Genomic DNA, 72,089 nt, shown 5'->3' on the forward strand with positions numbered 1-72,089 from the left:
ATGTACTTCAACATGAGCCTTAGAATATGATAAGAGAACTGGGCTAAAAAAGGAGTCAGCTGGCTTTGCATATGGTTCCTCATCTCAGAAGCACTCCAACTAATCTTGCATTGGACATGGTAGTAACTCATCCCAATTTATTCACAGTACAAGTGGAGCTCAGCCTTCTCATTCATTACCAAGCCTGGAAAACACCAAAAAGCCAAACAGCAGCATTTGTAATTCTGCTATTTGAATTGGCTAAAGCTGGCGGGAATGCTAGACTGTTATGAGTGGATAAAATTTGATGAATTTCCTAGAAATTAGTATAAGGGTTTTTGGTTTTCACTCTTCAGCAATCCAGATTTCATAGAAATCAGTGCAGGGTTTTTAAAAGAAAGTCTTTCAGCAGCACTGAATGCTTGCTTAGACTAGATCAGGGGTCAGCAACCTTAAACACTCAAAGAGCCACAAAGGTCCTAACTGGAAGCCCCCCGTTCAATTCTGGAGCTGACCGGAAATTCAATTTTCCCCACCATAGAGTCTCCTCCTAGCACGGCGTCCTTTTTTCTATGCTGACCAGAAGTCTGGTCCCCCCTCCCCCCCCCACCATAGAGTCTCCTCCTAGTGTGGCATCCTTTTACCTCTACCTGTCCTAACTGAAAACCCTAACAGTTGTGGAGCTGACTGGCGACAAGGAGCCGCAGCAAAGGGATGAAAGAGCCACAACTTCCAGAGCTGCAGGTTGCTGACCCCTGGACTAGATCCACAGCATTCTCAGAAATTTTTGGCCAGTGCAACCTTGTTCTCAATATCTCTGTAATTCTGAAGTGTAGATCTCTTTGGTAAAGCCAACATCCAGAGAGAGAATGCTTCTTACAAGGACAAAAGTCAGAGTGAGGATCAACATAACCAGTGAAGTTACTTTTTGTGTATAATTTTTATTAAAACTTTGAAGGGTGGCTCAGGGGCTAGGACATTGAGCTTGTCAATCGAAAGGTCGGCAGCTCGGCAGTTCGAATCCCTAGTGCTGCCGTGTAACGGGGTGAGCTCCCATTAATTGTCCTAGCTTCTGTCAACCTAGCAGTTTCGAAAGCATGTAAAAATGCAAGTAGAAAAAATAGGGACCACCTTTGGTGGGAAGGTAACAGGGTTCCGTGCGCCTTTGGTGTTGAGTCATGCCGGCCACAGGACCACAGAGATGTCTTCGGACAGCGCTGGCTCTTCGGCTTTGAAACGGAGATGAGCACCGCCTCCTAGAGTTGGCAACGACTAGCACATATGTGCAAGGGGAACCTTTACCTTTACCTTTATTAAAACTTTACAATAAGATAAAAAACGAACACAAACTAATATACAGTAATGAAGAAAAAAGGAAGGAAAGAAAACAATAAAAGAAAAAGCCAAAAGTTCAACAAAAGAAAATTTTTTAAAAAGTGGATATAGAAAAAAGACAAAATGTTTTCTAATGGTCTCAATTAGTCTTAAGAACTGCGGTGGCACGGTGGTTAGAGTGCAGTACTGCAGGCTACTTCTGCTCATCGGCTGCCAGCAGTTTGGCAGATCAAATCTCACCAGGCTTAAGACTGACTCAGCCTTCCATCCTTCCAAAGTGGGTAAAATGAGGACCCAGATTGTTGGGACAATAGGCTGACTCTGTAAACCGCTTAGAGAGGGCTGAAAAGCACTGTGAAGTGGTATGTAAGTCTACGTGCTATTGTTATTGCTAATAGTTTGTATATGTACAAATGTAATTCAATCTTTCTCTCTAAAGTTACATCATATTGCTCTATCTTCTATAATCTATCCATTTAATTATCAGAGCCATATGTCACAAATTCATTATCATTTTATACAATGGGAGGTTTCCAATCATCAATAAATGTAGATAATGTCTTTTCTCTAATCAAAAAAACCAATTTACCCCTTTCAGCAAAATCGATCAACTTCACCAACCCTTCCTCCATAGTGGGTAATGTTGAATCTTTCCATATCTGTGCTTATAGTGATCGTGCTTATATTGAACTTATATTGAAATAAACTTCCATGGCTTTTAAAAAAACTATTTATCCATTAATCCTAAAAGGAAACATTTTGGAGTCAATTGAACATGTACACTGAGAGCATATGCACCAAGACAAATTCCTTGTGTGTCCAATCACACTTGGCCAATAAAATTCTATTCTATATTGATTTTTTAAAACCTCTGTAAAAGTATGAATTTCAATCCATATTTATTTAGATTCACATGTCCACCAAGCATGATATAATGTCCATGTTGTTCGCATTTCCACTCACATTTGAAGTGCCTTTTTAATTTCTAGCTAATTTCTCTGGCATCATGTAGCAATGATGCATCATTTAAGAAAAATTCTCTTAGAGGTCCTACCACAGTGTAAGCTTCAACCCTTTTAGCCATATTTTTCCCCCTCAGATTCACTTGTATATCATAACCAAAAGTCTTAGCCCATTTATCATACATTCTTTAGCCTTTTGTTCCTCTGTTTCACATTTCAGCCAAGCTTTGTTCATTTTAGCAATTATATGTTCATCTTCAGTACACAATTATAAAATTATTATTACAGCTGAAAAATAAAAACTGATAAGAGGTAATGGCTATTTTGCAGGAAGGGTAAATGAGTACTGGAGGAGGTCTGAGTAAAATAAACCTCTTTGATTGAAAAAAAAAATATTTTCCAACCAAGCAAAATATTGGGATGAATTGCAAAAGGAAGGGAAAGAAAAGAAGAGGAATGAAAATGAAAAGAATGAATGAAAGGAATGAAAAATGAAATAAACAAGCCCTAGGGGCATGTAGCACTTTGGATTCAAGGGGAGAAAGTGTTAAAGTGTATCAATCCTCACACTTACTGTAAGCTAACGGTATCACCTTATGCTGAGCATATTTTCTCCCAAAATCATTCTCTAATGCAGTGTTTCTCCTTCTTCCTGCTGCCCTGTGCAAGCTTGTACAAACAGTCATAAAATCAAATCTCCTTTCAATCAAACTCAGCTTCTGCTGATTCCACGGACATATCAACATAGTTTTGGGGCAGCAATATGAAAGAGGTTTACCAATGTCTTCTTGGAGGATGGTTTGTATGTCTCTTTGTCGGTCTATTTTTTGGTTGCTTTGAATTCCAGTTTACTTGGTAATCTCCCATCCAAATACCTGACCCAACCTCCCCACCAACCCGCGCACACAGTGTGATGTCTCACAATGCACTACACTTTCCAGCGTGTTAAATTTCTGAGTTGCATTTCCAAAACAGAAGTCTACATGGATTATGAAACCAAGACAAGTGGGGAAACCTCCATCCTCTAGCATGAGTGACCCAATGACAACATCATTCTCTTTTGACATCCAGTTTGAGATTTGAGATGCGGCGGGGCACAACCATACTAAGCAGTAAAAAATTGCAGGAAAATTTGTTTGTTTGTTTCTTTTTTTTTTTTCAGGTAAAGAGTAAGGAGGAGAAAAATATTTCCAGTGATTGATTTTGAGGCTGATTTAACCAATACCTTTAACTAGGATGTTGCACATTTCCTGGAAACACATTGCTTTGCTTATGGGATGGAATGTAGTGAGGAGGTGGGTCTCCAGGAGGGATGGGGTGTCTTCCAGAGGAGTAAGAGGTATTCTACAGCAGGGATCACCAACCTTTTGGACCACTACAGGGACCACTACATTCATAATTTAAAATCTCACGGACCACTAAAATGATCTGCTTAATGACCACCTGGGTGGGCGTGGCTAGGTGGTCATCTGACTGGATGGGCATGGCCAACTTGATGTCATTCATGTCAAGGGGTGCCTCGCTGGCCTCTACTTGCCACTCTCTTCCCAGCCACTCCTCGCTTGCCCGCCCGGGCACCTTAGAGCCCCAACAGGAAGCAGTTGTTGGGAGCTAAGCAGCCCCCACGAGAAAGAGTTGGCAAAACAGCTCAGTTCAAATTGGATCTGGCTGAGAAGGAGGCTCAGCAGAAGCACCTCACTGAGGACTGGAAGCATAGGCTTTCCAAGCAGAAAGAAGACCTGGGGGAGTGCAAGGCCAGGTACTGGCGCCTGGAGTCTCAGCGGGCTGAGATAGTCAGCCAGTTCCAGGCCATTATGAAGTCCCATTGGAACAAGGCCCTCCGGCTCTTCACCACCAGTGGCCCTTCCCTCCAGCCTTCACCCAAAGTCCCGCACCAGAAGGTTGAAGCAGATCCCAAGTTGGAATTTCTGCCCCCCTCCGACCTGCACAAAATGACCCAGAAGGAGGAGACTCTGTAGCAACACAAACGTTCATTGCACATATCCATCCCAGGAGCCGTAGTTTGAGGACCCCTGATTTAGTGCAATATAAAAAAATGCAAATAATTTTTCTGTGGACCATCAAAATTTTCTTGCGGACCACCAATGGTCCACAGAACACCAGTTGGTGACCGCTGTTCTACAGAATCCAGTAAGAGAATTCAACAGCTAGATTGGGGCAACTAGAAAATGACTGCACGCAGAAATTACACTGAAGATAAATGTTCTTGGATGTATTTCTAATGACAACAGAAATGTTGTTAGCATTTTACTACTATCATAAGCATGGTTTGGCCTTACTGGTATTCAGGATGAGGTCTGTGCATTGGGAGAGAAGGAAAGAAGAGGATCTCGGATAGAACCAAGAAGAGCAAGAGAAAACTAGAATGTTTAATATGTACAGTATGTGAACAATATGAAGAATGAGCCATTAAGATCATTGTCAGTGTTCCCTGTAGGGCAGCTTATGTATTTAAAGCTAAGCATGTGGTCAATTAACCAATTAAATAAAGTGTTGCTCTAAAACTATTAAACTATAATGAAATCCACAGTATGTATGCCTCAAGATGTTAAAACACAACATATAATTAAGGAGAAACTGACTGAGCTCAGGGCTCTTGTGTATATTGTTAAGGAGAGGATAGAAATATCCTGATTTCTGTACACCCATTTCTAGGCCTAAAACAGTAACTCACACTTCCCCCAATTGCTACTGAAATACAAAGGGCATCCAGGATCCAAGCACACAGAGAAAAGAGGAAAGACGCAACAACTTTAATGTAACAACCCTCACAAATCCTGTCCCATAATATTAGAGAGGGATTAAAATCCATTGAGATAAACACATTACAATAGAGGTATGTTTGGGCCATGAGGTTTAAAATTTGCACTGTTTTCTCAGCTTTTCTTGAGTAAAACAATAAGAGACTGTTTTTTTTAAAAGCTAATAGGCTTAAAATGATAAGACAGAATTTGATCCAAAACCATGGCCTTATTTTCATAAATCTAAGGCAAGGAATGGTGAGAGTGCAAATGTCCAAGAAAAATGGAGAACTGGTCCAAATGAGGAGCTCAGACTCATCCAAATTGCTGAAACACAATACTTAAATTTATGGCCTTCTATTATTTTCCATCGATTATATTGGTATTCTCTATTCCCATGGAAACGTGGATGATGAAGCTGTAATTTAGCCTGGAGCTTTTCAGAAGAAGTGAATACATGCCTCGCTGGCCTCTACTTGCCACTCTCTTCCCAGCCACTCCTCGCTTGCCCGCCCGGGCACCTTAGAGCCCCAACAGGAAGCAGTTGTTGGGAGCTAAGCAGCCCCCACGAGAAAGAGTTGGCAAAACAGCTCAGTTCAAATTGGATCTGGCCGAGAAGGAGGCTCAGCAGAAGCACCTCACTGAGGACTGGAAGCATAGGCTTTCCAAGCAGAAAGAAGACCTGGGGGAGTGCAAGGCCAGGTACTGGCGCCTGGAGTCTCAGCGGGCTGAGATAGTCAGCCAGTTCCAGGCCATTATGAAGTCCCATTGGAACAAGGCCCTCCGGCTCTTCACCACCAGTGGCCCTTCCCTCCAGCCTTCACCCAAAGTCCCGCACCAGAAGGTTGAAGCAGATCCCAAGTTGGAATTTCTGCCCCCCTCCGACCTGCACAAAATGACCCAGAAGGAGGAGACTCTGTAGCAACACAAACGTTCATTGCACATATCCATCCCAGGAGCCGTAGTTTGAGGACCCCTGATTTAGTGCAATATAAAAAAATGCAAATAATTTTTCTGTGGACCATCAAAATTTTCTTGCGGACCACCAATGGTCCACAGAACACCAGTTGGTGACCGCTGTTCTACAGAATCCAGTAAGAGAATTCAACAGCTAGATTGGGGCAACTAGAAAATGACTGCACGCAGAAATTACACTGAAGATAAATGTTCTTGGATGTATTTCTAATGACAACAGAAATGTTGTTAGCATTTTACTACTATCATAAGCATGGTTTGGCCTTACTGGTATTCAGGATGAGGTCTGTGCATTGGGAGAGAAGGAAAGAAGAGGATCTCGGATAGAACCAAGAAGAGCAAGAGAAAACTAGAATGTTTAATATGTACAGTATGTGAACAATATGAAGAATGAGCCATTAAGATCATTGTCAGTGTTCCCTGTAGGGCAGCTTATGTATTTAAAGCTAAGCATGTGGTCAATTAACCAATTAAATAAAGTGTTGCTCTAAAACTATTAAACTATAATGAAATCCACAGTATGTATGCCTCAAGATGTTAAAACACAACATATAATTAAGGAGAAACTGACTGAGCTCAGGGCTCTTGTGTATATTGTTAAGGAGAGGATAGAAATATCCTGATTTCTGTACACCCATTTCTAGGCCTAACACAGTAACTCACACTTCCCCCAATTGCTACTGAAATACAAAGGGCATCCAGGATCCAAGCACACAGAGAAAAAGAGGGAAAGACGCAACAACTTTAATGTAACAACCCTCACAAATCCTGTCCCATAATATTAGAGAGGGATTAAAATTCATTGAGATAAACACATTACAATAGAGGTATGTTTGGGCCATGAGGTTTAAAATTTGCACTGTTTTCTCAGCTTTTCTTGAGTAAAACAATAAGAGACTGTTTTTTTAAAAAGCTAATAGGCTTAAAATGATAAGACAGAATTTGATCCAAAACCATGGCCTTATTTTCATAAATCTAAGGCAAGGAATGGTGAGAGTGCAAATGTCCAAGAAAAATGGAGAACTGGTCCAAATGAGGAGCTCAGACTCATCCAAATTGCTGAAACACAATACTTAAATTTATGGCCTTCTATTATTTTCCATCGATTATATTGGTATTCTCTATTCCCATGGAAACGTGGATGATGAAGCTGTAATTTAGCCTGGAGCTTTTCAGAAGAAGTGAATACATGTTTGGCAACTCTGTGATTGCAGTGATAAAACTGCATTAGTAATTAATAATCCCACAAAAATAGAGAGCCATCATCGGCTGTCATGAGCCTATTAAGAAATAAATCTAGAAAAAGGAGTTCCCCAGCGGGGATCTCTTGATGGATGATAATAAATTTAATGGTAATAGAATGGAATGTTTGGGAGGCAGGAAGAGAAAGAGAAAGTTGACAAGAAAAGAAATTCAAGAGATTATGATACCAATTATGGTACTTCAATAGCTGAAGGTTGTTTTAAGTCTTTGCATATTACCACCCAGACACATGCAAAAGATGATTGGCTTTTTTTTTTAACTTTTCCCCTTTTCTTCTGCCCATTTTATCTTCAATCACCTCCTACTCTCTTGCTAAAAATTCTCCATCCATTTCTTTCAACCTTTCACGGTTCCCTGCAGTGGTGAAATTCAGCCGGCTCTATCCGGATCGTGCAATCCAGTAGCGCCAATGGCGGAAGGCTCTGTGCACCCACCCGGACATCATCACAGCCGATTTTTGACCGTCTGTGCATGCGCAGAAGGCTCTGCATATGTGTGGAGGAGGCACGCGCGAGCGTAGCAAGCGCACACATGTGGGTGCTCACATTTGCGAACCGGTAGTGAAGGTAACTGGTGAAGTGAATTCTGGTCCTGGAGAAGACTCCTGCGAGTCCCTTGGACTGCAAGGCGAACAAATAAATCAGTCCTAGAGGAAATCAACCCTGACTGCTCTTTAGAACAGGGGTCTCCAACCTTGGTCCCTTTAAGACTTGTGGACTTCAACTCCCAGAGTTCCTCAGCCAGCTTTGCTGGCTGAGGGACTCTGGGAGTTGAAGTCCACAAGTCTTAAAGGGACCAAGGTTGGAGACCCCTGCTTTAGAAGGCCAGATCCTGAAGATGAAACTGAAATACTTTGGCCATCTAATGAGAAGAAAGGACTCACTGGAGAAGAGCCTAATGCTGGGAAAGATTGAGGGTAAAAAAAGAAGGGGACGACAGAGAACGAGGTGGGTGGATGGAGTCACTGAAGCAGTAGGCGTGAGCTTAAATGGACTCCAGAGGATGGTAGAGGATAGGAAGGCCTGGAGGAACGTTGTCCATGGGGTTGCGATGGGTCGGACACGACTTTGCAACTAACAACAACAACAACAAAGGTGAAGGTAAGTGAATATCACCCCGGTTCTCTGGATGGGTTGTGGCACCAGTTTTTACCAGTGTTCACTGGTGGTAGCTGCAGGTAGGCTGACAGAAATGAACAAAAAAGTAAATCCTGTTGTCAGCCTATGTGACAACCAATGATGAAACCCGTAGCCCTGAGGTGACCTTCTTGTGCATTATCCCCAGCAACTATCCCATTATACCTTCTTAAACATGCTACCATGACACTTGGTTTAACTTGTCGCAAGATGTTTTGCTGCTAATTAGGAGTCAGGATTTAATTAAAGCAAACATGATGGTAGTGGTGAGGATGATGAAAGAAATAACAATGATTAACAACACTATTGCTGACCTCTGTTATGTCACTTGTATCTCCAACTTGGCTGTTGCACCGAGGAACATTCTGGCTGCTGTCTTCTCAGTTTATCTGAATTTGTATTTATTTATTTATTTATTTATTTTTTTTATTATTATTACTTTTTTTGCAACAAACAAACAAAAAGAAAATACATTATTACACCCTTGTGCTATACATAAAAGGAAGATTTGGGTCTTCGGATATATCCTCATGATTGCCAAAATCCACGTTCTCGAGGTACAGGTACTGAAGCGTCCAATGTTCCAAGCGCAAAGTCCACAAATGGTTTCCAAGTCTTCCAAAAAATATCTTCTTTATACACACCACTTCTAATTTTAATATCACATGTCATTTTATCATTTAAAGCTAATTTCCACATTTCAGAATTCCACTCTTCTATTCTAAAAATCACATCTAGTTTCCAATATCTAGCTATTATAATTCTACCTATTATAATCATAATTCTAATCAATTCTTTTCATATTTTGTTAATTCTATTTCCTTAATTACCAACAATAATATAGTTTCCACTCTCAATGTTATTACTTTCCCCATCATTTCAAATATCATTTTCTCCAATTGTTGCCAAAACTTTTAACCTTATCACAATTATACCACATATGTTCATAAGTCCCCAATTCCATCTCACATCTCCAACATTTTTACTAATTTTTTATCCATTTGTGACAATCTTACTGGAGTCAAATACCATTTCCAAACAACTTTATAATTGTGCTCTTTAATCCTTATAGATAAAGTTCTCATAATTCTACTCTTCCAATTCACATTCCAATCTGACTCTGGTATTTCAATATTAAGATCTTTTTCCCAATTTGTCCTCATCACTCTTTGTAATTTTTCATCAGAATTTATAATCTTATAAACCCTACTAACGAGTCCCTTTAGCCCAATTTCATCTTTCATAATCCGAGATACTAAATATTCAAATTCAGTTTCACATCTATTTATCGAATAATTTTCCTTAGTTTTTTGTCCATTTTCTATCTGTATTTTTCAAACCAACTTAACCCTAATTTTTCAATAATTTCTTTATTCCTCCTTTCATTTCCATAACTTTTATCCAATCTCTAATAATTTCTATATTTTCCTCTTTAATCACTTCATTCGTTTTATATTATTTTTAATTGGCCAAATTCAATTGTCTCCCCAAAAGATTATATCCGAATTAAAATTTTAACAAATTTATTCCACATTTTACTTAATCCTTTAACCAATAACTTCTACTTACACATTTTAAATTTGCTTTATCTAAAACCACCTTGATCCAAATTTCTATATCCTTAACTCTAAGTCTCTCAATAGTTATCTTCACCTTTTAATATTTTTACCACTATCCGGATACCATACGCACAATAATAATTAAATAATTTGGGGATTCCTAATCCACCTTCCTTTTGATTTTGATACCACATTTTCTTCACTAATCTAGGTCTTTTGCCACCGTTACAAAATTTATCCAGTTTTTTCTGATATCCTTCAATATCTTTCTCTTTCAAATTTAGTGGTAGCATCTCGAATAAGAAGTTGAACTTAGGCAGCAACATCATCTTACACATTGCAATTCTACCAAACCAAGACAATTTTAAAATTTTATAGTTATCTATCTTCTTCTCAATTTCGTTAATCACCACATCATAATTAAGTTTTTTCAATTCTTTAACCTTAAGTGAAAGCACTATACCCAAATATTTCAATGTGTTTTTAATCCTTATCCCAAATTGCTCTTGCATATTCTCAGACTCATTACCATTACTATCCATCAATAATTCTGACTTTGACCAATTTACTTTCAATCCTGTCATTTCCTCAAATTCTATCAAATGCTTATATATCTTTTTCAGATCTTTCTCTACATTTTTCAAAATAATTAAAGTATCATCCGCATACAAATTTATCTTATACCCTTTATATCCTTCTAATTCTTCATCTTTTTCTATCATTTTTGTCAATATTTCCATAGCCAATAAAAATAATGTTGGGGACAGGGGACATCCTTGTCTCGTGCCAGCTTCTAATTTTATCTCTTCAGTTAATATTCCATTCACCTTCACTCTTACACTACTCTTTTGGTACAATTTTGAAATAACATGTATAAACTTATTACCAAAGCCTAAAGCCTCCACAATTACTTTAATAGTTTCCCATTGTACAGCTTTTGATTCTGAATTTGTATTTATTTGTTTGTCAAACATGTACAAGATAGCAGGTATGAATATGAACATGGACATAAACGAAGGAAATGAATACAAATAAATGGGGACAGTAGGACAGGGACGGTAGGCATGCTGGTGCGCTTATGCACGTCCCTTTATGGACCTCTGAGGAATGGGGTGACGTCCACGGTAGACAGTTTAAGGTTGAAGCTGTAAGGGTTTGAGGATGTAACCACGGATTCAGGTAGAGCATTTATGGCATAAATTTATGGCATAAGCATACTTCTCTTTATAGTTAAAGGTTGAGGTTTTCATCCCAAAGTGCACAGCTAAATGCCTATGGAGATTTTCAGTCATCCAGGTCATGGTTCTCCCAAAGGTGCTTTTTCAAGAAGCGACTGGACTTTTTGTTTTTTCTTTGAAGACATTTCGCTTCTCATGTAAGAAGCTTCTTCAGCTCTGAAGAAAAACCAAACAGTCCAGTTGCCTCTTGAAGAAAGGTTGTTTCCCAAACCATCATTGAAGGTCATACCATCCTGATGCAGCCTTCCTCTCATCCTTGGCCCACGGCTGAAACCACCTCACTGGAGTTTTCTTTTCCACTTTGAAAGGGGTGTCTTCTCTCTTTTACTGCTACAAACCTTGCTTGGGCAGCAACTGCGTCAGTGATCCAGGAGAGACTGAAACCTGCCCAGCAATTTGGTCATGTTGCACAGCAGGAAAAGTGCAGACAATTTGAACTGCCCTGAGGTAGGACATCCCCCTCCCACCCTATACAAGTCAACCTGTGTCAAAATAAAAGTCTTGACTGATAGGCAGTCTGATCCATGAGGCATTTTGTGCACTGTGTGAGCTGTCAGCAGTAAATGCACCCCACGGATCAAGATCAGCCTGTGAGAACTTTCTCACCCTATGCATCACCAAATCCACAAGAGTGGGGTGGCTGCCAGGGGATGATAGGGCTTCTCTATAAAGCAGGACGGGGAAGCCTCTCTTTCTTTGTTGCAAATCTCCTAGCAGCTGATCCACAGGCTTATGAGGGTTTCCTGAAAAAGCAGGAATGAAAAACCTCCAACTGCTTTTTGGAATAGGTTCTGACAGACAGCAAGACACTATTCTAACCATCTGTCAAAATTCAGCTCTTCCCTAGTCTCATCCTACATTAGGGAGAGTGATTGGCAGGTTTTTCTTCCACTGACATGGAAACTATCTAAATAGCTGAGTTAACTCTTAGGAGAATTGTTAGTCCTTTTTTTATTATGTTTTTAGAGACAGCTGTAAGATTTGTTCTATAATATGATATTGAAACACCTCAGAAATAAAAAAGTAAGGCATCCCTACTTAATTCCCTTGATCCAGTCAGTGTTTCATCTGATGTTTTACTTCTCTTCAGCTTGCAGTTATTTTCTGACTGTCTCTTGATCACCTTGGCCACCAGGTCGCTTTGAGAAAAAGATGTAACATATTCAACACTGGTCCATATTCTGCAGTTTTATATCATGGCCAAGATGCTGAACATCTTTCCTGAGAGGAAATAAGCTTCGTGGAACAGTTTTCCTTCAGCTGCAGAGAAAGGAGAATCAGTTTGTGGGGCTTCCTGGAAATAATTTGAGCCTTGATATATGGACATAAGAGGGATGCAGTGGCTCAGTGGCTAAGACGCTGAGCTTGTTGATCGAAAGGTGGGGAGTTCAGTGGTTCGAATCCCTAGTGCTGCCGTGTAATGGGGTGAGCTCCCGTTACTTGTCCCAGTTTCTACCAACCTAGCAGTTTCAAAAGCACATAAAAATGCAAGTAGAAAAAATAGGGACCACCTTTGGTGGGAAGGTAACAGCATTCCATGCGCCTTTGGAATTGAGTCATGCCGGCCACATGACCACGGAGATGTCTTTGGACAGCGCTGGTTCTTTGGCTTTGAAACAGAGATGAGCACCGCTCCCTAGAATCGGGAACGACTAGCATGTATGTGCGAGGGGAACCTTTACTTTTACCTTCATATGGACATTACTGCTGAAAGCAGATCTGATCCAGGAGGTCTACTGTCTGTCTCCCTGCCCAATGCTTTCTAATGTCTCTTCTTTTGTGGGAAGGGGAAGGAAGTCAAACTTGCCAAGATCAGGGGAGATGGAATGACCAGAGAATGTCAAATTCAGATTTGTGTGATAGAACATTCAGTAGTTCACCGTGTGAAGAACGTAGACAATGTAGTTATATAAATCGAAAGGTAAGAAAAATTGCAACCACGTGAATGGATGTTGTGCGAGGGTCCGTGCTTTCTGTCGGTGCTCCAAATACTTACACTCTGTTTTCCCCGATACTAAATGGGATCTTCCTTCTAAGAATTGTCTTGATTGATGAAATGCTGCTTTTACAGCCAGAAGCTCTCTATTGAAGATAGAAGAGATCAATCAATCAATCAGAATAGACCTGGAAGGGACCGTGGAAGTCTTCTAGTCGGGGTCTTCAACCTTAGTAACTTTAAGACTTGTGGACTTCGACTCCCAGAATTCCTCAGCCAGTTTTGCTGTTCTAGTCCAACCCCCTCTTCCATTTAGTTCCATTTAGCCAGATGGATTCCTAAGTGCAATGTGCATGTTCACAAGTCCATTCCACATCTCCCCTGAAAGAAGAGTTGAACTGTGGAAAAAGCAGTTCTTCAGCTTTCCTGGGGAAGGACAGCACCCCATAGCAGAGTTAAAGGCATATGTTTGCTCAACAAAGAAGTAGCTGGGATTAGAATGTCTGAGTGCCAGCTGGGATAAAAGGCAAGTTGCTCTCGAGTAGATCATTTAAATGTATGTCTTTAAGAAACTGAGCTAGTGGCCTTGTACATTCTATAAAACCCAGGGATGATTTTTTTTTTAAAAAAAGTTAGCCCCGCTGAGGGAATACTTGAGAATTTAAATGTTTGGGGCACCTGCCATATACACATGAATTGAAATTGCATGGATACTCTGAGGGCATCTGCCCATCCCATTACATCAGATAGCGTGGCCATGTTCCAAGTGTCCTCCATTAAATGATATCTTGTGTTTCATCCTAGGAAGCAAGACTTAGAAGCTGGATCTTCTCCATGGCAGTGGCTGCCCTTGGAAACAGCCTCCCCCCCAACTTTCTGGTTGGCATTGAAGACAAAGACATTAGGCTAGGACAAGAGTGGAGCCCAGCATATGTCTAGTTGTCATGGGAATGCTATGGCACCTTAACTGTTTGGTTTCAATTCTGTGGAGTTCTTGTTTTATTTTTTTTATGTTATTGTTAATCACATAGTGTTATATAAGATGGGTACTTGTATAAATCTTTTAAACAAATCCAATACATAATATTTTGCAAAATCCATCTGCACTCCTTCTGTAGAAATCCAATATCCCAAATGGAGGAAGATCAAATACACATTTTCTAACCCAGCATGAAGCTTTTTTTTTTTGTATAGTCACTGTAACACATTCCTAACATGAGTAGAATGTAAATAAGGGTATTCTGAAAAAAGTCAAAATGACATCCAAATAAACTACAAAACACTTGTCCAATTGTCTATCTGAGAATATTTCATTCATTAATCAAAAGAACTTGACACGGTTGATAATTAAAACATAGGGCAATCCTGTGTATTCATATTTGCCATATTAAGTGTCAGAGGATGTTAAATATTCCTGTCCCCTTTTCATCTCAATCAGACTGTGAGCTCCTTTCAAGTCCAGTTTAATGAAAATGTGCATGATAGTCTATTACATCTGAAATAAGAGGCTTTTGAGTGGTGGATCCTAATGATCCTACAGTTCAGAAGCATATAATCATAGAAAGATTTCAGAAAAGAATTATCTTTGTTGTTTATTAAAAAAAAGTAGATGCAGGAGAGAAATACCAAATGAATTCTTTCTTTAGATTGTTACCTAGAATTGCTGATTTTTGAATAGACACGGGATATTGTCATTTAGCTGGGATCTGAACTATACATATTGAGTTGATGGTACATTCCCACATTAAGTGAGGAGATAGGGTAGCAGCAACTACTATTTTTGCCCCAAAAACATTATGTGGTCCCATAACCTCAGCTGCAGAGAAGTCATGTACTGCAGAAGAGGGGTGACCTCAGAGGTCTGCCCTTGATTGTTTCAACTTGCACAGGGTTTTCCAAGATCTTATAGGAAATTATTGCACAATAAGTTCATCCAAGAAGAGGAGGAGGAGGGTGGGGGGAGGAGGAGGAGGATTTCTGAACTGGTTGGGGTATGGCTAGTAACAAAGGTAAAAAATAAATTGCACTTGCCTAGTATTAGATATTGGAGGTCCTGTCAATTGTCTGAAGGCCCTCCTGTGGAGTACTGAACCTATGTGGGAAATTGTGCAAAGAAAAGGCTATCACAGAATGGAACCAATCTGACATGGCAGCTATCCTTGTAGCTTTTTGGGGGGGAAACACAATCTCTTTCAGTATAAGAAAACAAGACTCTTAAGCAGAATAGAATCCAGACTGGAATTAATTATTTATATTTTGACAAATCACATCAAAAATATTTTCTGTGCTGATGAAGAAGAATGGATTTGGCCGCAAATGCATTTCTGGTTCACGAACAATGAGCATAATTGCTTGTACTACTAAGTAACATTTTATGGGAAACTTGTATGAAGCTCTAGCTTTGGCCTCCAGCATCTGAAATAAGACCTGCTCCTGCTTTAATTTTTATTTTAAAAAAAAACAAACTTATCTCTCAGATTTCCAGCATTCTGTATGACAAATGCTACGTCTGCAGAGCTGTTACGAAACGGACTTGAAATTGGACAAGGGAATAAGCTAATGCCAAAACAGACCTAGATTTTAGAAGGTGGATGCCTATAATTAGAATCCTGAGTGCCCAACTGCAACCTAAATAAGCAGAAAGCTTTTCAAAATACTGAATCACCAGTATCTTCTTCTGTCTTTGGACCACATTTGTCACATAAACGTCCCTTATAATCACACTATAGGAACATTTTTTTAAAAAACTCTTTGCTTATTGTTAAGCTTTTCTGCTGAAATTTCTTGCCAAAAAAGCAATTTTAGACTTAAATAATTTAAAGAAATTTGCTTTCTTTAAAACAAGCGTATTTGTAGAATGTGTACAGTATGTTTATACACGCACACGTTATCTCATCATTACATTACTTTCATTTTTATTTACAAATGGCCACTTTCATTAAAAACATATTTTATAGCTACTATAAAATGATATGGGAAATCAATGTGTGCTTTCCTTTGCAAAACCAATAATATGTCCTTTAATCTGGGCTTTATTAATAGATTTACTTATCTGGATTAATACATTTACTTGTCTGGATTTTATTACTTTTTTTTTTTTTACAAAATGCAGTGATTAATGAGAACAATGGAGAATTCCAAATCTAATAAATTACAGTTGATTAAAGTGTCATCCCAACATTTACTTTATAAATGAATAAGTATACTCTATATGTAAGAACTGTAAATACAAAATCTATCTTTTATCAGTCCCTCCTTCCCTGTCCCTCATCCCCCCCTCACTCTTTTCCCTCCCATGTTGGTTAATCAATCAGAATAGAACTGGAAGGGACCTTGGACATCTTCTAGTCCAACCCCTTCTCAAGCAAGAGATCCTATACCATTTCAAACATGTGGCTGTCCAGTCTTTTCTTGAAAACCTCCAGTGGTGAAACACCACAACTTCTGAAGGCAAGCTGTTCCACCGGTTAATTGTCCTCACTGTTAGGAACTTTCTCCTTAGTTCCAGGTTGCTTCTCTCCTTGATTATTTTCCATCCATTGCTTTTTGTCTTGCCCTCAGGTGCTTTGGAAAATAAATTGACCCCCTCTTCTTGGTGTATAGTCTATAGCTGTATAGTCACTACTACAGTTCAATTAAAGTCATGACCCAGATGATGATAATGATCTACCACAAAAGGTCTGCATTTATGTTAAGTTCCAAATTTTATTGCTGCCCTTACTGTGTATGTCCCTCACACAACATGCCAAGTTTGGTAAAAGTCTGATAAATATATTCTACAACATGCTGAGTTAGCTTGAATCTTTGTGGTTTGGGTGGTTTAATATTTTGTGGAAACCTGGACCAACTTTTAAGGATTTTTATGTTTGGGGTATAGATCTGCTCAAGTTCTAAATACTCTGTTTAGAAATGGCTCCGATTCACCACAACCTTCTGAAAAAGAGATGTTCGAAAACATAAGATAGCCATCTGTAGACTACCAGCCTTTATTCTTTCTGAGCTTCCAAATAAGCAAAGCTATAAACCAAAGAGGAACTGTTAATTTTGTGTTTCCTTAAATGAATATATTTGGGAGGGGGAGAGAATATCGTTACCTTGCATGTACTAACCAATCATACTTATTGTCCCATTTTCATAGAAAATTATTCCACACAAAGGCTTCATTTGGGTATTAACTGCTCTTTGGAATTACATGTACGGAAATAATAAAAATAAATTAGTTCATTGGTACAAAGACATTTTTAATCCTCTTTGCCTTGCTCTTATTTCAAGTTCAGATAATGAACATGATTTTCTACATTCAGAAATCACAGGGTATCCCCATAGCCAAAACTAAAACAAATTCAATTCCTTACAAGAAACTCTGTAGTAATTGAGAATTACTATTACTATTATAACTGCTGATAACCGTTTATTTAGCACTTATCTATGTACTACAAATTGTACAAAATAAAGAATTAATCTACGGCAACTCAGGTTGCATAGAAATGGATCTGTAATGCCTCGAAATGACACTTTCAACCCTCTATTCATATTGTTTAAAGTAAAAAAACAAGAACCTCTATTATGCTGGCATGTCTTGTGCTTTGTTGATGTGCAGTTGGACCAGCCCTGCTGTTAGGCAGAGTAGGGCAGCTCCCTCGTTCGGATGGGTAAATCAGCAAGATATTAGAGGACATAGAATAGAGCTATCTATAAAAGCAGCTTGCCTTAACCACATAAATTAATCTGTATCCCAAATTATGTGCCAACAAGTTGCTCTTGACTCTTAGTGACTGTATAGATAGACCTCCAGATGAGTTGTCCCCAACCTGGCCTTTCACATCTTCTAATGATGCACCCTTTAGCTCTGTAATCAAGTCTTTGGTACTGGTTATCTTTTTGGACTGATTTGTTCTATGACTCATTTTTATATTTTTGGGTACCCATGGTATTCTCTAAAGTCTTTTCCAACCTTGGTAATCTTGCTATCCTGGTTTTTTCAAAGTCCAATGTTTGCTTTCATAGAGCGTCCCAGGGAATCATTGCTTCCATGATGCTGTCCTTTGTAGGCATAGGCACATCACGGTATCTGAATATCTTCGAACATATCCTGGATATTGACATCCCTAGAAATGTTTATAGAATTTCAGTTAACTCTGGTTCACTCCAACCGTCAACTGGGCCCTCCCACCTGCCCCTGCCCTATACCTACCTATATTCATTCATTTTTAGCCCAGCTGATAGGCGCTGCAGAGCAGATTGCCACGCCTCAGCTGTTCTGTAATGCAATGCGCTTGTGCGGAGCGTGTGTGCGAAGCAAACCAGTTGTAACAGTGGTTGAAACCTACCACTGGGCTTTACCAGATGGCATTTCCTACCAGTTGGGACCCAGAGCATTTCTCTCCTGATAGACCTAATCAGTTTTGTAGATGTAGTATGGGAGAGGAAATAATTATTTGGGGGACAGCATCTACACATCTCACTGGATCCATCAGGAGAGAGATGCTCTGGGTCCCAACTGGTAGGGAGTGCCAGTTGATAGAGCACAAAAAGATTGCTTTTCCTCTCATGTCTCCTACTCCTTGGGACATCATTCCCAAGAGACCAGATAGGCCCCAACCATACTGGCTTTCTGTAAAGTCTTAAAGACTTGGTTTTGCCATTGGCATGGAGTCCCAAGTGTGGTAAAACCTTTATAGTTGATGTGTTTATTATTGTGATGAGTGTCGGTATATCTCCGCTATGGACTGTGTTGCACAGTTTCTATTTTTATACCTATGTTTGCTATGTATTTTTTGTAATAGTATTTTAATTGCTGCGAGCCACATGGCCATTACGTGAATCCAGTTCCCCACACTGGCTTTGTTTGTTGGAAGCCAGCCAGGAAGGTGATGAATGGCAATCATACAACCCCAGGACTCTGTTGTAAATACATTCTGTTGGCCAAGAGCCCAAATTTTGATCATTTGACTGTGGGGATGCCATGATGACCATAACTGTAGGGACTGGTCCTAAGTGACTTTTTTCAAGGCTGTTGTAACTTTGAACAGCTACTGAATGAATGGTTGTAAGTCCAGGATTACATGTAAAACTATTTTAATAATGAGCAGTATGTGTTTGGTAAGATAAAGATGATAAACAATAAAGAAGATGGTAGAGGATAGAATATTCTCAAGCTTATTTGGTTTTGGACAGAATTGGATGTCCTCCAATCTGCATTTGTTTAGAAGGCATTCTGGCATCAGGAATACCCTTGGGGAGATAAGGAGAGTAGGTAAAATCATGTGCATTATGATGTCATAATGCATATAATAATTTCTACCTGATGTCTATTTCTGGAATGAAGCATTTTTTTAAACTGTGGTATCTAGATACCAAGTATTAATATTGTTTAGACTATTACATTTTGGTAATGACAGTGTTCAAGTTCCTATCTTTGAAGTCAGGTTGGAAACTGTAATTAAGGTAAAATACAACAACACGTTCATGGATAGAGACCTATATACGTAGTAGTGGTGTGAGTTAAAAGAATGTTTCAAACTTCGGGATGCAAGCGAATCGAACTGCACAACTTCAGTTTGAAAATGAACGTCCTCCCTCTTGTCATGTTGAAGACATTTAATATAAAGCATAAATGGATGAGATTCTGCAAGCATGAACATTTGCAAAAGGTAACTGCTGTCAACAGAAGGATGAAAGCAGTGTCACAGTTTTGAACTGGAAGCTCTACCCCTTTCATATCTGTGCATGTAACATTACAATGCTGATACAGAGGGGTTAGAGTTTGCAGCACAATGTTAGAAAACAACTTTGGTCAGTCTCCCCTCACCTCCCACTGCCCCACTGGGGCTACTATCTGCTAAATATATATAGTCAGAAAATGTCCAGGAAAGTAGGTGCAAGAGAAATTGTCCATTGGGATTTGTCACAGAGATAAGGGGAAAAGAGTGGTGATTTTGTGAACTATTTGTATGAAAACAGAATTCATGATAGAAATAGCCTCATAGAAGTTAAAAGCAAACTTCTAAGTAGGTAGATCTAGACCAGTGTTTTTCCAACTTGTCTGCTTTACGATGTATGGACTTCAACTCCCAGAATTCCCATGTAAAATGAATGAAAATCCATTTGAGGGGTTGTTTATGGTTCTATTGATAGCAAGGGGATATATTTGTTACTCCCTCTCCAAAACCCTTTGATCAGAAGCTTAAAGGAAAGTCCTGTAGAAAACAAATTCCCTAATTGGAAGTTGTCTGTTGTTGTTGTTGAAGTTGTTGTTTCTGTCTTTGCTTCTTGGAATCTCCGAGATGCAGCTGAGATCTGCTCATTGCCTTTGAACCACACAAGTATGCCTATAGAATAAACCTGTCAAACCAGTTGCCAGGCAGCCACATATTGTACCCTTTCCAGATGATTTTTCAGTACATCTCAGACAAGGGTACCCAAAAGATTATTTTGTCCACATAAAAGCTGTTGGAGTAGTGAGTTAGGTGTCTGCCACCCTATTTTAAGTATCATACTTTTCTGAGGTAAAGATGGAGGCAAGGAATGAGCTTTCCTTTGGCATTTAGTTCCCAGGAAATTTTGACTGGCGCCATCTTTATTTTTCTTTGGTGTTTTTACCCACTGATTTGTTTCTTCAGCTGCTCTTGCTGGAAGATTGAGTAAAGCAGATTGCTTAAAGCCATCTTAGGCAGGGGTAGTCAACCTTTTTATACCTACTGCCCACTTTTGTATCTCTGTTAGTAGTAAAATTTTCTAACCGCCCACCGGTTCCACAGTAATGCACTGTGTATCATCGTCTGCACATGCCTCTCACACATCGTGGATTGGGTTGGGGGGGCGCAGCTGCCATCTCTGCTTGTCTGTTACAGCTGGGTGGTGTGAGGGGAGATGGGCGAGCTATTCTGGGATGAGGTTCTTTTGTTTGTGGTCGCACTAACGCCATTTAGTTTCACTTACGTAACGTGAACTAAATTTATGCGCGGGCGATACAAATAGTATATTTTCAGAAATTTAAATTGTCACAGGGAATTTTATGAAAACCTAATGAAAATGTTTTTAAATAATGCTATGAAAATATTTTAAAAATTCAATTCATTTAAAAAAAAAAAGGAAAGTGCTTCAGTATCGGACAAAACCCCTACTGCCCACTATGAAAGCTGGAATGCCCACTAGTGGGCGGTAGGGACCAGGTTGACTACCACTGATCTTAGGTGTTCATGGGCAGAAGTGAATTTCTGTTTTGTGTCTTAGAGTCCTTTTTGATCTCTTAAACAAAGGTGGTTCTTTTGAGCCAGGCATCCAAGGATACCTAGCAGCAACTAGCAATGAAAAACTGGGCTGTTTTTTTTTTCTGAGAAGCAATAATTTTGAGAGTACTGTAAAGGATAATGGATTAAAGAAGAAAGGAAAGGAAAATCCCTCAGTGCCCTTTGCTTGGGCTTCTCAATTTCCCCCCCTTTAAACTACAGCAAATTGATCATATCTGTGGGAAGTAAAGATTCTCAAATTGAAAGGCAGAACAATTGATGGGGGCGGGGGGGGACAGAGCATTGGTTGTAAGGAGATGGGAGTCCAGGGTGAATAGGAGACAATAAGAAAGGGAGTGCAGAGAACTTTCTATATGGTATTGTAGAAACAAGAAAAAGGAAAGCAAAGAGAGGTGGAAAAACACCCAATAACAACTCAGGAATAATTAGATGGTGTTTTTGTGATATAAAGCAGAGGAAATAAATTACTTAATTAGCAAGTTTCAGGTTTCCTGTCTTCATTAAGATTAGAGACATAAAGGCATTAAGGAAATAGAGTCAAATAATTGAGTTCACTTTATGCTTCCTTAAGATATTACTGGACTAAGATCACAAAAACAGGCAATGTGCTTTTCTACACTACGGCCTTGATCTGCAATGTCTCTTGTACATAAAATGGCTGGAAAAGAAGCCAGTTTTTTAAAAGATGGGATTGTGCCTCGTCCTCCCTCCTCTCCTCAGACGGGCCCCTCCCGTCTCCTCCCGGGCCTGCTATCAGACTCCAAGTCTGATAATGAAGATGAACGGCCTGCCATGCCTCCAGTCCCCGGCCCTGGCCCCATGCCCGGACAGGATGTCAGGAATGAACAAACAAACCTCACTCATATGGCGTGTGTTCCTTTGGCTCAGCCATCAGAGGAAGTCAGCCATGGATTGGAATTACTCGGGCCTACTCGCTTCTGGAGATCTGAGAGGCGCTTCTGGAGATCTGAGAGGCGACACCAGCGGAAGGAAGGGAGGGGCAGGCCTGGATAAATGCTGAGTCATGGAGCCACACCCCACAGCCTATATAAAGGACCTGCTTGAGTCAAGCAACCTTGAGTCAAGCAAAGTTTCATCTAGTTTGCTGAAGTCACAACTTGGACTCCTGCCTGCCCTGAGAAACCTCGGAGGAATTTGGCAAAGCTGCAGAGGCTTCGTTGCCACGCCTGATATGGACTTCCTAGACCCGGTTGTCGGAGGGGGAGGGGGACATGACAGATGGCTTTCTGGTTTCAGGCTCTTCCTCAGTGGTGGGTTGCTACCGGTTCGCCCTGAATTGGGGGAACCAGTAGCGACGGTGGCGGGAGGCCCCGCCCACTGCCCAGACATCTCTGCGCATGTGCAGAAGCATCGTGTGCGCATGCCCACAAACAAACAAGTACATAGCAATGGGATTTGAAACCCACTACTGCTCTTCCTCCACTTTGGCCATAGTGATGCCCAGGTGTTCTGTCCCTGCTATAGTCAACGAAGTCCCTGATTTGTCCACTTCTTCCTCAAGAAAGATGTTATAAATTGATAGATATTCCATTTTAATATAATTTATGGTAAGTTTTCAGATTTAAAGTTTAAATTGCATACCGTGTTTCCCACCTAAACTACTTGTGAGGTCTGTGGTATACACAACACCTGTTGAGAAGTACTGTGCTAGATCACGTGTATCAAAATATTTGCTTTTGTCTTACATAATATTTCTGACAGCTTTTTGATCTAACTATTAAAAGGAAAAGGAAACATGTCATTTTCTATATGAATTGGCGGATTCAAATACAGATACAAATGCCATATTGTTTAGATATATATTAAGAAAACATATTGGTTTATATAAGTAGCATAATCCTATATCAGTCAATCCAGAAGCAATATTGTGATCATTTGGGATTTTGTACAGGCACCAGACTGCAAACTTAAAAACTAAACACATGTATTTATTCTGGAGACAGACTCACTGAATTTCATGATACTTGCTTCTAAATAAACATGGATAAAATCATACCGTCTGAAATCTTCCAGGTGCTTTTTTATTGTCTGGAAATACTAGACTGATGTGTGAGGTAAAAGCAATGGAATTCCACTCTGAATTTATATTATTCACAACCTGTAATTACAGGTAGTGCTCAGTTTATGACCGCACTTGAAGCCAAAATTTCCATTGCTAAGCAAGACAATTGAGTTTTGTCCCCTTTTATGACTTTTCTTGCCACAGTTGTTAAGTGAATCACTGTGTTGTTAAACTAGTTACATGGCTGTTAAGTGAATCTGGCTTCCCCATTGACTTTGCTTCTCAGAAGGTTGCAAAAGAGGATCACATGATCTCGGGACATTGCAACCCTCCTAAATACATGTCAATTGCCAAGTATCCGAATTTTGATCAAGTGGCCTTGGTGCAATGGTCATAAGTGTGAAAAATGATCAGTCACTTTTTTTAGTGCCATTGTAACTTCAAACAGTCGCTAAACGAATGGTTGTAAGTTAAGGACTATCGGTAATGTAAACTTTTAGAAATGTTACTGATCAGTTGAAACTAGTGTTTGATTCACAATTCAAATAGTGGTTTCTTGAATCTTAAGCACCCTAGAGAAAATACAGTATCTTAACTGATCCTACAAGTGCTAAATATTTTTTTCCATTTATTTTTTTATTTTTTAAATTTTATTTACATTTATATCCTGCCCTTCTCCGAAGACTCAGGGCGGCTTACAGTGTGTAAGGCAATGTGTAAGGCAATGATTATTTTTTATTTGTTCTTTGAAGCATGAAATTTTAAAAACATTGGTAAGATATCCATGTTATAAATTGCCACAGCAGGGGAAAAAATCCCTGTTGCTTTCCTGTTTTTTATTAAATGTCTGTGACTAAATTAAGTAATAAAATATAATGAAAATCTTTTGGATTCATTACCTTCATGTTGAGTTAGGCATTCATAAAACTGTAAAAAAAAAGCATATCCATTAAACCTGATTAGATCCCACATCAAGTGAAACTAGTTCATATATTATGATCTTTTAAAAATTAACATGCTTTCTGTTTTTTGAGAATTACACAGTAGATATACACAGATGAGCTTTTATTTTCTTCCATTTAATTGTGTCCAATTTTCAGACTGCCTGGACAAATCTTTGCATCTTTTTTGGCCGTTTCCCCCCCACCGCCCAGAAATGGTGTGCCACTGCCTCCTTCCTAGGGCTGAAAGAGTGGGACGAGCCCAACCAAGGTCAGCCAGCTAGCTTTGTGTTTAAGGCAGAACTAGAACTCAAAGTCTTCTGTTCTAGTCTGGTGCATTAAGCATTACACCAAACTGGCTGTCCTCAAGATGAACTAAAGGTAAAGTTCAATCATGTCCAACTTTACAGCATGGTGCTCATCTCTATTTCTTCGTGACTGGTGTTGTCCAAGGACATTTTCCGTTGTCACGTAGCCAGCATGGCTATACATCAAAGGTGCAGAGATTGCTGCTACCTTCCCACCGAAGTGGTACTTCTTAATGTACTTGCATCCTCCACTCTTTTGCTTGCAATAAAATACCTTATGCCACCAGACTCCAAATTTTGGGCTTAAAACAACTTAGAACTAGGCCGACTTCAGTCTGACCTAAGCATAGTACATAAAATTATCTATCATAATGTCCTACCTGTCAATGGCTACTTCAGCTTCAACCACCATACACGAGCAAATAATAGATACAAACTCAAGGTAAACCTCTCCAAACTCGATTGCAGAAAATATGACTTCAGTAACAGAGTGGTCAGTGCCTGGAATGCACTACCTGACTGTGTAGTTTCTTCCCCAAACCTCCAAAACTTTAAGCTTAAACTGTCTACTGTTGACCTCACCCCATTCCTAAGAGGTCTGAAGGGGCGTGCATAAGTGCACCTGCGTGCCTACCGTCCCTGTCCTAACATTCCTTCTTACTTACTTTTTATATATCCAAATTATGTTTATACTTTTACCTGTTATCTTATATATGATTGACAAATAAATAAATAATAAATAAATTTGCATACTTTTGAACTGCTAGGCAGACAGGAGCTGGGGCAGGAACGGGAGCTCACCCTATTGTGTAGCACTCAGGTCTCGAACCTAGACTACCAGCTTTCCAGCTGACAAGGTCAGCGTTTTTAATCACTCACGCATCTCCCCCTCAGATGGAATGCAATATCTTTACTAAAAGATATCCCAAGCAAAAGAGCAAAACAGAAAGGAAATATCGCCTCATTTGTATTACCCTCTCAGACAAAATAGGAATGGACTGAAAAGAAATCAAAGCTAGGTGAAAACTCCCTTTGTGTAGGTGAGTGCATGCAATATGCATGTGGTTTTTGTAACCCATGGATCTCCAGATGGAATTCTGGTAAATAAATAACAGTAACAAGAGTTGGAAGGGACCTTGGAAGTCATCTAGTCCAACCCTCTGCTCACGCAGGAGATCTATACTAGGGATTTGAACCACTGAACTGCTGACCTTTCTGATCAACAAGCTCAGTGTCTTAGCCACTGAGCCACCTAGCAACACGGACTCCCACATTTTCCAGTCACAGAGCCGTTATCCCTCTGCTGGGATATCATTTGGGGAAGGAGTGTCCAGATCACCATCGTGTGATCACAAGGACAGTGTGACAGCAGAACTCTGAGGATCAGTTATAAGTACCACTTGTCTGCATTGCTGCAAGTTCGAATAGTTGCTGAGTGGTTCTTAACTGAGGACTGTTGTATATATATTTTGGTGGTTTTGAATCAGTCTGCACTCTGGATGAGCCCCTTCAGTTTCCTTAGCAACTTTTTAAATTTGCTATTGCCTTTTCCCTGAGAGGGGTAGGATGGAGTGAAAGGTCCAAGGTCATCCAACTTCTAGTCCTGCACTTTTAACCCTTATGCCAAACTGGCTCTCAATCAGATTTTAAAAGGTAAAGGTTCCCCTCGCACATATGTGCTACTCGTTCCTGACTCTAGGGGGCAGTGCTCATTTCCGTTTCAAAGCTGAAAAACCAGTGCTGTCCGAAGACGTCTCCGTGGTCATGTGGCCGGCATGACTCAACATCAAAGGCGCATGGAACGCTGTTACCTTCCCACCAAAGGTGGTCCCTATTTTTTCTACTTGCATTTTTTATGTGCTTTCGAACTGCTAGGTTGGCAGAAGCTGGGACTAGTAACAGGAGCTCACCCCATTACACGGCACTAGGGATTCGAACCCCTGAACTGCCGACCTTTCGATCAACAAGCTCAGCATCTTAGCCACTAAGCCACCGCATCCCAATCATCAATCAAAATCAGATTTTAGGATGCTCTAATTCGTTCACTAAATGACACAAGAAAACCATGCCCATTTCAGAATACAAATGTCTTTTTATTGGTTGCCAAAGTCTGCTTAGGGAAAACAACATGTCATTTTGAAATGTAGAATTTTATATCCAATAATGTTAATTTTGTTTCTTAAAAATAAATGTACAGAAACAGCCGATAAGTGCTTTAAAGAATTACAGGGGATGCATTTAGAAGACTCCCATCACTTTCTGAATTGAAGAAAAATAAGTAAGGGTTACTTCATTCAGGGAGCTCTCACATTTTTGTTCATTTTTTATTTACTGAATGTTTAAAGACCACCTCTACGTACATCGTAACCAATTCTATATACACTTCCATATAGTATAGTATAACTTTACTATCTTTACTATGACTATAACTTTAGTATAACTCTTTTAGCATAATTATTAATTATTCTAGGCCTTTTTAAATTCAGCAATGGCTACTTATTATAGCACATTTAAGATCTCCTACCTTATTCATAATTAAGTTTACACAGTTTTAATTTTTTATCTGGAGCCATACTTGTAAAGATCTCAAGATTGACCTCTCACCTTCATACTCTAATCCCTTTGTCTGACATCGGAAATATGAAAATTTAGCTATTATTTAGACAACGGAAAATAAGTTATCTGAATTCTACAATTTATGTATTTATTTATATTTATATCTACAGTAAATATTTTATCCCTACAATTCTGAGGTAAGCTGAATGGAAAGATGGTAAACAATCCAAACTCATTCAGTAATAACTGACCATGGACTTGAACATGATTGAATGCTATCCACAATACTCTATTACATTTAATTGTAACATGTGTTGGGGAAATGTTGCACAATGTATGGTCCTGGTCATTTTGACTTAGTGTGTTTGACCCATGGCACAATGTCTTACTCAACAACCTATGCTTAATATCTATGGAGATTCTCAATCATCCAGGTCATGGTTGTCCCAAAGGTGCTTTTTCAAGAGTCAGCTGGACTTTCTGTTTTTTCTTTGAAGACATTTCGCTTTTCATCCAAGAAGCTTCTTCAGTTCTGAAGAAGCTTCTTGGATGAGAGCTGAAGAAGCTTCTTGGATGAGAAATGAAACGTCTTCAAAGAAAAACAAGAAAGTCCAGTTACCTCTTGAAAAAACACAACCTAAGCTTAATGTTTATTGTTGATTAACACTTTATGTGAATCCTGCTTCCCTTTTTACTATAATATATAATGTGGGCAACACATAAGCTTACCATGAGATTACATCATGTCATCTTTCTGAAAATACTATTAACATGTCGCATCATGAAACAGTCTTTCATAGATGGCTAAATATAGCTGCAGAATAGTGCAGTGAATTCAGTGGCAATCAGGAACAAAGATCTACCCTGGCATACAGCCAAATGCACATACACAAGTCATAAATTCCTTAAATTTCACTTACATATATCAGTAGATCTACTGTCATAATTTTGTCAAACATGAATACATCATAGAAAGATACAACAAAATAAATATTTAGAATCAGAGTGCCATTTATTTATTGCAAGTTTGGTAACTCCTTATTAAAATATTTCATTTTTTGGTTTTCAAGAACCCAGAAAGGCAAAAGCCTCTGGTGAATCACTTTAATCGTAACAGCAGAAATCCACCTTTAAATCTGGTTCCTACAGTTTCACACCACATTATTTCAATGTTTCAAAGCAATGTTCATCAAAGCAGCAAAAGTCACTTTTTAGAAGTGGTACTCTTTAATATTTTCTGCATCTTTTAATATAATCTCTCTGATATAAAATAGTTTTTTTCCCCTCTTTCTTTTAATAATTTCTTTTGTCTCCTTCCCCTTCTGCTTCTCCACCTGCTGCATTCCATTCCTGATAGGAACCTTGTTCCTGTACAGAGGTTTCTGCTTGTGACATCTGAGATGCTTCGACTGTGGCTGCCGGCCCCATGGATGTTCTCACTGAACCTAAATCATCCTTATTCTTCCAAACTTTTGTCTGCCAGAAACTTTTCACAGCAGCCCTATAATAAAAATCACACCCAAACAATAATTGAGCAAATGTCAACAGATATTGGATACTTTAGATAAGCTATTATTAACAAAATTAGTAAAAGGGATCCCTCTCTGTATTGTAGGTACATTTCTTATAATTCTTTCATCTTAGCACTATCATATTGGGTAGCCAAATCTTATTTTTGCACTCTTCGGAAATCATCTAGCCATGATTGTTAAAAAAGGGACAGCATTCTGCTACTTTGAGATTGGGAACAAACAAACAACAGAAATGTAAGTTCTAAAATTGGGGAGAGGGGTGGGGGTGACCCAGTCATGATCCTGAATATGTTACCTAATTTATTTTATAATCTTCAGTTGTTGTCCCCCCCACTAAAAAATGTTAGGCATACTTTTTGGCAAAAAACCCAAAACATTTTACATAACCTCAATTCTCAATTCTAACTAGAGATGCTAGGGAGTAAACCTGAGGCACACGCCATTCAAAAGTGTGCTCAGCTACTGAGCCATGGATTTTCCTATTTAACTAAGAGAGAAATCCAACTTATCAATCCAACCATTATTGTAGGAGTTTCCAGATACAGAGTTAAGTATATTATTTAATATAACTTTGTCACACTAAAGGACACTAATGGTCTTCTCAGCCATCGTTTCATGTTACACCATGTAGTTCTAACATTTGAATTTCTTATCTAATTCCTTCCTAATTTCCTTACATTCTCTAGCTCCTTCCTTTCCGTCTTTGCTAATTTGCCTTTTAATTTTCTTCCATTTCTGTATGCTTTCTGCCACGGAATTTTCAATGGTGACCACACCTTCTTCCTAACTCATGGTCGTTACTTCCTCTTCTTTTTCAACAATCTCCTTGATGTTCAGCCGTGTCATGCCTCTACCAGATCTTTCTTTGAGAAATTTCTATTATAGGTTACACCATCTCTGTATTCTGAGGAAGGCTGGCCTTATGAAGGCCTGCTTTGAAATTCTGCAGGACTATAAGTATATTATTAAGGAAGAAACAATTGTGTTTTTGTGCATGTTGATGTGTGTATGCATGACTATGTATATAAGTGCGCATGTGCAAGACTTTTCATCTCAATTAAAAGCATCTGGCAGTGTTAGAAATCTTGTTCTCTCTTATCTGCCAGAGAAGCAAGTCTGTGTGAGTGTTTTTGTTTTGTACTTGAACATACTGCAGCTACCTTCTGGAGTTCACACATCATCCTACCTCTCTCCTGAGTACAGCACTGCTTCTGGAGAGAAGAGGGGTAGTGTGAATGTTAATTGTTACTCAAACGCAAATCCTAATGCAATTAAAATTTAGGTATGCTATACCTACCAATTAAGAATGATGAAGATTATTGCGAAGATAACTCCAACACAAACTATAACTCCAGTTATGAGGACAAATACCAATACGATATCTGTACTTGGCTTCTTGAAACGTCTCGTTTCCAGCTCTAAAGAAAAAGAAAGTTCTCATTGCTGTGATGCCCGTTATGAAAATAAACTGCATGAAAATTAAACTAGATGAAAATGAGAAAAAAGACTCTTAATTTTCCATGCATTTTAAGGGTTAGATACATAGCAAAAAAGGCTCTAAGAGTTGTAAACCTAATCTTGCGTAGCTTCTTTTCCAAAAACACTACACTACTAACCAGAGCATATAAAACATTTGCTAGACCAATTCTAGAATACAGCTCACCTGTTTGGAACCCTCACCATATCTCTGACATCAATACAATTGAACGTGTCCAGAAATATTTTACAAGAAGAGTTCTCCATTCCTCTGTAAATAACAAAATACCTTATCCCACTAGACTTGAAATCCTGGGCTTGGAAAACTTGGAACTCCGTCGCCTTCGACAAGACCTATGTTTAACTCATAGAATCATCTATTGTAATGTCCTTCCTGTCAAAGACTACTTCAGCTTTAATTGCAATAATACAAGAGCAACCAATAGATTTAAACTTAATGTCAACCGCTTTAATCTAGATTGCAGAAAATATGACTTCTGTAACAGAATCACCAGTGCTTGGAATACTTTACCTGACTCTGTGGTCTCTTCTCATACTCCTAAAAGCTTTAACCAAAAACTTTCTACTATTGACCTCACCCCATTCCTAAGAGGACCATAAGGGGCGTGCATAAGCGCACAAACGTGCCTACTGTTCCTGTCCTATTGTTTTTCTTTTCTTCTTCCTACATATATATATATATATATATATATATATATATATATATATATATATATATATATATATATATATATATATATATATGAAGTCTCATTCGTCATCTTCAGGCTTCAGCTTCGTGCTTCTGGGAGCAATGTGTGATCAATGTGAGCCAATTCAAACCCCTCCAATCCATTCATGCAGCAGACTGATACCCACTATGAAGATGTAGCACGACCACAAAGCCAAACAACAGCTATGCAGCTCACCAGCTCAAATCCCCCTGCAGCACAGACTAGACTGAGCACAACCAAGCCCCCACCAACACAGGACACACCCCCAGCCAATCAGAGCACAGAAAAAACCCCATCCAATCAGAGCACAGCCAAGCTCCCACCCAATCAGTTCAAACCCCCACTAGCAGTTAAAAGGAAGAAACAGCTGCGATCACACATTGCTCCCAGAAGCACGAAGCTGAAGCCTGAAGATGACGAATGAGACTTCACGAAACGTTGCCAAGACACTTCCAATATTACACGGAGAAAACCCGAACAACCAAAGACCTATATACAAACACCGTGAAAACCTCAGAAAACAAATATATATATATATATATATATATATATATATATATATATATATATATATATATATATATATATATATATATATATATATATATATATATATATGCTTATACCTTTATATACTATATAACCTTTCTGTATGATACTTACATATATTGTTGCGACAAAAATAAATAAATAAATAAATAAAATAGATAGTATCTTACGAAAAGCTAAAAAATACAAAGAAAGGATGCTGTACACCTGCACTATCATAGATTGCTTTATATTGACTGAACAGTTCTAAACGGCAAATGAACAAAGAAATTCAATTAAAATTGGGCAGCTTCTGTGATACAACAAGACATATAAAGGAATATCTTTTAATAGTAAGATCAATAACAAGACAGAGCTTTACCACATTCTTAGGCAAAATTGACCTTCAAATAGTTGGAAAAAAGCTGTCTCACTCTGATAAAATTAAGACTATAGCAGCAGAAATAATTTAAACGTACAAGAAAAATAAATAGATACAATTGCTCGCAGTAAGATTTCCATTAAAACCTGACTTAAAGTGCAATAGCCCTTTGAAGTGTTATATAAAACATTTTAATGAGTGTGAGGTTCAGGTTGGCTAAGTAAATAAAATACTGACAGTTCAAAACAATACATAGGATTTGAAGTAAAGCTGAAGTTCAAGTCATGACTACTGGAGTTATTCTTTATATAATCCAAAGAATGATTCTAACAGAGAAAAACCTAAAGTAAGAAAAGCTGTGGAAAGTGCTGTACTCCCAAGTTGATGATTAGTACAGAACTAAATAACAACAAAGGAAATTTTCACATGTCATTATCTATTATTTTAAAAGTATACTTTACATGTTATTATCTATTATTTTAAAAGTATACTTTACTATACTGAGTGTCTGTATCTGCACATCTCTATTTATGGCATTTTTGAAATGTTATTTTAAGATGGTAATACACAATGACAGCTTAATAGCACACATTTGTCACAAGACTGAATTACTAGATGACATTCAAAAAAATACTAAAAGAAATACTCATCTGTCCTCTAACCAGACTGAACTACATTTTAATGCTTCTATTTAAACATCTCAAAGATCATGCCTGAAACTCAAATACTAACCAATCTACACTCTAAGCTTTCCTTCCTTACATCTTCCAATCTTTCAATAAGGCATAGATTAAGGTAATTCCAAAGTCCTCAAACTACATTTTCGACTCTCCTTTGACTATTCATTGTGATGCTTAGCCCTGCTGAATAATGGAGCTCAGCAACATGCAGAGAGCCACAAATCCCCTTCTCTTTCAATTATTTTTTAATGCAATCTTTATGTCATACCATTGCTCCAACCAAACACTTGGCTTTATCTCCAAATCCACTATTGCTGTCTTACTTTTTAGCCTCCTCCCTAGTCCCCCTCTCAGTTTTTTTCATTGCTCTTTTTCAATCTCTTTTATATTTCTATCTTCTCTAACACAGCATCCAATACACTCCAATTTGCACTGCAATGTTTCTTCATGGTTAATATCATTTGAATTCAACACCCCCCCATACCCCAATTTAGGTGTTGTTTCTGTCCTAAGGCAAACATATCCTTGTCTCTCACTTATGTTTCTGTCAAGTTTCTCCCTGTTTGTTGTTTGCTCTTCAATCAGCAGGAGCCATATTCCTGAAAACCATCACCAAAGGCCAACTAAGGTTTTATAATCCTGAGGCAAAACTATTGTATTCTTTTCTATGTAAGTCTAATATCAAATGAAGAATAACAATTGCTCGCAGTAAGATTTCCATTAAAACCTGACTTAAAGTGCAATAGCCCTTTGAAGTGTTATATAAAACATTTTAATGAGTGTGAGGTTCAGGTTGGCTAAGTAAATAAAATACTGACAGTTCAAAACAATACATAGGATTTGAAGTAAAGCTGAAGTTCAAGTCATGACTACTGGAGTTATTCTTTATATAATCCAAAGAATGATTCTAACAGAGAAAAACCTAAAGTAAGAAAAGCTGTGGAAAGTGCTGTACTCCCAAGTTGATGATTAGTACAGAACTAAATAACAACAAAGGAAATTTTCACATGTCATTATCTATTATTTTAAAAGTATACTTTACATGTTATTATCTATTATTTTAAAAGTATACTTTACATGTTATTATCTATTATTTTAAAAGTATACTTTACTATACTGAGTGTCTGTATCTGCACATCTCTATTTATGGCATTTTTGAAATGTTATTTTAAGATGGTAATACACAATGACAGCTTAATAGCACACATTTGTCACAAGACTGAATTACTAGATGACATTCAAAAAAATACTAAAAGAAATACTCATCTGTCCTCTAACCAGACTGAACTACATTTTAATGAGTGTGAGGTTCAGGTTGGCTAAGTAAATAAAATACTGACAGTTCAAAACAATACATAGGATTTGAAGTAAAGCTGAAGTTCAAGTCATGACTACTGGAGTTATTCTTTATATAATCCAAAGAATGATTCTAACAGAGAAAAACCTAAAGTAAGAAAAGCTGTGGAAAGTGCTGTACTCCCAAGGTGATGATTAGTACAGAAGTAAATAACAACAAAGGAAATTATCACATGTCATTATCTATTATTTTAAAAGTATACTTTACTATACTGAGTGTCTGTATCTGCACATCTCTATTTATGGCATTTTTGAAATGTTATTTTAAGATGGTAATACACAATGACAGCTTAATAGCACACATTTGTCACAAGACTGAATTACTAGATGACATTCAAAAAAATACTAAAAGAAATACTCATCTGTCCTCTAACCAGACTGAACTACATTTTAATGCTTCTATTTAAACATCTCAAAGATCATGCCTGAAACTCAAAATAAGAAATTATAGTAGTATACTGTACTGGCATTGGTTGAGCATACTGGACCAATATAATTGTGTCCAGACTGGATATAAAATCTTTATTTTTGCTTTCTACTCTTATGTCTGAAGAGGAATTGTTCACATTTAAAATATGAATTTAGTTCAGCTTATAGTAGTTGTTCCTAATCAAATAAACCTTCTGGGGGCTCACTAGATTATCCACTAGATTTAAAACCAGGACGTGTCTCTCTGTTAAAGTATTTTATTTTCCTAATCAGCAACTGGTTACAGGTGACAGCTTCCTCTGCCCTTTGTAATGATTAAGGTTAAAACATTCCACAATGATTCATTTTCAGAAGTCAGTATAACCCATTTTGAGCAATTATCTTCTCTGTCTTTTTTACATGTTTATATGGGGTAGTATGTTAATTAGATACATGAATATGAATATGAATAGAACAAATGTGTAAGGGAAAGAATGGTGTATCATTAGATTTGCTGGGAAAATATATGAGAAGTAGTTATACCTGTCGGCCCTTCCAGGTAAACCAGACAGAAAACACCACTAAATGAGATAATCCTGCTTTATTGTAAGGTTACATTGTGTAATCTTGCAAGTCCGAAGATACAAACTTCCCACCACTTTTAACTGCTTGATAAATTAGAATGGGTGCTTCTTTTTCTGACCATTAAAGCACTGGGCACTCTTGCCTCTCTTGTCGGATTGTTTCTTGGGCAACACCTTTTTCCCTCATCCCTAAAGTCATCCACATACTCCATTATATGCCTGTAGTTGTTATCCCTGCTTGCTCTAGGCTACAGCTCAACTCTTTGGAACTATAGCTTGCTGTGCTTGCCTGGACTACATTTGGCCTTTGGACCAACACTAGTTCCTACCCTTAATTTAATAAATATCAGTTCACTTGCTGGGTCTTCCTGTTGTTTGTGGGCAATGAGAACTGGAAACTCAAATACTAACCAATCTACACTCTAAGCTTTCCTTCCTTACATCTTCCAATCTTTCAATAAGGCATAGATTAAGGTAATTCCAAAGTCCTCAAACTACATTTTAATGAGTGTGAGGTTCAGGTTGGCTAAGTAAATAAAATACTGACAGTTCAAAACAATACATAGGATTTGAAGTAAAGCTGAAGTTCAAGTCATGACTACTGGAGTTATTCTTTATATAATCCAAAGAATGATTCTAACAGAGAAAAACCTAAAGTAAGAAAAGCTGTGGAAAGTGCTGTACTCCCAAGTTGATGATTAGTACAGAACTAAATAACAACAAAGGAAATTTTCACATGTCATTATCTATTATTTTAAAAGTATACTTTACTATACTGAGTGTCTGTATCTGCACATCTCTATTTATGGCATTTTGAAATGTTATTTTAAGATGGTAATACACAATGACAGCTTAATAGCACACATTTGTCACAAGACTGAATTACTAGATGACATTCAAAAAATACTAAAAGAAATACTCATCTGTCCTCTAACCAGACTGAACTACATTTTCGACTCTCCTTTGACTATTCATTGTGATGCTTAGCCCTGCTGAATAATGGAGCTCAGCAACATGCAGAGAGCCACAAATCCCCTTCTCTTTCAATGATTTTTAATGCAATCTTTATGTCATACCATTGCTCCAACCAAACACTTGGCTTTATCTCCAAATCCACTATTGCTGTCTTACTTTTTAGCTTCCTCCCTAGTCCCCCTCTCAGTTTTTTTCATTGCTCTTTTTCAATCTCTTTTATATTTCTATCTTCTCTAACACAGCATCCAATACACTCCAATTTGCACTGCAATGTTTCTTCATGGTTAATATCATTTGAATTCAACACCCCACCCATACCCCAATTTAGGTGTTGTTTCTGTCCTAAGGCAAACATATCCTTGTCTCTCACTTATGTTTCTGTCAAGTTTCTCCCTGTTTGTTGTTTGCTCTTCAATCAGCAGGAGCCATATTCCTGAAAACCATCACCAAAGGCCAACTAAGGTTTTATAATCCTGAGGCAAAACTATTGTATTCTTTTCTATGTAAGTCTAATATCAAATGAAGAATAACAATTGCTGCAGTAAGATTTCCATTAAAACCTGACTTAAAGTGCAATAGCCCTTTGAAGTGTTATATAAAACATTTTAATGCTTCTATTTAAACATCTCAAAGATCATGCCTGAAACTCAAAATAAGAAATTATAGTAGTATACTGTACTGGCATTGGTTGAGCATACTGGACCAATATAATTGTGTCCAGACTGGATATAAAATCTTTATTTTTAATGCAATCTTTATGTCATACCATTGCTCCAACCAAACACTTGGCTTTATCTCCAAATCCACTATTGCTGTCTTACTTTTTAGCTTCCTCCCTAGTCCCCCTCTCAGTTTTTTTCATTGCTCTTTTTCAATCTCTTTTATATTTCTATCTTCTTTGTATCTTCTATCTTCTCCCTAACACAGCATCCAATACACTCCAATTTGCACTGCAATGTTTCTTCATGGTTAATATCATTTGAATTCAACACCCCACCCATACCCCAATTTAGGTGTTGTTTCTGTCCTAAGGCAAACATATCCTTGTCTCTCACTTATGTTTCTGTCAAGTTTCTCCCTGTTTGTTGTTTGCTCTTCAATCAGCAGGAGCCATATTCCTGAAAACCATCACCAAAGGCCAACTAAGGTTTTATAATCCTGAGGCAAAACTATTGTATTCTTTTCTATGTAAGTCTAATATCAAATGAAGAATAACAATTGCTGCTGTCAAACTACCTAGATTCTTTGCCAGTTAAAATCTAATTTCTTTAATCTTAATTTTGACTGGATATATTTTGACTGGATATATTTTAGGATAGTCATGGATGATGTAATATCATTATTGTAGTGATATTGCAAATACATTAAATATTACATTATTTTAAATTAAACAAAAACTATGCAAGTCACTATTATCTCATTTGCACATTGAAACTACTTCATGTTTTGGCCAGTAGTACATCTATTAAAGATGCCCCAAATAAACTAATAAAAAAAATGTGTTGGCAACATAAGATGAAGAAAGCCTAGCATGTTTACATAATTAGGAGCACTCACATTGAATACATCAAAATGCATCTAAATTACAAAAATCCCCACCTGGTCAGAAATTCTGGCAGTTGCATTCTAAATTTACATGAAGCACATTAGGTTAGGAGGTTTTTCATATAAAATGTGAGAATGCAAGCTCAGATTCGATTGGACAAATCGTATTTTATTATTAGTTGTTGTGTGAATGTCTTTTAAAATGCAACCTATAACTGCAATAGCTTACTTGGATTACAACCATAGCAAACAGCTATTTCTTTCCAGACTGGATTCACAGTCCTTTCCTGAAACGTGATGAGGGAAGCTTGTATTGGCTCAAACAACAGGTATAGTCCTTTTCATTCAGCAGGAATCAATGAATTCAACCTGCATATTATTCCCTTAAGAATGTTAATACAACTGGTAATTGCCTAATAGATATTTTCTCTTTAATCATAACAATTGTATCTATTAGACTATGAACATTTACTCTCTAGACTCATAGCCACAATGCTTGTTAGAGCCACACAGTTCTCTGATGGCACAGTAGGACAGTGTAATCATCTGGCTTCAAATAGTCTGGTAGTTATTTAGAAACCAGTAAGAAGACAGACTCTCTCCCTTGAGATAATCATCAGTGCCATTGACTTGATAATAAACATTTCTAAAAGAAGCAAAATAAACTAGAAAATTTGATTCCTGTTTTTTGCTTTAAAAAGTATTCAAGGATTGCAACATACACATAAATAGATATTAATAATCACAGGTTGGATTCTACATTGTAGAAAAAGTATTCGTTATAGTCATTATGCGTTTTGTTTCAAATATTACAGCATCTTTCCGATTCAAAGGTTTTCAAACAATTTGGCAGGTAGGGTAGAATCAAGAAACCAGCTGAATAAACTATAGTTATGTTCTTTTTAGTGGCAAACATGTTTGTAGACAATTAAGCTATTTGACTTTATTCATAAAACTAATGGTACTTTCACCATTATCTAGTATAAATACTAAATAAAATTTAAAATAAATTTAATTATTACTTGTTTTATCATCTACTCAAAAGTTTCATTTACTTCATATAAGGTAGTTACAAAATGGGTACATTTTAATGTATTTTTTCTATCATGAAGATGTCCCTGAGGCCTTTTCCAAACATCCCATTGTGGCAAATGTATCACATATAATAAACTTTTGTAAATGTAATTGTAATTGATATTACATAAATAAATAAATAAATAAATAAATAAATAAATAAATAAATAAATAAATAAATAAATAAATATGACTCTATTCTAATTTCTTATGTGTAATATGGAAATCTATTAGATTGGTGACTTTTATTTGTAAATGTAATATATTCTGTGCCCACAGACAAAAATTATTTCTGGACCTAAATACATAATTATAGTTTATGTAGAAAATGTAATATGGACTCATCAAATATGCAACATTCTCATCAAACATTCTACAATGTTTGGAATAAGGAAGTGCAAACAGTATTTGGGTTTATTCTGATATATATAGTAGATACAGAAGAGCCCGGGAGACCAAATTTGGGGTTTCATAGTGCAATGAATCAAACTGAGGCTTGAAGGGATGGTGATAAGATATCAAAGACTAGGGTGATAGCGGGAGACATACTTGTGATTCAAAGATGTGGAAATAGCATCAGTCATATATAAATATAGAATATAAGCTAAAGTTGTCTTCAAGTTGTGCTCAATTCATGATAATTTCATGGAGTGTCTATATAGTTTTCTTACAATATGGAGATGCCTTCCCGGATGGTTTTTCTCAGTCTAGCTTATAGCCTAGAAATCATTCTGGTGATCTTTATCAAAATACTAACCAAATATGATCCTACTGAGAAATTTGAGATCAACCAATGTTACTGAAATGCTGCTGGCAAGCCAGGCAAATGAGCAAATCAGGATTATTTTTGATTTTGCTGCAAATAAAGAGATGGATTACTCTCATTTGATCTTTGCTCTGTTCCAGTAATAGAATAGCTTAAAAAGATATCTAGAATATTATCTTCAGAATAAGAAAAGCAGAAAGCAACTCTCCTCTGCTACTTGTTAGAAGCTACCACAAGGGCAGAGAAGGTCTGAATACTGTTGTTGGTTCCCTAAACTTGAAAACATGCTCCAGCAAAACATATACAGCAGTTAAGAATTTCAGTTAAGAATTGTTTAGATCCGATGTTTACTTGTACAGTATACGCAATGTAACAAAAAAAAACCTTCTGTATTGAAGGTTTATGGAAATCTTTATGGTATTTTAATGTTTATGGAAAACATTAAAAAGAGTATAAGAACCTTCTCAAATTAGATCTTATCCCAAAACTTACAGCAGCAACATAGATCTGGTAGTTCTTATTTTTTTTAAAAAAGGTTTCAGGCTATGATTAGTTCAGATACTATTAGTGTGTTTTTTATGAGGCTTGTATTGGTTTTTGTTCAAATCACTCTACTTGTGCACAAAGTTCTAAAAAGGGTTTTAGAAACTGAGACCTGATAATAGTGATAAAGATAGCAGGAATACTTCAAACTGTTCTCCTTCAGATCTGAAGGATGCATTGTACCCTCTTTCTTGTTCATGGGTCCAAGATTTTTGTTTTTATATTATCTTCTGCTATGGTGCAATCTCTCATCTTTGATAATAATCTAAGTTTCAAGTCACATGGGTCTTACATACCCTGTATATAGAGGTGATATGGAACAATACTTTTCCTTTTCTTTAGGAGAAAAAAAAAACTTCTCAGGATTTGAAGACTTCATATCTCTAGGAAAAGGAAACCTGTGTGGATATTAATCCAAGGGGAGGGGAAAGAGAAGAATTCTTTGAAAATTATGAGCTGGGACAGCTGTCATCTATGGAAGGCAAAGGGAAATATTTTGTTTCTCGGCAGAAACAGCAAAACGGCTGAATATTGTGTTCTTTAGATGTTATCGCTATTATTGAACCTCTTTAGATCATTCCAGATAATGACAAATCTAGTTAATATGCCACATGTGTTTTACAGGGCAAAGTGTTGCAAAGCAACAGCCTTTGCCTGCGAAGGAAACGGACTGAATTAATGAAAACTGAGTGCGGAATTGCCTCAGCACAGCCAACTGTGCCATGTTCATGTGGGAGATGCTGCCATTTACGAAAACTGGCCAGCTGCCGCCTCCACCTCCTCCCCTGTTGTTGCCAACACACTCACTCACATGGGTGGCAGAACAAGGAGCACACTCTGGCTCTCGTCTGGCTCTCTCCTCACATGGCAAGATAAGAAGAATCATCCCTTTCACTTACAACACAGAGCTTCCCCCGCAGAACTATTATCAGAAAACATGAATAAACTGCCTTATGTCACTGGTTTTGTCAAAAGCAAGTTACAAACCAAAATAGGCTAGTGTATGAAATAGAGCAGCCGTGCAGGAACAAGTTCATATACCAAATTCATTTATTAATGAGATGATGGAAAAACAGTTAAAAACATAAAGGGTTTTTAGTTTATTTCTACTAGATATGACTTGTCAGTATAGGCAACATGCAGATCAAGATATATTGACAGATCTCCAGGAATTTGTAGTGTATCAGCATAGCCTTTTTTTTTTTTTAAATCCCACATATTAGCAAAAGTAATGTTTTTCCTATCCTAAATTTTTGGACCGAGGTGGAATATTTAGGATTCACTTTTTATAAAGACGGAGTATGCCTATAGTATATTCTGATGCACAAAGCAATTTCCTGGCCCATAATTAGAAGTATTTGTGTTTTGCAAGAGAATCCAGTTGCTGTAACTCATGTTTAACAAAAACAAACTCACAAGTTTTAAATGTGACAGTTTCTGAACCTGTACATGATTAAAAATTGAAGCCACTTTAACTGTGAATATAAACAATCAAAGATTAGTACACAGAAAATGAACTTTGTCCAAAATGCTCCCTTTGGGTAGCTTTTAAACTATACCTGTCTTATTCTTAAATCCACCTCAAAACTGAAAGATTGCTCATAAGAGTTGATGTGCCTTTTACATTTGCCTGCTCTTATTGCCTCCAAATCCGTAATGAAAATTTCTGAATTGTTCATGATGCACAAGAAAATACATTTTTCTTGGGTACATTGTTTATATTATTTGAACTATTTGAAGAATGACAGTTTTTTTATCTCTAGTTTTTAATGCATGCAAATAAAAGACAATTGCACTGCTACTTTCTTCACACTAAGAGAAGTCTCTATTTACAAAATAGCAATTGTGTCCAAATTGAGTTTCTAGTTGATGGCATTAAATTGGGGCACTAATGGGAGGAAAACTACCACTAACAGCAGCAAAACATAACCTATAGAAGAATGGGGAAGAGTTGGCTTAGAAGATTTTTTTTATTTTTTCCCAACTCTTTTTTTTTTTAATCCATTCGCAGAATCCTTTGAGAAAACCTTAAACTAAAAATACCATTATGTGTGTTTTTGTTATATTTGTTATGTGTGTTTTGTTTACGACTGTTTGACAATAAGGCTGGCTGGTAGGAGATGAATCAACTTCTATATCATGAAATACAAGTGCTGCAAAACTATAATAGCCTCAAAAGAATACATCAAAAATTGTGAAACTGTATGCATGCAAAGCTCACCTCCTCAACTACCCATGAATAGCCATAAGCCCAGGAAAAGAAATGCCCTTATTTACCGGAAAAAAGGGACCGTTTTGTCTTAAATAATTATTTATGAATGATGGAGGGAAAAACATAATTTTACATATCTATCACCAAGAATAGAAGATGCAAACATAAGGGTTGGAAGGGTAGAATGATGGTGTGATGACCCGGGGTGTGGCACAAAGGCAACACAGCCAGAGAATGAGTCCCTTTATTAGCTCCAACTTTGCCCCCAACGTCCATTTTACTCTCCCACAAAACTGTAACAGCCACTGGCTGAAAATACTCCAGTCTAAGCATTATAAACAGAAAACTCCCAAATATAAATCTAACAAGGCAAGGTAAAATAATTAATCCAGCAGGGCAAGCAAGATAAGGAGTTCCAGAAGTGAAGTAGCACAGCAGTAAACCAAACCAGTTGGGAGAATGCCAGGAAGTCAGATAAAGCAGTTAACACAAGATGAACTCAGTGTTTGTTCCCAACAACCGCCCCTCCCATTTGCCTCTCCTTTAAACTCCATCCTCAGGTGTGCCTTGTGAAGGAAATTGGGGCCCTTTCCTCCCTTGTAAGCCAAGCAACCCATGTTGCTCTCTTCTCTTCCCTGCGTGCCCTAGGATGAGGAGGGGGGGCTTGGTCTTCATCTGAACCCCCTCTCCCTTGTTTTACCTCTCCCCTGCTCTGGCCAGCCTGACTTTGCCCTTTCCCAGTTTCCTCCACAGCCAACGGAGCCACTCTCTTGCTCTCTGTCAGCTGTTCAGACTCCGATGGGGGCATGACAAGTAGAAAGGAAGGTAAGAAATCAAGAAAAGGCCCAGCCTTCCTCTTCACAGTGCCGTCTATAAGCACAGGATGAGTGTTTGCAGCAAGGGAACCACTATTATTCATGAAAACACTCCATAAATTATGAACCTCAACTGATGGTGTCTCATCATCAGAGGGACTGATAGTGGAAACTCATCTTGTGGGGGAATGATATGAGGATGAGATTAAATCACAAACTGAACAGGGCAAGAAGTTCTAATTTCCTGGAAGTAAGAGCCATCTAACTCAGGGGTCTCCAACCTTGGTCCCTTTAAGACTTGTGGACTTCAACTCCCAGAGTCCCTCAGCCAGCAAAGCAAAGCTGGCTGAGGAACTCTGGGAGTTGAAGTCCACAAGTCTTAAAGGGACCAAGGTTGGAGACCCCTGATCTAACTCACTGGAATTTACACAACTGACCTTGTTACTTGCAGCTGAGCGCAAGGGTATTGCTAATTACAGATTAAATTTCTTGTTTCAACCATGAAATGAAATGGAAAACATGTTTTGTACATGAAAAGTCACATTCTGGCTCATCAGATACAGCATTTGAAAGGACCATTTTGTATAGGCCGCTGTTTAGCCAAAGCAAAATCCCAAATCCTGCCAATGCTTTCCCTTAAACACTATACTTGAATTCAAATGTATCACACCCAAATGGTCTATTTGTGCCTCTTTTCTGTAATCTTACAGTGCCTTCCTTCCCCTTACCTCCTATTGGTTTCACTGCTGGCTATGATTTTTCCTAACTGCTTCTCACACTAAAATGCCTCTGCTGAGACTCATTTTCACAAACCAAACATGCACGATTTAGATCTATACCTTGCCAAACTTATGTGTTTCAAACCAGGCATTGACAAGTGGAAGTGGTTAATGGTGAAAGTGCTGGCCTAGAAACTAGGAGACTGAATTCTAGTTCTACCTTAACCAATGAAAGCTGGTTGGGTGACGTTGAGCCAATCAATCTTTCTCAGCCCAGCCCAACACTTGGGGTTAGTATGGATAAAATAGGAGGAGGAGGGAGGAGGAGGAATGTTTCCTGCTTATAAAGTAATAAAGGCAGGAAAAGCAGGCAGGCAGGCGCAAGCAAGCTTATGATGGCTGAAATCAGATTTCTGCATTTTTTCCTTCATAACTATGTGTTCGTGTGCATGAATACATGTGAGTTGTTTATATACTGTAAGAAAGAATAGATGAAGTGTGCAGATAGTGTATAGGTGAGAATCTTACAAATGAGGTGCTTTAAACCAGGGGTCTCCAACCTTGGCAACTTTAAGCCTAGAGGACTTCAGCTCCCAGAATTCTGGGAGTTGAAGTCCTTCAGGCTTAAAGTTGTAAAGGTTGGAGACCCCTGCTTTAAACTACATATAAATGTAATCAGTAATCATTAGTATTATTATTTTTTCCCGCCCCTACAATTTAGAAAGTATTTCTTATGGCTAGTCAATTTATACTAATTTTTATTGAGTTAGCAATCGCCCTGTTATTGATAAGGAAGCTCAGCAGTATAAAGATTTTTGTATTGTGTTTATAAATGTCTCTTTTAATCTTTATGTTTTAGAATGTGAATTTAAGGCAGATTTGTTAAAAAAAGAGAAATCAAAGGAAAAAAAGTTTATAAACACAATACAAAAAACTTTATACTGTTGTGCTTCCTTACCAATAAAAAGATTACCTGTGCCTTGAATTTAATGCCTTCCTTTGGATAAATAGCAATAGTCTATACTTTTCTTTACAATTCAGGATTTATACAGAAATAGGAATCTAATCCAGAATTACTGAGTCAGTTTATTAGTGCACATAGCTATGTAGTGACAGTGGTAAGAATGAACTTCCTCTGTCAGAAACCAGTGGTTCTAACACCCACAGTCTGCCTCCTGCTTTAGTTTAACAGCTTGATAATCATTGCTGCCATACCTAACTTCCAGAGACAAGTTTTCACTTGATGTCCTCCCCACAACCCCCATATATGAGATAGGACATCCACAGCCATTGTGCCTTACTGATAAGTAAAAGGGGAAGAGGGGGGAGAGAGATAAAAAAATTAAATTAATTCTATAATTCTCCTTTCTTGACAAGAGAATCAGTACCCCTACTTCAGGAGATAGATTGATCTCATAAGGAATAAAAAGAAACAAATGATATTATTTTTAAAGAAAAAGGTAAAAAAAATCATTTTTAGTAGTTATGTATAAAAAAAGGCAGATAAAAATAGAGATGTTCAGTTTAAGCAATATTCCTTGTTCTTTTCTCTACCCTTTATCAACATACACATGAGAATTCACAGCACATTATTAAAATGAATTTTATATTTTATGTCTCATTTCTCTAGAATATATAACATCTGGGTTATATGTAGGGGGAGAAGCAAAATTGCCATGGCAGCAGAAGTCAATTCGATATATTCGATTTACCCAATATTAAAAACAATACATTTTTCATTATCACAGTGAACTCACATAGCTTAAAATATATCAAGCAAGCAATAGCACACTAACGGTACATATATTAAATGAAATACTGTCTCAGAAACAGAGTAACAGAATAATAGAGTTAGAACATGTGTTTCAATTCTATTTTCTGTTATCAAGGTTGTTTCTTACTTTACAAATTTCAATTAAGAGTAAAATGGGTAAATGCAAAGCAAGATGAAACTCTCAGGTTTTAATAGAGGTATGGAGATTAAAGTAATAAAACACAATAATTTACACAATAATTTAAGGCATTGTTTTATACTCACTATTCTACTTCTATATATGGTCTCATTGAGGTTTGCATGTACTTGTCTTCTTTACAAAGAGACAATATAAATTGTTTCCATGCTGGGTTTTTTTCCACATGGCAGCTTATGGAATGGAATGGAATGGAATAGAATAGAATAGAATAGAATAGAATAGAATAGAATAGAATAGAATAGAATAGAATAGAATAGAATAGAATAGAATAGAATAGAATAGAACAGAACAGAACAGAACAGAACAGAACAGAATAGAATTCTCTATTGGCCAAGGGTGGTTGGACACACAAGGAATTTGTCTTCGGTGCATAAATTCAGTGTATATAAAAGCTTTTTCAAAAGCTTTCCAAAAAAAACCCTACCTACCATATTTAAGAATAAGCTGTAACTACAGTAGAAAAAGAACAGCATTATTTCAAAAGAAGGGGGCATTTTTTCATGTTGATTGGAGGTTTCATTTGAAGCCTTGGAATTATTATCTACTCTGGGTGCAAAATGCAAGATGACAGCTGCAGGTACTTGTATCACTACAATTTTCCTCTGTAATACAGGTAGTTTTCGACTTACAACCACAATTGAGCCCAAAATTTCTGTTAAGTGAGGATTTGTTAAGTGAGTTTTGCCCCATTTTATAACATGTCTTCCCACAGTTGTTAAGTAGATCACTGCAGTTAATAAGTTAGTAACCTGGTTGTTGAGTCAATTTGGCTACCCCACTGACTTTGCTTGCCAGAAAGTTGCAAAAAAATGATCACATGACCCTGGGATGCTGCAATGGTCATACGTATGAACCAGTTGCCAAACACCTGAATTTTGATCATGGGGATGCTGCAAAGGTTGTAACTGTGACAAACAGTCATAAGTCATTTTTTTCAGTGCTACTGAAACCTTGAATGGTCACTAAGTGAACTGTTGTAAGTCGAGGATTACCTGCATTTCAAGATATTTACAAAGGGCTTGGGGAGAACTGAGCAAGGTGACACTAGCTACTTCCTGTTGTTCTTGTTTTCTGAAATGCTACAGATAAAATCTAGATTAAGTATTATACAGTACAAATTAAAAATGGGCATTTCTGAAACTTAACATAAATAAACAAATAAAATAAATAAATAAAACAGAACATGCACTGGTGCCATACAAATATCATTTTCAACGGAAATAATGAATTTACACTGGTGTAAACATTTTTCCATTAAATTATGGCCACCATATCTGGACTGCAGATGAGATTAGATGGCAGCAAAGAAACACATACACAAAAAATGCTAACTCTTTTATGTCATCCAGTCCAAATATTCCTATTTTAATCGAATTTCAGATATCTGGTCTCTCATATACAAAAATGCCCTATGCGATCCAGCAGGTTTAGCAAGTTCCTGGTCCCATCAATTAAGTAATGCCACCTGACAGGAACCAGGAAGTGGATGTGTATACAAATCAGTATGGAACCCACTCTGATCTATTTTTTAGACAATCCTTTAAGACCTGGGTCTTTCCCCTGGCCTTTGACTAAAGCAGTGGAGAGCCTTTTCTGGGTAACATGATTTATTTGATAGTGATTGTTTTCTCCAGACACTCCTTTCATATTATTGTATGGTGTGGATTGTTATTTTAAATCTTCTATATTTTATGCTGCTGGCAGTCATAAAGCATAAAGGTAAAGGTTCCCCTCGCACATATGTGCTAGTCATTCCTGACTCTAGGGGGTGGTGCTCATCTCCGTTTCAAACCCAAAGAGCTTGCACTGTCCAAAGACCTCTCCATGGTCATGTGGCTGGCATGACTAAATGGTAAAGGCGCACGGAATACTGTTACCTTCCCACCAAAGGTGGTCCCTACTTGCCTTTTTTACAAGCTTTTGAAAGGTTGGCAGAAGCTGGGACAAGTAATGGGAGCTCACCCTGTTATGCGGTACTAGGGATTCGAACTGCCGACCTTTCAGTCGACAAGCTCAGCATCTTAGCCACTGAGCTACCGCATCCCTATTCATAAAGGATAGGGCACCTTAAACATTTAATTGAAAATAAATAAATTAACAAGCATGTCATTCTTCCCATATAGATTCATTTAAGAGAAGTACTATGACTAAACAGTTACAAATTTCATGAACTTACCAGCTGTGGTGTACACTGTATATTTTACAGATGCAATCAATTCATCATGTTCTATTGTATCACACTCAAATGCAACGGGATGAGTATCTCTGTGTACTTCCAAAATAGCTGAATCATTAGGAATAATGAGTGATTGCTATTGATTCAAAGGTGATAAAAAAGACAAAATATATTTCATAATTAGGAATTTACATCAACATCTTGTGAAACGTTTGGTGCTTTTCTCGCTGTGGTCCCTTATAATATCGAAAACAAGAATATTTTGAAGATTCCAATCATGTTATCATTTTAGTTCCTAAAAAAGGATCCTATGCTCCTGTAAAAGTTGCCAAACAACAACACTAAGCACCCCACAATTTGCCACAGTGACAGGAATTGCTGGGAACTATTTGGCAGCAATTGGAGTGTCAAAAATTGGTTGCCCATGTGTAATTTGTTTATTTATTTTTAAATACATAAATCCAGCTGCTAACAATCCATACAAATCAATATTAAAAAACAAAAGGTAACTACATTATTATCCCATAAAAATAAATGCAAATATATATTCTCCTCATATTCTGGACCTAACATTTGGAGAGAAACCCAGGTTTTAATATCTTCTGGAAGGCAAAGAAAGTGTTAATGATGACAAAATATAGAATGAATTATAATTTTATAACTCTTACTGATTTTCTTTTACACTATATATTCCAGAGAAATATGTTTTAAGGAAAATATTAACATCAAAAGTATTAATTATTATTTAATTAAATAAGGAAACGTGGAGATGAGGGGACAAATTTCTATAAAAATCTAGCTAACAGTAATGACTACTATGTAGTTTACAATTAAGTTTGTTCTCATATTCTACTTCTGCCTAGGTTTTGAACAGCTTGATCCTAAATAAAATATTTTAAAAGACAGAATTCATCTGGCATGGAGGAAAATAATGTGGTTGAACTTGGAGATGGGATTTAGAGAGATTTGTTGCAAATAAAAAGAATTCTTTCCTCAGGGAAATATAATGAAGGATGACACAAGGAGTAGAGATGGTGCCTTATTTAGATCAGAAAGCAATAAAGAATGAACCATTTTTAAATGACTTTTGAATATATCTTTGATGTTAACTTTGAATTTTGCCATTCAAGGTTGTATCTTTTCTGGGTAACATGATTTATTTGATAGTGATTGTTTTCTCCAGACACTCCTTTCATATTATTGTATGGTGTGGATTGTTATTTTTAAATCTTCTATATTTTATGCTGCTGGCAGTCATAAAGCATAAAGGTAAAGGTTCCCCTCGCACATATGTGCTAGTCATTCCTGACTCTAGGGGGTGGTGCTCATCTCCGTTTCAAACCCAAAGAGCTTGCACTGTCCAAAGACCTCTCCATGGTCATGTGGCTGGCATGACTAAATGGTAAAGGCGCACGGAATACTGTTACCTTCCCACCAAAGGTGGTCCCTACTTGCCTTTTTTACAAGCTTTTGAAAGGTTGGCAGAAGCTGGGACAAGTAATGGGAGCTCACCCTGTTATGCGGTACTAGGGATTCGAACTGCCGACCTTTCAGTCGACAAGCTCAGCATCTTAGCCACTGAGCTACCGCATCCCTATTCATAAAGGATAGGGCACCTTAAACATTTAATTGAAAATAAATAAATTAACAAGCATGTCATTCTTCCCATATAGATTCATTTAAGAGAAGTACTATGACTAAACAGTTACAAATTTCATGAACTTACCAGCTGTGGTGTACACTGTATATTTTACAGATGCAATCAATTCATCATGTTCTATTGTATCACACTCAAATGCAACGGGATGAGTATCTCTGTGTACTTCCAAAATAGCTGAATCATTAGGAATAATGAGTGATTGCTATTGATTCAAAGGTGATAAAAAAGACAAAATATATTTCATAATTAGGAATTTACATCAACATCTTGTGAAACGTTTGGTGCTTTTCTCGCTGTGGTCCCTTATAATATCGAAAACAAGAATATTTTGAAGATTCCAATCATGTTATCATTTTAGTTCCTAAAAAAGGATCCTATGCTCCTGTAAAAGTTGCCAAACAACAACACTAAGCACCCCACAATTTGCCACAGTGACAGGAATTGCTGGGAACTATTTGGCAGCAATTGGAGTGTCAAAAATTGGTTGCCCATGTGTAATTTGTTTATTTATTTTTAAATACATAAATCCAGCTGCTAACAATCCATACAAATCAATATTAAAAAACAAAAGGTAACTACATTATTATCCCATAAAAATAAATGCAAATATATATTCTCCTCATATTCTGGACCTAACATTTGGAGAGAAACCCAGGTTTTAATATCTTCTGGAAGGCAAAGAAAGTGTTAATGATGACAAAATATAGAATGAATTATAATTTTATAACTCTTACTGATTTTCTTTTACACTATATATTCCAGAGAAATATGTTTTAAGGAAAATATTAACATCAAAAGTATTAATTATTATTTAATTAAATAAGGAAACGTGGAGATGAGGGGACAAATTTCTATAAAAATCTAGCTAACAGTAATGACTACTATGTAGTTTACAATTAAGTTTGTTCTCATATTCTACTTCTGCCTAGGTTTTGAACAGCTTGATCCTAAATAAAATATTTTAAAAGACAGAATTCATCTGGCATGGAGGAAAATAATGTGGTTGAACTTGGAGATGGGATTTAGAGAGATTTGTTGCAAATAAAAAGAATTCTTTCCTCAGGGAAATATAATGAAGGATGACACAAGGAGTAGAGATGGTGCCTTATTTAGATCAGAAAGCAATAAAGAATGAACCATTTTTAAATGACTTTTGAATATATCTTTGATGTTAACTTTGAATTTTGCCATTCAAGGTTGTATCTTTTTCTCTGATTTTGTTGTTGTTAGTTGCGAAGTCGTGTCCGACCCATCGCGATCCCATGGACAACATTCCTCCAGGCCTTCCTGTCCTCTACCATCCTCTGGAGTCCATTTAAACTCATGCCTACTGATTTAGTGACTCCATCCAGCCACCTCGTTCTCTGTCGTCCCGTTCTCCTTTTGCCCTCAATCTTTCCCAGCATTAGGCTCTTCTCCAGTGAGTCCTTCTTTCTCATTAGGTGGCCAAAGTATTTCAGTTTCATCTTCAGGATCTGGCCTTCTAAAGAGCAGTCAGGGTTGATCTCCTCTAGAACTGACTTGTTTGTTCGCCTTGCAATCCAAGGGACTCGCAGGAGTCTTCTCCAGCACCAGAGTTCAAAGGCCTCACTTCTTTGGCGCTCAGCCTTTCTTATGGTCCAACCTTCACAGCCATACATTGCAACTGGGAAAACCATAGCTTTGACTATACGCAGTTTGGTTGGCAGGGTGATGTCTCTGCTTTTTAGTATGCTGTCTAGATTTGCCATAGCTTTCCTCCCCAGGATTTCTCTGATTTAGAATCGGGTAAAAGTAGCATTAATTTTAGATCTAACTAATAAATGGTTAAATTAAGATAATTTAGTTACAAAATGTAGGAAATAGGAAATAATTTGCAAAATCAAATAAATTCACAAGATACAAACATACAGTATTACTTACTTGGTCTGGAATCAACATTTTCCAAATGTACTGAAATCGATTTTCTGGAGGTACAAATATACATGGTATCTTCACACTAAGAAGACTCTCAGAAATAGGTTTGCCCCCTACAAGAAAACAACTTTAACAATCACTTCATGCCATTATTAAAATATTATTTAAATACGGTAATTAAATATTATTAAAATATGATACTATATACTATATTAATGATTTTTGGAAACTAAGTAGGGTTGGACTTGGGTTAGAACTTGGATATGGGTCCACCAGAGCTGTAAACAAAACTGAGGAACTGAACTGAAAAAAGCATTCTAGAAGATTACAATGGTGAACCACTTCCATGTGGAAACTGCATCCATGTAATCACCAAGAATTTAGCCCAATTTGAGACTAGCCTCTTCTTTTTCATTCCAACCATCTAAAGCTCTGGAAATTATAATTTCCAGAAAGAGAGAGAGAGAGAGGGAGGGAGAGAGAAGGGAGAGGGAGAGGGAGAGAAACGTGTCAGAAGAGTCAAGGTAGGCATTTTCCAAATTTTTGATCTGTAAAGTCCAAAAGATTTGCCATCACTGATTTAGGGCTTCACACTACTTGTTTCTTTCTGTCCAGTCAGACCTGACAGATTTAGCTCAGTCGAGGTCCTGTCATGTTGTGGAACCTCAGAGAAAGGGTTTTTCTGAAGCTGTGTCTCCGCTCCAGAAACAACATTTCCCCTGAAATTGATACAAGTTTGATCCTTTTGGAGATGTGGCCCTTTTCAGCAGGTTCTAGAAGAGGATGGTTTGTGATCTGGCTTCCTGTTGTGCATTCTGTATTGTTTTTGCTAACTAGTTGTGTTATTCTCCTCACTGTGGGCATTCTATTATCATTTGTTCTTTCTTCTTTTTCTGAATGCTGCTTTAGTTTTAACTATTATATATTGTTGGAGCTGCCTAGACTTTTGATTTTGATTGATGTGACCTATAATAGTTTAAATTAATAACCAGCCTTATATTGAATGCACGCTATTATGGAAAGGAGCCATTAAATTCTTATAGGCTAACTAGAATTTATAATTACATCATGACTTACAGCCACAATCTGCTGGTCCTCTGCATTCTTCAACACGAACAATACACTTTGTTTCACCTCCAGGACATCCATTGGTTAATATAACTTCTCGAATGCCAATACCTTTGATCAAAATGATTAAAAAGAGTATGTGTGTACATGTGGTGTTTTATTTATATATCTCTATATGTCCCCAGTCCATATTTTAATTTCCTCTCTTTGGAAATCCCATCTTTTAAAATAAAAGTGCCGAAACTCTAAAGGCCTTCAGGAAAAAAAAAAAACATTGTCTTTTTATAAGTAAAATGCTGCTTAAAACCGTCTCTTAAAATCGTCATCTCACAATGAAAAAAATTTCTCTTTTTAGTTGAATTTGATATGCACTTTCATTTTGTACACTACTGAAACAAACAAGTTAATTAAAATTTAAATATCAACGTTAGCTTGCAGCCTTCATGAACCTGGCCTTTCAAAGCATCCACCATCTGGTGCCTGAAGCATTTTTGCTCTGATGAGCTCATTCCAATCAGGTACTGAGCATCCTTAATGCTTATTGATATCAATGGAAAAAATCAGAATAGTGAACATGTAATGGGATCTAGGAGTTCCAGAAAGACACAAATTAAGGATGTTTCAGATGTCACATTCATCACAACCTCTAAGCAACTCTTGTAAGATAAATGATATTTCCAAATTATTCACTAATAGCATTTGTGTGTATGACTGTGTCTGTGCATGATGTGCTCAGGAATAGCATGAATTTCTGTTAGCAGATTCAAAATGTCCCTTTCAATGGATTATACATTTTGTAGGGTTTTGAAAATTAATGTCTAAGACAGGGGTTCCCTGGGGGTGCGAAACAATATTCCAGGTGGTACGAAAACTTGAGATTAGAAATTTCAAAATGCATATAATTATTTACTTTTGTAAGGGGTGTGTCGTGTCCCACTCCTCCGCTGACGGCCGGGTCAGGGAAATCCGAATCAGGCTTGCCTCTGCAGCTCTGCCCAAAGTCCTAGCAAAGTCCTCAGAGCAGGCAGGAGACCAGTAAGTGACTTCAGCAAGATAAGTTCGACTTTTGCCTGACTCAGAGACTGCCAGAAAGCAGATCCTTTATATAGGCCATGGGGTGTGGCTCCATGACTCAGCACTCATTAAGGCCTGCCCCTCCCTTCCTTCTGTTGCCTCCGCCTATCCAATCTTCTGATGCGAGGGTCACTCCAATCAGCTGTTGGTAATAAACCCTCCTCAGGCTCACATGCTGTGGAGGAGGGGGAGGGGTCTAGCTGCTCCGTTTGCCTGGGCATGGAGTCAGGGCTGGGGCCGGGAGGTGCTCCTTCTTCTGCAGTTTGTCTGGGCATGGAGCCAGGACTGGGCCGGGAGGCATACATTCCTCCGTGTTCGGGAGCAGATAAGAAGGCCCCAGCTGCTCTGAGGGCGGGCAAGACACAACAGGGTGTGAGAATATATCAGAAGCATTCTAGGGTGAGGGGTATAGAAAAGGTTGGGAACCCCTGGTCTAAGATGTTGAAATAAATTTCATCTACATTTTAGAGTGATAATAATGGAATGCATGATCTGTACTCATGGTGGTTTTCGATGGGCAAAACTGTTTCCATCAAGTATTCAAATTTACATTCTCCAGAGTAAGAAACTAATTTTATGGTAATTCAGTATTTGTAGAAATGTTTGATTTTGAATAGTACAGTAACATTGCCACAGTCAGTCGTGTGCAGGTGAATATATAACAACTAGTTAAATATTCCACCGCATTTTCCCAACACATCCAAGCCTCAATGATACTGATGGCTCCATTTCCACTGCTGTGTTGTCAGCTGAATAGCATGCCAGGTATCATAACTCAGCTCCGTTCTCAGCAGCTTGTCAAACTTCAGAAAATTTTAACGGTCAGCAATCAGGTACTAACTTCAGCACACTACTGGCCACAGTACAGTATAATAATGATCTTCACCATTTAGCCTATTTTATATTAAAAAGTTCAGAGGTGAGGCAGAAGGACAGAAACTCCAACTATTGAATGTTTAAGACTATAGGCATATAAGCAACTTTTTTTTTTTAAAAAAATGCCTACATTCAGCCAAATTAGCAGAAGACGGTAACTTGAACAGTAAAGGGCCAATCAAGAACACACAGCACATCTAACTGGCCAGTGGGCAAAATATTACTTAAGGTAAATATTCAAACATTCTCTATTTATCTGACAAAATATAGTTTTGGTAATTGGAGCCATAGCAATATGTACTTCAATGGAATTCTGGAAATAACTTACATGAAGAGGGTTGGACTCTGTTCATCATCACAGTAACACTCCAAAACCTGAACAAAATAGGATCAAGTTTGGTGTGGGAGGAGATGATCAAGAGGCAAAGCTGGTGCCTTAAAACTTGTAAAATTTTAATAGACCAATTTTTCCTCTTAAAAAACCCTTTCTCTCCCCTAAAACCAAGCCTACTTTTGAAGTGTAGCCATGAACATGCTACGCAAGCAAAGTCCAGCAGTCCAAATGAATGAATTGCCCAACAGCCATCATTGGGTCTGATACAATGAGGCACAAGCCACTATTGCCTATTGAGCGCAAAATTTCTGTTGCTAAGTGAGACAGCTGTTAAGTGAGTTTTGTCCCTGTTTTATTATCTTTCTTGCCGTAGTTTTTAAGCGCAGTTGTTAAGACGGTAAGACGGTTGTTAAGTGAATCTGGCTTCCCCATTGACTTTGCTTGTCAGAAGTTCGCAAAAGGTGAATGATCCCAGAACATTTCAACCATCATAAATATGAGCCAGTTGCCAAGCATCTGAATTTTGATCACATGACCATAGGGAGACTGCAAGTGTGAAAGTGTCATAAGTGTGAAAAATGGTCATAAGTCACTTTTTTCAATGCTATTGTAACTTTGTATGGTCACTAAATGAATTGTTGTGAGTCATTTCAGATTATTTTCATTTATCTTCTTTACTCAGGAATAAGTAAAAAAAAATCAAGAGCACATATTTCCTAGTGAATATGCAGAGCATTACAGCCAACAGCAGAGAGATACACATATATGCAATTCAAATCAGATAAAGAGTAGCAAATTTCTATTGTCAATATTTCACTTAGCAATGCCATGCCATTTTTTTAAAAAAATGTAAAGATATTAAACACAAATGCTATGTTACTTTGCTTTTTTCTTCCCTCTCTTATGCCAAATACTGCATTTCCTGCTTGCTAAAATGACATATAATGCGAGGGAGGAAAGAATATTATGTTTAGTCGCAGCAAATTATCAAAGAGATTATCATCCATTATAGAGACATTTGTTTATTGAACAGTACAGAGAGCAAAGAGGTTTTTTTTAAAAAAACTGTTTTGTTGACCTAAAGATAAACAGAATAATGTTGGAATAATGAATTATACTTTAGGCATACCAAAATAAATTTGGATGTTTTGTACTTTTGAGTCTATTGAGCACAACTTGATGGATATTGTAATATTTCTTGGATCACATGTAAGTCATAAAACATTACTTCAAGTGACAGAGGGAAGGAACAATATTTACTGGAGCTGTCACAAAATAAGGATTCTACAACATAGCTCAACTCAAAAATACAATAACTAGAAATGCAAATGGCTAAGATTTGACACTTTTGTTGAAAATATTTTTCTTGTTTTGCAAGCCTATGGAATATTTTTCATAGTGTAACAAAAACTGATGATGACAAAGATAGTAGGGGGATAGGGAAAGCAGCAGCCATATCAGGAAGATAACAAAGAATTCTTCTAGTCCTTGGAAAGTAAAGATAGGATGGAAGAGATAATGGTCTCCATTCACTTCCTATGGCCTTTTTAGATAGCGAATATACTGTGGTATCCCATCCTTGCTCTTGTGTTATTATCATCCAAATTATAATCCAGGGTCTATCACTGTCAAGGTTATTCTGACATTCATTCTACTAAATTCAATAAATTTAAATAATTCTGGCTGTTGTGAGTACTTGCTAACTATACAATCCCATATACTCCCAATCCACACCTACAGTATACTCCCATTCCACACAACATATCTATCTATTCTCAATAAATACAAGCTCTGTGGAAACTAGTCAAGTGACTGGATGATTTCTAAGTGCAATGGAAGCATTCAGAATCCAGCTGAAGAAAATACAGTCAAATAATTAAATAGATTTTAAATAGAACCCTTTGGATCATAGGTATGTATTTCACAACTGATTTCTGAAGATCAAGGAAAGAAGAGAAGAAAAAATTAGTTCTTAAGTGGATTAGAATCAAATAACAAGAGCTTCTGGAAATAGCAACTTGAAAAGAATAGGAAACGTTCTTCCATAGAAAAATGGCAACTTCTAGGCAGGAATATGTAGGTTTTTGCAACATGGGAAGAAACAGAAAAAAAGATGACAGGTTACCCACTTGGCAATCTTGCCATCAAAGATGATATATATTAATTTGACTGCAGAGTCTCTAGAGAGACAATTTAGTGTAGTGATTAAAGGCACCTAGAAACCAAAAGACCATGAATTCTAGTTCCACCTTAGGCACAAAGCCAGCTAGGTCACTCTCAACCCTAGGAAGGCGGCAATGTCAAACTACTTCTGAAATCCTTGTCAAGAAAACTTTAGGAAGTCACCAGAAGTCACCAGTGATTCAAAACAAAAAAGAAAGAATCCTTAAATAAAATGCAGAAATCATTAAAATGTTTATAACAGCTGGTTATAGCTACATAAAGCTAGGACCATAAAAATATTTTTTTGTGTGAAATAAAAGACAACCCAGATAGATTATTGATTGAGCTGGGGGAGGGGAAAAACTCTAAATGAGGATGAGTTACAGATAGAGTTACTGCTAATAATCGTACTGTAATTGCTGAAAACCTAAACATTGTATAATGAAAAGAACTGGGATAATATGTGGATAAAGACCTGTTGAATTATTTGGATACAGAAAGAATAGAGATCATTTGACTATAAAATAGATACCAACTGGATTTCAGGTATGATTTGAAGGTGTATACATACAAATATACGATTTAAATATTAGTATTACTAACAATAAATGCTTCATTGGATAGAGAATATTTCCTGTTTTACTGCAGAAATCCAACAACAAACAAGCCAGCTTGTTTTCTATCTCAGCTACCTGAGAAATAAACACACTGGGAGAAACACCTATCCAATTTGCTCTTCTCTGCATGAAGCCAGACATCTGTTACTAGACAATGAGTGCTCTACTTCTAAAAACCCTCCACTCCTTCTGAGGCTATAACTTCCCATAACACAACTAATAAATTGTATAAGTGCTGAATAGGCTACAGCGGAGAAGTGATTTGTGCTAATAGAGCTGGCAATATTGTAAGTGGGAAGACATCTGTGAGATGATGCATCAGAAGGTCTTTCAGCTTCTGAACATCTCACAGATGTTCACAAATAGAGGGAAATTGTTACTTTGGTGAAAGCAGCTCATAGCCAATAAAGAAAAGGAACTGGCTTTTTAAAAGGAGCTCACAGGCTGTGAAATTTACAACAGATCTGACCTAAATTTCTAATGACAATCAACTGGATTGTTTTTGTAAATTATATCTAACAATTATTGAAAATCACCATGAAGTAAATAAGGAAATGCAACTTAAAACAATAAAAAACTACCCTTAGCATTATTTATATATATATATGCTTACCACACGTAACCGTGCATTCTCCAAATTCTACTTCTTTAGGTTCTGTCAAATTTTCACCTGCAAAAGGATGAATTACCACACGCTGGTAAGATGTAGTTACCTAATTGGAGTAAAATGTATTTCCTAAATTCTTTAGTGCAGTTCAACTGAAATGCAAATAGTTGGTCCAGCAACCCCTCCCGACCCCCCCAAATAATGTTGAAACATGCTGGACTCTGCCTCAATTTAATTACCCAAGGATATATTTCGTGTATATTCTTTGTTTAAATTTTAAACTATTACTTGACCTTTTAAATGTAAAACTACTTTTAAGAAATACAATATGTATCTGTCTATGGGACCTTTTTTAATTTTAGTTTTCAAAATCCAACACTGCATTTATTCTACACAGCTATGATTATCATTAAGTGTTGTATCATTAAGTGCTAAATTAGTACCCTATGACTATCATTAAGTGTTGTACCTTATGATTCTTGATGAAGGTATCTTATCTTTTATGTACACTGAGAGCATATGCATCAAGACAAATTCCTTGTGTGTCCAATCACACTTGGCCAATAAAAATTCTATTCTATTCTATTCTATTCTATTCTATTCTATTCTATTCTATTCTATTCTATGAAGCACACATTGGGAGAATATCAACACCAGGAACATATATTTATATACGCAGGGTTTTTTTCCCCAGCTGCTCTGTGTTCCACGATATCCAGCCGCCGCCACCCCCTTCTGAAACCAAGGGGCAAAGCGTGCTTTTCGGCTCCGCCCTTTCTTTTCGGGAAACCTCAGAAAGGTAAACCGCGCTCTCTCTTTCTCCCTTTTGCGCCGCCCCGAGTCCCTCACCCGAGTCCACCAGCCTGACGATAGGCTCGGCTAAAGCCGCTTCGAGAGACAGCGAGTCATTGAAGCCGATGTCGGGCTCGTATTCGGCTAGTAGCAGGTTGAACAACAGATTCAGCAAGAAGGCGAGCGTGCACGCGCCTCCCGTTTTGCGGAACCCCATTTTTTTTGTTCGTTCGTTCGTTTTGCGGCGCCTTAACTGCGCCGAGCCCGCGCGGGAGCCGAGCCGAGCCGGGCGGGAGCCGCACTGGCGGCAACCATTCAGGCGTCACAATGCGACCCGCTCAGAATTCGAAGGGAGGCTCCCTGCGGGAGGGGGAAAAAAAAAGTTGCGGGCGCCTCTTCTTTCTTTCTTTCTTTCTTTCTTTCTTTCTTTCTTTCTTTCTTGGCCCTCTCCCCTTGTTGTAAAGATACGATTATCCTTTCTGCCCCAGGCATCTTTCCGCCCTCTTCTCTGCCAGAGACCTTATAAGCAGCCCCTTATAAGTAGGGACACACACACAAAAAACCCCCACAACAACCACCACAGTTACCCCGTTGCGCAAAAACCACGTTGACGCTGGCCGACTGAGCGTAGGTTTCTTTACCTGTTCATCCCTTGCGCGGAAGTTTCCTCGAAACGGCGAATTGGGACCCCTTTTTTGTTTAATGTACAGGGAGTCCTCGAGGTGCGACCACAACGGAGCCCAAAATTTCATCTGTGAAGTGAGTTTTGCCCCGTTTTATGTGGCTTGCCACGGTTGTTAAGTGACTTGCTCCAGTTCATAAATGAGTAGCCTGGTGGTTAAGCCGATCGGCTTTCCCTGTTGACTTTGAGAAGGTTGCAGAAGGGGACGGCAAAAGTCATAACTATGATCCAGTTGCCTTGCTTCTGAATTTTGATCACGTGGTCATGGGGATGCTGCAAAGGTCCTAATGGAGAAAAACGGTCTCATAAGTCACATTTTTCAGTGCCCTTGTAACTTTGAACTGTCACCAACCAAATTGTCAAGGACTTACCAGTATTTGTTCCCTAACGTATTAGATGATTTCATGCACCAGGTTTCTTAGCCTCTTTTGTATGGATAAGTATATGCTGGAATGGTTAAGACACCTGTTGTCTCTGAACAATCCCAGGAGGCCTGGTGTGATTTCAAATGATGATTTGTCACTTCCAGCACCTCTGCCAAAGCGACCTTTGTTTATCACGGATTGGTTGTCCCTGAGCTGCTTTCTGGAGGGATGTAAATTCATACTCCATTGGCTCGCTCTTGCCCCAGGCTTTTTTCCCAAGTATTATTGGCCTCTGCCCTGGGGCATGCATTTGTAGAACAGGCATGATGGGCTAAGGGATTTGCAGTGGAGCCATTGGGAAGGAGAGGAATATTTTATTCCCAGTAACTCTTCATGCCCAGTCTCAAACTTGCCATAATCACTGAGTTTAAGTGCAGTTCAGAGATCCCACGTGGGGCTGTGCAACAAAACAAAATGAAAAATCTGCGAGTTACAGATTGCTTGATTTCTGTTGCTGCCAAACACTTTCAGTATTGAAGCTTTAAGTTTTGTTTAATAAATTAGCGTGCCACAGAGGTTACACACCTTGCTACTTCCTGTGCTTTAAATACATAATCAGTCTTTGTGCTGGACCTCTGGTATAGCTCTCATGAGCGTTCTTTAATCTTTTATACTTCAAACAGAATGGTGTCTGCATCACAGCTATAGGTCTTAATTTTATTCTGTCAGCATATTTGAATGACAAGCTTACCCAATAAAATCGAATGTTATCCTTTGACAGCATTATACATTCAGATAACCTCAGGGCAGGAAGTAAGCATGAATTCTTAACTGAAATCATAGCAAGGCTATAATAAATTAGCTGGCTGGCAAATATTAGGGTGTTCCATGTATGTGGTCAGATCTCAAATCCTGATGAATATGTAGCTAGTCAAGCGCAAACTGCAATTTTTACAACCTAAACAACTCAAAAAGTATTGAGAAACTGTGTGATTCAGTGATCTTTGATGTCTGTTAATGCAGAAAGGCATGCCTGGCAAACATGTCTACTAAAAGAATTACTGTATATTGTTTCATTTTTTTCCATAGAAAGATATAATGGGGAGAGATGCAAAGTGACTAATAGATTTATATTTCATTTGAATGTGGCTTCCAAACTTTACTTTGAATGAACCATCTCCTGTAACAAATGAACATAAGCAGATGGACACTGACTGTTAATTGCACTGCAATGTATCAAAGAACATCATTTCAAGATTTTAGGAACTATCTCCAAATCAGAACACTTGCTTCAGAACTTATCTTTTTGGTTATGTCATTTAGATGTAGATACAGTAAAATTCCACTGGGTACTTCTCTAAATAGCTTATTTCATAAAACCCTTCAATTTCATACGTCTTCCCAGCAATTGTTTCTAAGTCATAGAGTTTTCAGTTCAATGACCATAATTTTTGGCATCATTGGAATAGAGTGAAATTCATTTATTCTTTCCATCTAACCCAGTGGGTCCCTACTTTTTTTTGGCCATGCCCCACCCAAGCATCTCTAAAATCCTGATGCCCCCCCAAACACATAATTCTTACTTTATTCAAAAAGTGACCTCTACTTACACAGAGGAAGCCTAAAGAGCCATTAACCTGGTTTAAACAAGGTTCATATTGTGCCCATTAAAAATCAAATTGCCCCCCTGTCGGGCGTGGGCATTGGAAACCACTGATCTAATCTATTAAAATAGCTTTTTAAATCTTCCTTGATTTTTTTTTTTAAATCACAAGTAATTTATCTGAAATTTGGATTTATTTCCATTTTAGAATTGTGCTTGTAAATGTTATCTAAATTTTGTCCAAAAACAAGGAGACTGTAATCAGTTCCTTTTTAATGTCAAGTTTAAAGAGCTTTTGAAACATAGAAACATGATAATTCTATAGCATCTGAAAGGGTGGTCTTTATTTCTTAGAATGTTCTTTTGTGGAAGTTTTGTCCTGTTGAAAAGGACCACTTATGCTTAACGTTGTGTCTTCTTGGATCAAAGTTGGCCTGATTAGCTTTCATTCCATTTGAACTGAAACAGGTTTATATAGCTATCTACTAGGAGAGATATAGGGATGCGGTGGGTCAGTGGCTAAGACGCTGAGCTTGTTGATCGAAAGGTCGGCAGTTCAGCGATTTGAATCCCTAGTGCCACATAATGGGGTGAGCTCCTGTTACTTGTCCCAGCTTCTGCCAACCTAGCAATTTGAAAGCACGTAAAAAATGCAAGTAGAAAAATAGGAACTACCTTTGGTGGGAAGGTAACAGCGTTCTGTGCGCCTTTGGCGTTTAGTCATGCTGACCAAATGACCACAGAGACATCTTCAGACAGCACTGGCTTTTCAGCTTTGAAACGGAGATGAGCATCGCCCCCTAGAGTCGGGAATGACTAGCACACATGTGCAAAGGGTACCTTTACCTTACTAGGAGAGATATGCGGAGGAAACTGTGGTGGGCTACTGTCCCTAGCAGATTTTCTTCATGAAGCATCCAGCCTATCCAATGCAGTCGATGTCATGGTATTCCTATAATGTAATTTATTTGCCTTTCCTGGATAATTTTAATTCTAAACATTCTCTGCAGGTTACACTTCAATTTTAACAAGAATTAATTCTCCTAGATCTTCCATCTCTTTCCATAGTAACCAAAATAAAACTCCTTTGGAACTGTTAAATGTCAATCAGTATTATAGAAGTTTTTGGAAGAAGACAGTCTTCAGCACCAAAAGAAAGCTAGATTCAAAATTAGAGAATTTTTTCTAGTGGAAAATGGGAAATATTGCAGACCTCTCTGTAGAAAACAAAACTAATTTAACTTAATTTCCTACCAGTAATGTCTCCCACAGAAAGGAAAGCAAAACTCATTATTGTACTAACATGTTGGAGAGTAGTAGTTAAGAGCTCTGCTAAACTGAAATCTTTACATTGAAATCTCATCTTGGATTATGTGTTATTTGTAAACCTTGGATTGCTCTGTTTTGATAAAACTGCAATACCTCAAGTCTAGTTTAGGTCTATAGATTTATAAACAATTGCCAGAAGATGTTCAGTTTTTTTAGGTCCCAAGTGGCCTAAAATACTGTAGCATTAACTAAAACACATTTTCTCCTAAATTAGGCTGCTGAAAAAAATACTGTGGGGAAATTTTTTTTTTTAATGAAAGAACTTGGGCTCTTGGTTTGATACCAGTCATAGTTGAATATAAGCTCTGAAGCATCCCTTTAATTCTTACCATAAATCTGCTCACTTGAGTCACTATTTCCATCTAGCCTAGTTAATCAACTTTGGTGTCCTAGTAAAAAGCAAAATAGATCCCACAAAGCTAAGTATAGTTATCAGCTTTTCAAAGCATTGAATTGGATAATTTTTTTATCCTCAATACTTTCTCTTCAATAAACCTCAATATTTCCCTAGGCACTAAGTTTCACAGTTCTTTTAATTCCCTTCACCAGGTAAGGAAAATGAGGAAACAGATTATCATCCAGAAAAAAAGTGGAGGAAGAGATCTGTCAGTGCTTGATCAATAGTTTGCCTAAATGTGTATGTAGGAAGGCAGCTGTTTCCTAAGTAAAAAATTATCAGGATGAAAACTGATAAATATCAGGATGTTTGTTACTGTTCTCGTTGAAAAAGCAAGTCCTGTCTGAGGTTTCTATTATGCCATATAATCCAAATACTATGTTAAAAGGCTTCAATTTTTTTCTGGTGTAACTACTCTAACCATAGGTAGCTTCTGGATGCTAGAGAGTGTATCTTTTCTCGCACTTCCATAGTAGTTAGATAAAATAAAAGTTGCAATTAGCTGGTTCAGGATCATGTAGTGGGACTGAGAACTTAAGATGTTTCTTTAAGAATCTTGACTGGCATTCCAAAAAATAGTCTAAACAAGATTAAATATGTACATAGAATGTAAATAATATTCCCTGTATTTGTTAAAAATGAAACTGAACTGAAATATCTGATGCAGAACTTTCTAGGGGAAAGTAGAAACAGTAACTTTGTTGCTGGCAATCCTTATGATTTATATTGATATATTGACCATCATTTGTGTTGTAAATATTGTACCTTGATGAACGTATCTTTTCTTTTATGTACACTGAGAGCATATGCACCAAGACAAATTCCTTGTGTGTCCAATCACACTTAACCAATAAAAAAATCAATTCAATTCAATTCAATTCAATTCAATTCAATTCTATTCTATTCTATTCTATTCTATTCTATTCTATTCTATTCTAGAAATGAAAATCAGCTTCCAGGATGCTGGTTGCCCATTTTCTAAAATGTTGGTCTGATTTATTTGGTAATAGTTCAAAACAGATATTGTTAGGTTATTCATGGTTGAATGAAGCTTATTTAAATAGCATCATGGGAAGAAAAAAACATAGACACAGCCATTTTACACATTTCTATTATAGTTACTATATCTAAAAGAATTGAAGCGGCCTAGAAATTTAAAGTATTTTTTTCTTTCCTTTTGAGATATAAAACCAGATGGTAAGCAAACTGAAGTTCCTCCTCGAAAAAGTTGTCATTCAAAATATCGTGAAGGCACCAGGTTGACCCCTCTTGTTATAAATCATTATAATTCATAGTGGACAATTTTGGGCCCTTGTTATAAATAATTATAATTCATAGGGACAATTTTGGGCCCTTTACCTTATTGCAAAATTGTTGTTAGAAGATATTGACTGAGGTAATTAATGGCTGCACTTCAGCCACATGTGGAGGACCAAGTGCTTCTCAGATCTGAACTTTGTATAATACACTTTATACAACTTTGTTTAAAGTTTAAACAAAAGACTATACCATTTATAAAAGGAAAGACAAATCATACTGAAGTATTTTCAGTCCATCAAATGTGCTATTCCATGAATTCTCATTAAATAAAAATTTTATAGCAACAGGATTTGTTTTATTGTATGCTATATAGTGCATACAATTGCTAATAATTATACATATACATTCTGTTTTGTCTGTGTTCATTTTAATAAATTATATTTATATCCTATATTGTTTTTTTAAAAAATACTCAGTGATGTACATATCCCACACACCTCCCTCTTCCTATTTTCCCTACAAATAACAACCTTGTGAGATGGGTTGGGCTGAGTTAGAATAACTGGCTCAAGGTGAGCCAGCTGGTTTTCATGGCTAACGCTAACACATGACATGAACTCATCTTCTCCTGCATTCTAGCCTGGTGCTTTTAACCCCTAGACCATGGGTGTCAAACTCACCATGTCACGTTGCCGTCGTGTGATGTATCACAATGTTTTTTACCCTTCACGGAGCTGGGATGGGTGTGGTCTGCGTGCGATGCATCCAGCCCACGGGCCACCAGTATGATACCCGTGCCCTACACCAAACTAGCTTTTTATTGCAAAATAATTATTATTTGTTGTAAAAGAATTATTTTGTTAAAGTATTATCAGCAGTTAAAGTTATTTTTTAAAAAATCATATTCTGGCAATTTGCTGTATATTATTCTGTATCCATGTATGTATATCATATATGGATTTACAAGAATTGTTCTGAAAGGTGAACTATTTGCCTAGCGGGCAAATAGTTCCTGCTATAGCACAAATTTAAATGCATAAGAGACCCTTATTAAAGTACTTTGCAGCAGAGTTAATAGTTAAACTACCCAATAGGTAGATACACAGCATTGCACTTGAATATGTATGCAAATGTAATTTAAGTTATGTGAGAAGTTTTTTTGTAAAATTTTAAATATACTCCAGATACCTCATTATGAAAGGTCACAATTTACATTTCAATAAAATGTTTTCCATGTAATAAAATATAATTACCAATTTATGTAGCAAAACTACCTCTAGTAGATACACAGAAAAAAATAGCCTACCTGGCGATTAAGAAAAATAATTTATGTAGGCAAAGATGCCTGTGTTTAGAAAATGATAAAGAGCGATTAATGTTTAAGAATTCTCTGAACTCTTCGTAAAATCTGTACTCAACCCACACATCTAATAAATAATGCGTTATGTTATGTAATTGTTAGCATGATGAGATGGAGAAAGAGCCAGCTGAATTTAAAAAATGAAATAAGGCCTCTAAATGTACTATTAATGGTTGTTTTTAATTGAATCTTTTGTTTTTTTAGCAAATTAGTTTGATTGTTTAAATTAAAAGTGCTTCCTAAAATTAATTGGATCTTAGAATACCTATTTAGATGTATCAAAAGAAATACTGCCCTTATTACTTTATGCAATTATCATAGTAGTGCTTTATATCAAATTAAAAGAGTAGAGAAAATTATAATGTTCATTTACACTGGTTATCTCCACTGTTTTTAATTTATTTGCTCTCCATAATTCTTGAATAGAAAAGAAAGGGGAAGGAATTAAAGGAGAAGGGGAAGGAATAGGCCAGTTATTTTCAGCCTGTTCATATTATATGTAGCCTTATATTCATTTATCTGATAGGAAGTTCTGGGTACCATAATTCTGTTAAGCCTGATTAAACATTGTGGTCTTACTTCTGCATACAGGTTGCATACAGTTGACTTACAACTGCAATTGAGACCAGAATTTTGGTTGTAAATTTTAACAATTACAAGACGAGACACCTATGTGCCTGGACTAAATTTTGAGGCAATTTTTATGGTTGGTTTATTAAACAAATCGCATGATTGTAAATCTGAATCCATACTTCTGAATAATGGGGGGGACGTTGCCAGAAGCTAGCAAAAAAATGCTGGAAACTGGCAAAAAAAACCCATAGCAAATCATAGTTACATAATTGTGGGACATGCAGTTTGTCATAAATATCAGCTGGTTGCCAAGCATCCAAAATGCATTCATGTGACTGCAGGAGGGACAGGATATTTTATTATGGCGCTTTCTGAGGCTGTTATAACTCTGAGTAGTTATTAAATAACTGGTTATAAGTCAAGGATTATTTATAAAAAAGCATAAGTATGTTCTGTAAGAATTTGAGCTGGATGCAGCTTTGGTTAACAATGACTCCTCTATTTTCTTAAATTATATCAATGAGATGTACAGATAACAGTGAACAGCTTCTCATTATCAGTTGGTTATTTCTACTGTATTTTCACACAGCTTTTTTCAATATTTTCAGATAAGAATGGCTCCATTCTGAAACCATGATGATCAAGAGTACGTGCACCTGACAGAAGTTGAAAAATTCCAATGTTTTGAGAGCTTTTTAAAACGATGAAACAATGGTTAAAAATTGGAAAGTCAAAACATTTGAAAATTGGTGATTAGGGGAAAAACTATACATTTTTCCTCTGGTGAAAAGATTTGTGTGTGTCTTTGTCTTTGCATTCTGTTGCTATTAAACCAATGATGCATAAGCTTTTGAAAATCACAATTATGTTTTCCCATTTGCCAGACCAAGGCCTTTTCATTTCAAGATTTCTCATTTATGGATTTCTGTAAGTTTGAAATTAGGGGTGCGGTGGCTCAGGGGCTAGGACGTTGAGCTTGTCGATCAAAAGGTTGGCAGCTCAGCAGTTCGAATCCCTAGTGCTGCCGTGTAATGAAGTGAGCTTCCGTTACTTGTCCCAGCTTCTGCCAACCTAGCAGTTTCGAAAGCACGTAAAAATGCAAGTAGAAAAAATAGGGACCACCTTTGGTGGGAAGGTAACAGCGTTCCGTGCGCCTTTGGCGTTAAGTCATGCCGGCCACATGACCAAGGAGACGTCTTCGGACAGCGCTAGCTCTTCGGCTTTGAAACGGAGATGAGCACCGCCCCTAGAGTCGGCAACGACTAGCACGTATGTGCGAGAGGAACCTTTACCTTTACCTAAGTTTGAAATTGCACCTCTCACTGCTTATGTCCCATGCTGACAGGAGATAATACACAGACATCACCATCTATTCTTCCTACCATCTTCAGATTTTTTAAAAAATGCCTTTGGCATTGTATTTGGCTTCTGAAGCTTGCAGAGGGCATTTTCAGCCAGTCAATGGTTAATTTAAACCAATCAATGGCTGATGAATGCTCATCAATTAATGTTCTTGTTCTCATTTCACACTTAACAGTCTACTGAGTTTATTGCCTGTTCTTTGAGGATTCATGAACAAATGGGCTAGCTTTTCCTTCCACAGAGAAGCTGCAAAAATTCCTAGCTCCTGATCCATCCTCCTCCCATGTATTTGTAGGTATATATTCATTTACAAAAGAACCTTTCAGAGTGATTATTTGCAAGTAAAGACTAATTTTTCAACTATTGGCATATGGATTGAGAAGCCTGAAATGCCTTCTTTTCTCCATGGTGCTAGATCAGTCTAGCATGTGGGATTTGTTATATATAGCAGCAAACCTAGCGAGAGCATCATGCTGTCAATACTGCATTCAGCAGCTTCCCCTCCAGGCTGGGCTGAATAAAAAATAGTTGGAAAGCAGGGAATATATCAGGCATCGTCTCTAGTAAAAATGAAAATGCCCACAAATACAGAATTTGTTGAAATATGACTTTGTTCCATAGTCCAAACAGGAGAAGACAAAATAACTTGATTTCACGAAGATTTAAAAAATTTGAGTTTTTTAGAAACGTGAAACATCAAAAATAGTTTGCTGTTCGCATCATCTGATTATTGGAAGTATATACTGTAAAGTCATTGTAAAATAGGATTCAGAATTACTGTCTTGTTTATTTGTACGAAAATATCTGCTGGGTGAAAAGGTATTTTCATTCCCTAAATTTCACCATTGAAACACTTTAGTGGACAAGGGTTACAAGGAGGAAGAAGTATCTTACCTTTCAGTTTTGTCTGGTTGTATATATTTGTCACTTTTTATCTTATTTTCAGTCTTTGAAATGGAACATCCCTGTTCAATTTTGTGGATATTTTTTTTCCATTCCTGTGCTTTTTTTCAACTTTCTAGTATTTGTTTTAAGATGTGATGAAACCTTGTGACACACCCTAACCGTTGTGGGCATTCTTAACCTTTTTTTTCTTTTTTTGAACAAATCAATAAATAGCTGTACATAGGTTTCCCTAATAATAGAATACAGGTTAATTTTTTTGGACTGTTGTTCCAGCATGATGACACCTAGTATCTGATAATCCACACAGGAGATGGCGTTGGTGTATTCTCTATAGCTCTATAGGCTACTAATCTTTCCTTTCCAGACAATAAATACAGGTAGTCCTCGACTTACAACCACAGTGGAGTCCAAAAATTCTGTTGTTAAGGGAGATCTGTTAAGTGAGTTTTGCCCCTGTTTTGACTTTTCTTGACAAAGTTGTTAAGTGAGTCACTGCAGTTGGTAAGTTGGTAACCAGTTGTTAAGTAAATCTGGTTTCCCCATTAACTTTGCTTGTCAGAAGATCACAAAAGATGATCACATGACCTTGGGACCAATAATGGGTTCCGCTTAACTTTGCTACTGATTTGGCACTGTGAGCACGTGTACGCGCTTGCTTCACTTCCGCACGGCGCTTCAGTGTGGGAGGCTCCGTCCACCCAGACATCATCATCACGGACGTTCTGCGCATGCACAGAGTGTCTGTGATGATGTCTGGGTGGGCGGAGCCTCCCGCCATCGCCACTACCGGTTTTCCTGAACTGGGGCGAACCGGTATAAACCCACCACTGCTTGGGACACAACAATGGTCATAAATATGAACCAGTTGCCAAGCATCTGTATTTTGATTACATGACAGTGAGGATGCTACAAAGGTAACTGTAAAATGGTCATAGGTCACTTTTTCCAGTGCTGTTGTAACTTTGTATGATCACTAAATGAACTGTTGTAAGTCAAGGACTACCTGTATCTATTGCTAATGCTGTCACTCTTGGAACCTTTCCTTTGACTATAATACTCAAGCTTTATCCACACTATCCTATCCATACTTCTGGGGAAAAAAACTCAGCCACTTTTCCTCCAGAATTTAAACTGAGAAATGTTCTCCTATGCTGCTGTTCTTTGAGAGACAATTCTAATGTCCAGTCATCTGGTATTCCAAGCTGTTAACACTTTCCAAAGACATTCTTAATTTTTGATTCCTTAAGATCTCCTATATGAAACAGGAACCCTCAGATTGATTGATAATATACTTCCAGACCGCAACTCCAATTTCCTTTTCTTTTTCAGTCACCTAGTTCAGATCCAATCAATGTATGTATGGTTAGGATATTTTTGCCTCACGATGCAAAGCATACTTGCTACCCCCAATTTAGATCCATCCTAAATTATCTGATGTCAGCAAAAACTTTCTGCCTCCTTGCTCACCTTTAACTCCGGCTAATTTAAGAACAGCTGCAATTCTTGCTGTCTTATTTTTATCCAAAGAATTGTTGGCAGTAAAATGGGATTACAATAGTATTTTTCATGTTTTGAAAGCAATTTATATTCTTTTGTTTATGGAAATCCTGCTCTTGCGAAAATGGGGACTCAGTTCCACAAATGAGTAAAGTGGGATGAAATATTTAATGAAGGGTGATCAACCCCACAAAATACAATGTGAAAATTCAGTAATAATGTGCAATTTTGGAAATTGATTTTACATTGTGAAGCCTTTAAAATACGATCATTTTAATCCAAAGTATTAGATTTTTCAATTTCATAAACTCTTATCTTTTTGAAGCAATGATTTCTCCCAGGTTTTGAAATAATCTTGTTTTTATTTCTTGATCTTTTTCAGTGTATCTTTTAGAAGCCTATTTGTGCTGCATTAATATGGAGTTATCTATGTAGTCCTTTAGCAGAGATCTCCTCATATATGTTCTCCTTGTTTCTATATATTCCTAAATTACAAATATCAGTACTCGGCCACTGAACATCTTATATCACTCTAATCATTTCACTAATTGATATTTGCTCCTGTCCTTGCATTTTTTAATATAATTGTGTGCATTAAATGGTTATTTTGGGATAAAAAGAAAACGGAGTAGTTTTTCACGTGATACATGTACATCCATGTGTGTTCTGTATCTGATTCTCTGCAAAGTCTTAATATTTTTAACTGCCATGCTTCTTTCAATTTTTGTTTTTAAAGTATATTAATTTATAACCAACAGTCTGAGACCATCTGGTCTTCGGTTTCTAAAATCTCTGCAGGCAGTCCTCAGCTAGCACAATTGTCAGCAACTTGGTCATTAAGCAAAACAGTCACTAAACGAAACTGTGACTGTGTGGATGATCATACTTCAGCTTTCCATTGCTATATATATATGAGCTGCAAAGATCATAAACATGAGGATTGGCCAAAGTTATTTTTTTATTACTGTTGTAACAGCAAACAGTTGCTTTCCAAGACAATCACTAAACAAAGGCAACCTGTACAATATATTTTTAAAATAAATCTGAAATATCTACAAGCTATCTGTCATTTTTTTCCAGACATATATCAGTACTCATTGCACTATAACCATGGATAATCCATATTCTTGTGAGTTTAGAGCTTGCAGAGCACATTATGTGTTAACCCTAATTTCCTCCATCTCAGTTTCCAACAGCTAAATATCCTTTGAGTCTGACAACAGGTTTTAACCTCCCAATGATCTGAGCTATGAATTTTCCTTGTAATTCTCTACACATGTTTTATCTACATTTGTTTGCCTGGTTGCAAGAAAACTCTCCTTTCAGTTTTTTTGCTGCTGTATGAAAGGTGAATAGATCATTAATTGACAATAGGTAAATTGATGTCTGGGTGCTGCAGAGCCAGTAACAGTAACAAACCTGCCTATAGGAGCCTTTTTTTTTAGTTGCAGCTATCCTGATGGCTTGTACATACCTACAAGTTGGTGACATGATGCTCAAGCCTGCATAACAGAAGGATCTTCTGTGCAGGGATGAGAGGAAGAAACTCTGTTCTAAACAGAGACCCAAACCTCAGAAGCATATTGAACAAGACTTTAGATCCCTTGGGAGAGGCAGGAGGAAGAAAAGATTGGTTTCACATAAACATGTAATGATTCAGCTAAGTACACTTAGAGGCAGGAAATGGGAGAAAATCCCCTTCAGTGGAAATACATCATCTCCACAGTCTGCTGAAATGCAAGAGAGCCTCTCAGCGATTTTGTAACATCATAGGGAAAAAATGGGTTTTTCTGTGCTTGGGAAAATTGTCTCATTCGTCAGATTGGAAATGCCTTCTCATTTTCAGGTGGGATATTTGACTGGCAGACTAACAGAGATGCCTGGAAATTATCACTGGGGTTTTTTGGAGGGGGAGGAGAGGGGAGAGATTCCATATGAAATTTGCCATTTTTTCTTCCATCCTTG

The 72,089-nt window shown here is 37.4% G+C and overlaps 1 protein-coding gene across 1 annotated transcript; it reads right to left on the reverse strand.

The window, feature by feature from the left end:
- Window positions 1–28,518: 28,518 nt before the first annotated feature.
- On the reverse strand, window positions 28,519–59,007 carry SPACA1 (sperm acrosome associated 1). The gene is made up of 7 exons (XM_058175758.1): window positions 58,848–59,007; window positions 58,005–58,061; window positions 52,337–52,438; window positions 51,266–51,372; window positions 49,430–49,565; window positions 30,055–30,175; window positions 28,519–28,726 (listed from the first exon to the last, which is right to left on the reverse strand). Exons 1-7 carry the CDS (start codon window positions 59,005–59,007, stop codon window positions 28,519–28,521), a joined length of 891 nt encoding a protein of 296 aa, XP_058031741.1.
- Between the last annotated feature and the right edge of the window lie 13,082 nt (window positions 59,008–72,089).

The sequence above is a fragment of the Ahaetulla prasina genome, chromosome 1 (genome assembly GCF_028640845.1).
Source record: "Ahaetulla prasina isolate Xishuangbanna chromosome 1, ASM2864084v1, whole genome shotgun sequence".
Taxonomy (NCBI): Eukaryota; Metazoa; Chordata; class Lepidosauria; order Squamata; family Colubridae; genus Ahaetulla; species Ahaetulla prasina.

Coding starts and splice junctions, on each gene's coding strand:
- SPACA1 (XM_058175758.1), bottom strand. CDS start 59,007: ATGGGGTTCCGCAAAACGGGAGGCGCGTGCACGCTCGCCTTCTTGCTG. Junction 52,439..58,004: donor AGAATGCACGGTTACGTGTG/GTAAGCATATAT, acceptor TTTTGATCAAAG/GTATTGGCATTCGAGAAGTT. Junction 49,566..51,265: donor AAATGTTGATTCCAGACCAA/GTAAGTAATACT, acceptor TTGAATCAATAG/CAATCACTCATTATTCCTAA.